Source organism: Muntiacus reevesi, chromosome 4 (assembly GCF_963930625.1).
Source record: "Muntiacus reevesi chromosome 4, mMunRee1.1, whole genome shotgun sequence".
NCBI classification, from domain to species: Eukaryota; Metazoa; Chordata; class Mammalia; order Artiodactyla; family Cervidae; genus Muntiacus; species Muntiacus reevesi.
This window is the reverse complement of record NC_089252.1, coordinates 12,150,247-12,222,335: the sequence shown is the minus strand read 5'-3', so window position 1 is coordinate 12,222,335 and position 72,089 is coordinate 12,150,247. Positions and strand designations below refer to the sequence as shown.

The 72,089-nt window shown below is 40.4% G+C and overlaps 1 protein-coding gene across 1 annotated transcript; it reads left to right on the top strand.

Moving 5' to 3' along the window:
* The first annotated feature begins 45,490 nt into the window (after positions 1 to 45,490).
* On the top strand, positions 45,491 to 62,639 carry LOC136167617 (plasminogen activator inhibitor 2-like). The gene is made up of 8 exons (XM_065935120.1): positions 45,491 to 45,569; positions 49,811 to 49,990; positions 54,276 to 54,395; positions 56,030 to 56,158; positions 56,820 to 56,937; positions 59,938 to 60,080; positions 60,768 to 60,932; positions 61,462 to 62,639. Exons 2-8 carry the CDS (start codon positions 49,820 to 49,822, stop codon positions 61,864 to 61,866), a joined length of 1,251 nt encoding a protein of 416 aa, XP_065791192.1. The 5' UTR covers positions 45,491 to 45,569; positions 49,811 to 49,819; the 3' UTR covers positions 61,867 to 62,639.
* The last annotated feature ends 9,450 nt before the right edge of the window (positions 62,640 to 72,089 follow it).

Sequence of the window (72,089 nt, the reverse complement as noted above, 5' to 3'; positions counted from 1 at the left end):
TGACCCCACGGACTGTAACCTACCAGGCTCCTCTGTCCATGGAATTTTCCAGGCAAGAATACTGGAGTGGGTTGCTGTCAGGAAGCATTTAACAAGTGGCTTCCTGTGCGCTGTTTTGGATCTGTTAGAAACCCTCTGGCCCTTATTAATTCCTAAATACTCAGGAATTAAGAGGAGAGGCATGCCTTTCCCGGGGCTGAGGAATTCAGACATCTCTCATTACGGTGATAAGTACCCTCTTCCTTTATATGAGCCATATGGTAAAAGGTGATTGTTTGCAACTCTTTCTTTGATAGGGATCGTCTTATGTTTTGTAAGCCTGGAATTTTAATCATTATCTTTGCTGAGAAAAACCATCTTGTAAGACAGTATATATGCACACGCCATGTTGATTAAAACACCTTTGCTCCATCAGAGCTTGGGTCCCCGTGTCTTTCTTTCTCTCTGTCTCTGTCTGTCTGTCTGTCTGTCTCTCTCTCTCTGTGTCTCTCTCTCTATTTCTGGCTAATTCCTTGGAGCGCAGGGGCCATCTGAGCTCACTTTCTTGCCTGGGCTTCTAAGACCCTCTGGAGAAGGCGTGCTGTGCCTTCACCCTCTCGAGAGGGCTCCCGGTGCCTACGTGCAGCAGCGCGAACCCTGAGAACAGGACTCTATTGGCTTTCCCGTAAACCAGGGGATATCAGCCTCTTTCTCTCTCTTACTTTCTTATCTTCGACTCCGGACCACCAGGTTCTGGTCCATTAAAGGACCAACAGGTTGCCATTTCCTTGTCCAAATTAATAAAGTAGTCTGATATTAGTTAGCTGTTGATGTATTTATTAATGTAACTTAGGTGATTGTGTGGTTGACCTTGGGTGCTTTCTTCATTGATGACTGCTTTAAAGCTGACTGTGGTATTGTATATGCTTTTTCTCTAGAGACGTTTGTTTTCGTTGTTTAGTTGCCTAGTCATGTCCGACTCTTTGTGAGCCCATGGACTCAGGGCCCACCAGGCTCTGGCCTGCCCTGGCCTGCCAGGCTCCTTTGACCATGGAGATTCTCCAGGCAAGATCACTGGAGTGGGTAGCCATGCCCTCCTCCAGGGGGTCTTCCCGCCCCAGGGACCTTCAAGTTCCCTGCTTGGCAGGCGATTCTTTACCATTGAGTCACCAGGGAAGCCAGAGACATTTGTACCCTGTAACTAAAGACTTGTATCTAAAAACTTATATCTTTTAAAATAACACTGAAAGTTATGTTTAAAGTTATGTTTTTAAGTAATATTTATAGTTGAACTAAAGTTCTTCTCTGGACAACCAGCTATCACCAGGCTTGTAAGGCATACTAGCTCCACTCATAAATCATAGAATGACTTTGTTCTTGTACACTGTCCATCGCAATCCTCTGGCTCCAGCATATTTAACTTCTCTCATCAACCTTTATGGTACTTTATCCGTAGCACCAGCTTTAAACCTCTATCTTCTATACATAGATGCTAAGTGAGTCTTTTGTTTACTTGTGAGAGTTGAATCTGGTGGGAGTGTGGTCTGGCTTTAGCACAAAGTGTTCTGAGGTTTAAAATCTCCCCTAGGCTTCACTTGATCCATCCAAGAACATTTTACAGGATGCTAATCTTGTCAGGACTTATCTCCTCTTGTATGTTAGGAGCTTATTAATGGGTTATAAAGTTATTGATATTGGAGGGAGTGACTGTGTGCTTCATGACTCAATCAAGCTCTCTATTCTTTATTTACCACTAAATTCTCCTTTTTTTTTTTTTTTTTTTTAATTTCCTAAAAACTTTTGTATAAGCTCTGTTCCTGAGGTACCAAACACAGCCTACATCTTCCCCTCCCTTGGGCTATGTCTTGACTGAACATCTGACAATTATTGTAATTATGATTTCTTCTGTTCCTCCCCGGGGTTCTTTGAGGATGGGGTTTACCAGAGTGTTCATTATCAAACAGGCTCCTCTAGAGGAGAGTGAATCACCACCAAGTTCTCTGACTTTTAGGCTGATGCTCATCCTATTCTGGTGAATAATTTTGTTGTTATAATTATGTGAATGTAGGGCTAAGCATAGAGGGATATCTAATCCCAGTATGGATCTTCCTTGTGGTGTAATCAGGAATGTTAAAGTCAGCTTCATGGCTTATTTATGCTTTTTTTATTATTTTATTTTTTAATTTAAAAACTTATCTTCCACTTTTATTGATATGTAATTGGCACACAGAGACTGCATAATTTTAAAAATATACACCATAATAAGTTGACTTACATACAGGATGAAATGATTATCACAAAAAAATTTAGTGAAAATCCAACCTTACATAAATACTACATTAAATAAATAGGAAAAATGTTTTTACTTTGTGTTGCTAGCTCTTGAGATTCTCTTAACTTTCATATGTAACATACACAATGTTAAATTTATTTCATAGTTTATTTTCTTTTAGCTATGAATTTTTACAGCTTCATTAGGACTTAACTTTATTTTGAGGCAATCCTTAACTTGCTTAACACTGGATTTCTACTGATATGAGTTAATCTTAGGACCAAAGTGGCTGACATGATTAGTTAATCAACCCTGATTAGTTAATATAACTTACTCAGACTTCCTCTTGTGTGTGCCTGATCTCTCAGTCATGTTGATAGCTTACGGTGAACAATGTCGGATTTGCGATCTCCAAAGAAGAAGATTTCGCTTTGGGACCAGAGACCAGGCTTGATCACCCAATATCTTTTGTGTAGCAGAGTTTTATTAAAGTAAGAAAAGGGAAAGAGAAATCTTCTGACATAGACATCAGGAGGGGGATGAAGAACACCCCCTTGGTAGTGTTAGAAGGGAGCTATATGCTTTTTAATTAGTTATTGCAATACATCAAAAGAATGTCTCAAGTTTGTGAAAATTTTACCAGACCCACTCCCATAAGTTACATTTTAGGGTAACAGAATTAGAACCTAACAACAGAAAGATCCTACCAGACCCTCTCCCATAATATGCATTCTAAAACATCTGGATTAGTCAGGAGGCTTTCAGGGAGGAGAAACTGTCCTCAGGCTGGACGCACTGCTGTTATATGACCCTTAGTACAGAGTTTAAGCTGAGTTGTTTGCTGTGTAATCATCAGCTCTGGGCTTAAAGAGAGAGGGAAAAAAAAGTTTTATGTGACTAAGACTAAGGAAGGTAGAGAAAAAAAAAAAAGAGAAAAGTTTGTCCTTTCCTCCTCCTGAGAGCCCCAGACCCCTCTCTCCTCCTCGGGGAATCCTTGACTTATCAATCTGCCTAGGAACTGACTCTCAATGTCTCACTCTTCGCAGCCCCATCGACTGTAGCCCGTCAGGCTTCTTTATCCAAGGGATTCTCCAGGCAAGAATATTGGAGTGGATCTCCAGGGGATCTTCTCAACCTGGGGATGGAACCTGCTTCTTCTGTGTCTCCTGCCTTGCAGGCGGGTTCTCTACCTGCTGAGCTTACCTTTCATCCCTACCATTTCCGACAGGGCAGGGTTACACAAGGCATAGTTTTTGCGCAGCTGGTGTCTGCTTCTTTTAATCATCTATGTTTAGAGACCATTCTCACTGGATGCAGATAATTGCATGTGTAATTGTATCAATATGAGACATTAGTAGACTGGAACTTATATGTTTATGGGGTTATTAAATCCATCCAGGTATTTACAGGGCTTCACTTTAAGCCTTGGTGAGTTAAGTAGTACTCGGGTTGAGTAGGACTTTGTATGTATAAGTTTTAGCATTTAAGTGATATATTGGTATTCAGTGTAGTAGTTTGAGTTGGGTTAAAATTAGAATTGAAATATTTAACATTTTTTCTTTTGAATATTATTAAAATGCACTTTATTGTTTATTTTGTTTGAGGTACAGATCCAGAGTGATGTCTTTTTTTTTTACACACGTCTTTTTTATTGGGGTATAGTTGCTTTACAATGCTGTGTTGGTTTCGGCTGTACAATGAAGTGAGTCAGCTAAGGTACACACACATATCCCCCCCCATGTGGGCCTCCATCCTCCCCATCCCACCCCTCTAGGTCATCTCAGAGCCCGGAGCTGGGCTCCCTGGGCTAGACAGCAGCTTCCCGCTGCCTGTCTGTTTTACACGTGGCAGTATGTCTACGTCAAGGCTGCTCTCTCAGTTTCTCTCACCTTCTCCTTCCCCCACGGGGTCCCCGAGTCTGTTCTCTAAGTCTGTGTCTCCCGGGCTGCCCTGCAAACAGGTTCATCACTTTGCTTCAGCAGACACGGACGTGGGGCTCATGCGTGGCCTCATTAGCTGGAGCACAAGCTCCCCGTGCTGTCCGCTGCTTGCCCAGTGGCCAGAGACAGACTGGTCTGGATGGGGAAGGGCATGCCTTCAGGAGAACTAACTGGAAAATGGGACAGCAGGGAAGGCAAAGTTGTGATCTTTTAAAGTGGCTCTGGACGGTGGCTTTTGTTAAAAAAAACCAAAACAAACATCCAGTTCCGGGATCCTCTCTAGGAACCAAGTCTGCAGCTGACCCAGCATCTGTGTTAAACCCAGACACACCACTCGGCATGTCACCACACGGCCATTTACGTGGAGTTTGTCAATTTATTGGGCTTCCCTGGCGGCTCAGCTGGTGAAGAATCTGCCTGCTATGCAGGAGACCTGGGTTCGATCCCTGGATTGGGAAGATTCCCTAGAGAAGGGACCAGCTACCTACTCCAGTATTCTGGCCTGAAGAATTCCATGGACTATATTGTTCATGGATTGCAAAGAACTGGACACAACTGAGTGAGTTTCACTTTCACTTTGTCAATTTATTACAACTGCTACGCTCAACAACACTTTGATATACCACGTGTATCTCTGCTGTTTGCTTCTGTAAAATCACCCAGAATCTAAGGTGATACAACTCAGTTCAAGTGTGACTTTCCATTAAACAGCTTCAGTTTAGTCATCCATATGGTAAACTTTTAACCAGGGTCAGAGTGGGCCTACCCAGGTCCCAAGATAGTTTTACAAAGCAAATGAAGTACATTTTTGATTAATTAATTAATTTATTATTTTTGTTTGTGCTGGGTCTTCACCACTGCTGAGGCTTTTCTCTAGTTGTGGCAAGTGGAGACGACTCGCTAGCTGTGGTGTGTGGCCTTCTCATGGCAGCGGCTTCTCATCTTATGGAACAGGGTCTCCAGGGCACAGGCGGTTACTCCACGACATGTAGGATCTTCCTGGACCAGGGATCAAGCCCCTTTCCCCTGCACTGGCAGACAGACTCTTCACCGCTAGACCACCAGGGAAACCCATGAAGTAATTAATACACAAGAGAATTCTACAGAAGCCAAACATGCAAGCAATTCCAGCAGCTGGAATTCTTCAGAAGGAAGCAATGAGCGTATCATTTCAGTTTTATATTTAAAGCTTTGCTTGCATAATAGTTTAAAATCATTTCTTAAAAACACAGTACACTACACATGCCTCTAAGCAGGAAGGTGATGTAGTGGAATGCTGCGGAGAGATAGCAAGAAACTGTCGTGTACATCTACACAGACACTAATCAGAAATATCATTAGTGGCTGTTTTCTCTAGGTAGTGGAATCACAGGAAATGATTAAAATTTCTGTTTGCTTTGCAGTAAGTTATAAATTTTCTCCCATATATGTATAACTTTGATAACTTTTTTAAAAAGAGATTACTTGAGGCGGGGGGTGGTGGAAATCAGTGTTTCCCTCTAAAATAGCATTTAGATAGCTGTCCCAAGAATTTTCATTCTACAGAATTCCATTATTCGAGGCTTGCGGTAGAACAGTAAGTGCAAGACCATTCCTGAGTGCTATCAGAAAAGTATTTTTAGCAAAATTACTGCCCTTCCAAGTAATCATACCAGCAAAAGAAGAGGACGTCTCTTCCATTTCCCATCATTATAAGTTTAAACTAAATTCTGTCTTTTCTTTGTTTCCTTGTTATCTTGTCTATGTTGTGTCTCTGTGGCTTAGAAGGGGATCATTTTGTGAGACTGTCTCTGTGGAAACTTTCAGAAAATGCAGAAAGAATTGGCCAAGTCAGAACAAACACAAACATAGCCTTTTTGTGGACTGTGATTGCCCAGTCATCTCTTTCTTTTCTGGTTCTGAAGCTGATCTGCTTCATCGCTCATTTTGCACGGCCTCAGCCACACCTGAGACGCGGTGTCCCTCTGACCTGAGGAGGGAGGCTTTGCTCCCTACATCACAGCACCAGCAGGGCCGTGTTCTCATCCCCGCTAACTGTCTGGGGATCCGAGGTAAAGGAAATAATGCTTTACTTGCTTGTTTAGTTATTTTCTTTCTCCTTGATGGGAGCTGAGGCTCTGTAAATGTTATTGTAATCTATTTGTTTTATAATGCCTACTTAGCAAAAGGGTTTAGCCTTTCTTCTCTACTGAATCTCAAATGAGAGCCTTTAAAAATATAACTTCTCTCTTGAGGTAACACAACAGTAACACATATATTGATTCGGGATATGACAAACTCTTAGACAGTTTTTTTCTTTTTTGTATCCTGCTGGTTGGGGAAGAATTTTCCCTGCAAAAAATCATCAAGATGCTTGAAGAAGTGGTAGGTGGTTGGCGAGAGAGTGTGTGTAATATAGCATGCACTTTGTCCAGATGGACTTATAATAGCAACAATCTCAATGAAATTATTTAATATGTACTATTTTCAAAAATATGCACTGTTGAAGACCAGCTCAGTGGATGAACTGAGTACAAGCTCGAAAGCACTAATATAACTTGCAAGAAAAAAAATGCCATGGTAAGTGTTTGGTGGTCTGCTGCCCGAAATGATCCACTACAGCTTTCTGAATCCCAGTGAAACTATTACATCTGAGGAGTATGCTCAGCAAATCAATGAGATGCATCGAAAACTGCAAGGCTTGCAGCCAGGATTGGTCCACAGAAAGGGCCCAATTCTTCTCCATAACAATACCTCATCCCACATCACACAACTGACTTCAAAAGTTGAACAAACTGGGCTACGACATTTTGCCTCATCTGCCATATTCACCTGACCTCTCACCAACCACCTAACACTTCTTCAAGCAACTTGATGACTTTTTGCAGGGAGAATGCCTCCACAACCAGCAGGATGCAAAAAATATTGTCCAAGAGTTTGTCATATCCAGAAGCTCGGATTTTTTGTTTGTTTGTTTGTTTGTTTTAGCTACAGGAATAAACAAACTTATTTCTCATTGGCAAAATGTGTTGATTCTAATTGTACCTATTTTGATTAATAAAGATATGTATGAGCCTAGTTATAATGATTTATAACAGCTTGAAACCACATTTACATTTGCCCCAAACTAATAGATGGACAACAGGCATATAGTAAGATTTTAAGCATCACTAATTATTATAAATGCAAATCAAAATCACAAGGAAACACCACCTCACACCACTCAGAGTGGCCATCATACAACCCTTCTCATAGATAGGACACAAGTCAGGGATCTTTATGTATCTTTGTACCTCTTTGTGTCTTTCATTCATAAAAGTGATTAATAGCAGAGAGGCAGAAAGTAGCATGATGTTTTAAAAGGTTCTTAATTCTCACCAAATGAGAATTTTTAGAAAAGCATTTATTTTATATAAAACTGAAAGATGGTATTAAATGTAAAATTATGAAAAAGAAGGAACTGAAGAAGCCCTGATACAAACATTGTTGAATTCTTTTGTCAATCTCTGGGAGAGAGTATTAAATGTTTAATGGCATTCTAATGATGATAACCTTGGAATTTTATTTCTCCAGCCATGTTAATGCTGAGGGAGGCTATTTAATACACTATTAAAATGTCATGTAGGTGAGATTTACATAAATAACAGCAGTTACATACACATGCAGATAACTAAGATCTGCTTTGCTAATATGTATCACTGTAAATCACAGAACAATAGATTAAAACATTTGTGAAACTAATATAACAGGCAAATTAGCTAGTTGCCATGGGATTGTTAGTTGTAAAATCGCTCACTAGGTCTAGGTATGGTATGGTATTTTAAATTAGTGCCTTCCTTTATCAGATAATGTCAGCAATTTGAGGACATGAGAAACAGCAGCACATCTTTTGTCTCCCATAGTCCGTGATTGCACGAAAAGGACGTTGGATATTCTACACCCGAAAGAGTGGAAGGCTCTTAGTCCTCAGGGCAATGCACAGTATGCTGTAACTGTTCCCTTGGGCACATGGAGCTTTAGGACTGCCTGTAAACCCAAGTTCAATGCTGTTCCTTTGCTTAAGTTTCATGTCTCTGAGTAAGTGAGTCTTCACGCTACCGTCAAGGAGCATGGGTAAGCAAGTTTCAGCTAGAGAACTAGAGTGCATGGCCACAGAATTTCATGTAGAAAGAAAACAGTCCCTCAGACCCATGAGACTGGCTATTACATGGAAGTTCCTCAGCTTGAATGTGTGTGATTTAATCTGCTTCTCAAACCCAGGACTCCTGAACACTTGCTCGAGATCCCCAAGGAAAAGGGAGGTCATGAAAGGATAAAGCAAGCTTCATGACCAGATCCTTTTTGATGGTCTCTGGTGGTAGACGTGACAACCTGGAGAACATGCCTACATCAGACGGTCCCCAGAACCCAGGACCCCAGCAGGACCACAACCACAACCAGGGGCCACCCAACTTGGAGTATCAGACCTTCAGTCCCTGCCACGTCTCCCAGCATGCAACAAATAATTAAAATTGTTGAACATATGGGAGAGCATCACCCTCATGACAATAAGAGATGATCTGGAGCAAAGAGCTTGGGAAGAGGAAGCCATGCTTGTCTGATCAGCTACTAGGGCTCATCCCTGTAAAATGTGGAATCTTCCCAGACCAGAGATCAAACCCGTGTCCCCTGCATTGGCACGTGGATTCCTACCCACTGTACCAACAGGGAAGTTCATTATATGATTTCTGTTGCTTTAAATTTGTTAAAGTGTGTCTGTGACCCAGAATGTGGCATGGCATATCTTTGTGAGTCTTCCATGTGAGCTTGAGAATAATGTGTGTTCTGTTGTTGCCATAATTCATAGATGTGACTTGTATCCAGGTGATGAATGTTATTTTTTTAAATATTTACTTCTTTGGCCGTGTTGGGTCTTGGTTGTGGCATATGGGATCTTCATTGTGTCATGTGGAATCTCTGGTTGCAGTGTGCAGACTCTAGTTGTGATGGGCAGGCTCAGTGGCTGGGGGTGCGGGCTCTGAAGCACGTGGTTTCAGCAGTCAGGGCAATGAGTGTAGTTGCTCCATGGCGTGTGGGATCGTAGTTCCTGAACCAGGGTTTCAACTCGTGTCCTTTGCATGGCAAGGTGGGTTCTTAACCACTGAGCCACCAGGGAAGTTCCTAGATGCTATTGTTGAGTTTTACTGTGTCGGAATTTCTGCTTGATGATCTGTTCGTTTCTAATAGACAGGTGGTGAAATCTCCAGCTCAGATAGCAGATTTACCTATGTCTTTTGCAACTCTATTAGTTTGTCCTTCACACAGGTTGTCCATAATTGGGTTCATTCACATGAAGGATTGTTATGTCTTCCTGATAATTAATCCTTTCATCATTATTTAATGCCCTCTTTATCCCTGACACCTTTCCTTTAATTGAAGCTTGTTCTCTGTGAAATTAACAGGCTACTCCTGCTTTCTCTTGACTACTGTTTACATGTGGATTTTCCTTCATCTGATTGTCTTTATACTCAGTGTGAGTTTCCTATAGACCATGTATGATTAAGCCTGCTGTTTTGATCCAGCTTACAATCAGTTATTGGTCATTTAGATTGCTGACTTTCAAAGTGATTACTGATGTAGTTGGATTAGTGTCTATCATATTTGTTACTGTAGTTTACTTGTTGCCCTTTTCCATCTAATTTTTTGACACCCTTTCTGCCTTTTGTGATTTTACCTGAGCATTTTGTATGATGTCATTTTCTCCCATTTATTAGCATATCACTTAAATATTCAGTTTTACCTTTTTTTAGCGGTTGCCCTAGAGTTTGCATCATACATTTACAGTTAACCATAGGCCATTTTAAGATAATGTCATAATTCTAAGGTGGTATAAATACATTAAATTAACAAAATAATCTTTGTCCCTTCCTTCAATCCCTTGAATCTTTACTGTCAGTTTTAAAATTTATATACAAGCATGTTTTTGTTGTTGCTTAGTCACTAAGTCATGTCTATTGGTGACCCCATGGGCTGTAGCCTCCTAGACTCTCTGTCCATGGGATTTCCCAGGCAAGAATACTGGAGCAGGTTGCCATTTCCTTCACCAGGGGATCTTCCTGACCCAGGGATCAAACCTACATCCCCTGCATTGGCAGGCAGATTCTTTACTGCTGAGTCACCTCGGAAGACCATATACAAGCATACACAAGCATATATGCTCAGATAATTGAATATATTGTTGGTAGTCTTATTTCACAAAATGTTATCTGATAGATACATGAGGACTAAGAAAAATAAAAGTTTATTTTTGACTTCACTTATTCTTTCCTCAATGTTCTTTCTTCCTTTGTGTAGGCCTGAGTTTCTGACCTTTTTTCTAAACAACTATCTTTTTCCTTCTGTCTAAACAATTTATTATTTTCCTTCTCTAAACAACTTACTTTTACCATTTCTGCCAAGGCAACAAATTCACTCAGTCTTTGTGTGTCTGAAAAAGTCTATATTTCTCCTTCATCTTTGATAGATAATTTTGCAGGATGTAGAATTCTAAGTTGGTCATTTTTTCTCAACACTAAATACTGGTCTCTCTTCTTGCTTTCATGGATTCTGAGAAATCAAATGTAACCCTTAGCTTTGTTCCTCTAGGGTGTTAGAGAATGATTAAATAAAATTCAGGAAATACAAACAAACTTTAACCCTTCAAGAAGCAAAAAGTCTCCATTTGGAAAATTGCAAAATGGGGGAGAAGGCAAGAAGCTTTTCTAAGAAAGAATGAAGAACAAAGTGGAAACTAGAAAATTTCTGATTGGCTGGGCACATAGTTGATCTTGTTTAGGATGAGAAGGAGCAGGTAATAAGTGTAGGTCCCAGAACAAGCTTAGCCTTTGGGAATTGACTGACTGGATATGCAGTGTTTCTGGTCAAGAGGAAGGTGTCCAGAGACACAAAAATCATGTAAGTTTCAATTTGCTGCCATGGCACCCTAGACAGGAGCACCTCCACCTTGGACCTAGAAAGTTATCTCAGCACCAGACAAGGTGCTTTGTTTTTGTTACCCTCCTCCCCTGCTTTGATGTTTCTCAAGATTTCTTGTTTGTCTTTGGTCTTACGTAGGTTGAGCATAAAATTCCAGCCAATATTGTTTCATAACCCTAAAAATGATGATGCCGTAAAAGTGCTGCACTCAGGGTGCCAGCAAATTTGGAAAATTCAGCAGTGGCCATAGAGCCACTTTCATTGGCTCTATGAAAGGTCAGCTTTCATTCAAATCCCAAAGAAAGGCAATGACAAAGAATGTTCAAACTACCACACAACTGCTTATTTCACGGACTAGCAAGGTAATCCTCAAAATCCTTCAAGCTGGGTTTCAGCAGTATGTGAACCAAGAACTTCCAGATGTTCAAGCTGGATTTAGAAAAGGCAGAGGAGTCAGAGGTTAAATTGTCAACATCTATCGGATCATAGAAAAAGAAAGAGAATTCCAGAAAAACATCTACTTTTGTTTCATTAACTATGCTAAAGCCTTTGATTGTGTGAATAACAACAAACTGTGGAAAGTTCTTGAAGATATAGGAGTATAAGACCATCTTGCCTGCCTCCTGAGAGACTTGTATGCAGGTCAAGAAGCAACAGTTAGAAACAGGCATGGAAGAGCAAATGGTTCCAAATTGGGAAAGGAGTATGTCAAGACTGTATATTGTCACCCTGGTTATTTAACTTATATGCAGAGTGCATCATATGAAATGCTGGGCTGGATGAGTCCCAAGCTGGAATTAAGATTACTAGGAGAAATATCGGCAACCTCAGATATGCAGATGATACCACTCTAATGGCAGAAAGCAAAAAGAAACTAAAGGGCATCTTGAGGAGAGTGAAAAAGCTGGCTTAAAATTCAACATTCAAAAAACTAAGACCATGGCATCTGGTCTCATCACTTCATGGCAAATATATGGGGAAATAATGGAAGCAGTGACAGACTTTATTTTCTTGGGCTCCAAGATCACTGCAGATGGTGACTGCAGCCATGAAATTAAAAGACACTTGCTCCTTGGAAGAAAAGCTATGACCAACATAGATAGCTTATTGAAAAGCACAGACATTACTTTGCCAACAAAGGTCCGTCTAGTCAAAGCTATGGTTTTTCCAGTTGTCATGTATGAATGTGAGAGTTGGACCATAAAGAAAGCTGAGTACCCAAGAATTGAGAGTCTCTTCAACTGCAAGGAGATCAAATCAGTCAATCCTAAAAGCAATTAACCATGAATATTCATTGGAAGGACTGATGCTGAAACTTCAATACTTTGGCCAGCTGATGCAAAGAACTGACTCCTTAGAAAAGACTCTGATGCTGAGAAAGATTGAAGTCAGGAGGAGAAGGGGACGACAGAGGATAAGATGGTTGGATGGTATCACTGACTCGATGGACACTGGTGATGGACAGGGAAGCCAGGTATGCTACTGTCCATGAGGTTGCAAAGAGCCAGACATGTCTGATCAATTGAACTGAACAACAGAAGGACACAATATTTTTACAGAATCCACTTTATTGAAATATTACCACATTGTAAGCTTTTTGTTGGTTTTGGAGATGAATTGGTTGTGGGTATTTTGGTTTAGAAACAGTTCTTTGCATTCCAGGTTGACTCCTTCATTCCTGAAGGTTTGCTTTTTTGGACACCTGCTTTGAAATTGAAGTAGGTTGTGTTTTCCTGGTTTTGGTTTATTTCTCATTGTTCTAGGAGATGGACTCCTAAAGACCTTGCAATAAAGTCATCCAAACCCAAAAAGAACTTGTAGTTTATATCCTCACGTGCCTTCCCTATGTTTTCCTTGAGTTTCATAGAATCCCTCCTGACATTTAGATATTTATGATTTGAAGTTCATTTCACGTATGGTGTTAGAGTATTCTAACCTCATTCTCGTTTTGTTTAATAAGCCTCCCATGATGCCTCATTGTGTCTCTTACCAATGCCTATTGCCAGAGTCAGGGAAGGAATATTCCCTTTTCTCCACACCTTCTCCATCAGTCACTGTCGAGTTGCCGCCAACGGCCATTCTGAGTGCTATGAGGCGATCCCTTCCGGTGGTTGCGATTTGCATTTCTCATATTTAGTAACATTGACCTCTTTTCCTATGCTTTCTTTTCAAGGGTGAGTTCATGTTACCTCTTGATGCAGCTCCCTGTAACTCGGCACTGTTTTAAATTCTTTTCTGATGACTACCCCTAGGACATTTGTTGAGATGAGCTGTTTTTGACTTCCTGACCCTTTGGCCTTGAGAATACTCAAGGCCCATCAGCGCAGCATTTCAAGCTGTTGTTCCAGAAAATGACCACAAGACGGCAGCATTACCCACACATTTCCCCCCACACCCTGTCATTTTAGTGTGATTTTACATTGGAATATAAGTGATTTCTGATTTTATGTATGTTTCAGTTGTACAGGAACTTGATACATGCATGAATGAACATTTATCTATTTTTCAAGTTCTTGGTCCCATCTGGGTGATCACCGTGGGTTCAGTAAACTTCCACCTGCTATTCAGTAGGTCGTTTTGGATACATATATGTGTGTCTATGCTAATTCAAATCTCTTCGTTTACTTCACGTGTACTGAAGACTGGGGGCTCCTTCAGAGGGCAAGAGGCACTCCAGGAACATCGCGGGGTCATATTGCCTGCCACATCCTCCCAGGACCCCGAGCTCTAAAACAATCCAGCCTGGGACTGAAGCCTACCCAGTCTCCAGAGATATGATACCAGTCAAGGTAACCAGGGGATGAGGGGAATAGCGTCAGCATTCCTCAAAATGTTCCTATATTTATTGTGCTTATCTAGTTATTTGAACTTGAGTATATAGCTAAATTACAAGTCTGTGCTTTTTTTTTTTTTTTAAACTCATAGTCACTTGATTCACTCACACATTGATGTGTATATACTGTATTTCAGGGACTGGTCCTGTATAGATTATGACAGAAGGTGGAATATTATTCCTAGTGTTATCCCCTAGGTCCTTGGGGCTTATTTTCTAAACAGTAGTGTACACGTTAGACAAGTAGCTTATTTCTATATGCCCAACACCTTTCTTCCTTGCTAAGAGAGATGAGTTTTTTCTAAGTCTGTGAACTGTTTGTCTTGTCTCAAAGTGCTCCTATGTATCCATTCTTAGATGCTATTTACAAATGAGATCATGTTCTATTTGTCGCTTCCTGTCTCTCTACTTCACTTGCTAGACCATCTCTACCGTCTTGCCAGTGCCTAAACATGGCATTGTTTGATTCTTCCTGATGGCTGGTTCATATACCATTGTGTACATAGAACCCATTTTCTTTACTCATTTCTGTGTCCTTGTCCACTTAGGTTGCAGCCGTGGCCTTCCTTTGGAAATTGATCCAGCGGGGATGGCATGGGAACCCTTGTCTTTGAAAACCTTTCTTTTCCCTGACCGCGCACCCAAGCACATGATTGTTGTTTCCTCATGCACCTCCATATTTCATATTTTAAAGGTCCTCCATATTGAGTTTTCTAGTGGATGAGCCAATGGAGATTTTTTTAATAATTCCATCCAAATTGATTTCTTGATGGGAGTTTCTACTCCTAAACTTTCCCCACTTTTATTTTTGCAAACCTTCAGTCTTGATTATTTCTTGTGTTTGTAGCCATCCATCCACTCTTTCTTTTTCAACTGAGGTACAGTTGATTCACATTCCTCTATTTGCTTTCAGGTACAACAGCGTGATTCAATATTTTCATGGGTATATACCACTCAAAGTTACTGCAAATTCATGGCTGTATTTCTCTCTGCTACCCATGATGTTCTACTATTTTTCTTAAATTATACATAGTGATTTTTATTTCTTAATTTCAACTTCAATCTGGCAAGACAGCACAACCAAATCCCCATAGGCATCCTTTGTGTGTGTGTATGTCAGTCACTTAGCCAGTTCTGACTCTGTGACCCCATGGACTGTAGCCCACCAGGCTCCTCTGCCCATGGGATTCTCCAGGAAAGAATACTGGAGTGGATTGTCATTTCCTTCTCCAGGGTATCTTCCTTACCCAGGGATCGAACCTGAATCTCCCACATTCCAGGCAGAATCTTTACCATCTGAGAAATAAGGAAGTCCACACACAGGCATCTGTTAGTTTCTGAATTTGTGAGTCTCTTTCTCTTTCATAGATAAGTCCATTTGTGTCTTATTTTAGATGGAAATTAAATGTAATTTTCTATGGCAGTTTTCTCTGAGTTTCTGACAACTTCATAGACACTCTTGCCTCTTGCTGGGCCTTGGAGGACCCTGGGGTCACCCCTCACCCATGCCTCAGCAAAAATAGTCAGTCATAATAATTAAAAATAGCATCATTTTCAATTGTGTAAATTTAAAGGAATTTCCTATTAGATCAGGTACAAGACAATGATGTCCATTCTCACAATTTTGTTTCAGAATAGTTTTGGAAGTTCTAGTCATGGCAATCAGAGAAGAAAAAAAATTTAAAAGAGTCCAAATTGAAAAATAATAAGCAAAACTATCACTGTTTGTAGATGACATGATACATGTGTGTGTGCTAGTTGACTTCAGTCAAGTCTGACTCTCTATGACCCTATGGACTGTGTCCTGCCAGTCTCCCACATCCATGGGATTCTCCAAGCAAGAATATTGGTGTGGATTACTGAACCCTTCTCTGAGGGATATTCCCTACATAGGGCCTGAATCATCTCTCTTACATCTCCTGCATTGGCAGGCAGGTTCTTTAGCACTAGCACTACATGGGAAACAATACTATACATAGAAAATTCTAAAGACACTTTCATAAAGCCAAAAGAGCTTATCAATGAATTTAGTAAAGTTTCAGGATACAGAATTAATACACAGATTTCTCTTGCATGCCTATTCACTAAAAATGAAAAATGTGAACAAAATTAAGGTAACCATTCTACTTACTATCACATTCAAAAGAAAAAAAACAACTTGGAAGACCTTACCTAACAAGGCGAAAGATTGATACTCAGAAAACCCTAAGATGCTGACGAAAGAAATCAAAGATGATACAGATGGAGAAATATAGCCTGATTTTTAATTAGAAGAATCAATACTGTCAAAATGACTGTACTACCCAAAGCAATCTACAGATTCAGAGATTGCTACCAAATTACTAATGAGATTTTTTTTCAAAACTAGAACAATTTTTTTTTTAACAATTTGCTTTAAAACAGAAAAGACCCCAAATAAACAACTCAATATTGAGAGAGAAAAATGGGCTGAAGGAATCAAGCTTGCTGACTTCCAACTATGCTACAAAGCCAGAGTCATCAAAACTATAAGACACTGGCACAAAAAGAAACATATAGATCAATAACACAGGCTGGGAACCCAGAAATAAACCCACATACTTATTGCCAATTAATCTATGACAAAGAAGGCAAGACCATACAATGGATAAAAGATAGTATCCTCAACAAATGGTGCTGGGAAAACTGGACAACTATATGTAAAAGAAAAAAATTAGAATAGTCTCTAATATCATATACAACAATCAATTCAAATTGGATCAAAGATCTACGTATAAGGCTATATACAATAAGCTCTTAGAGTAAAACATAGGTAGAACATACATTGCAGCAATATCTACATTTATATATGTCTCCTAGAGTAATGAAAATAAAAGAAAACAGGTCCCAAATGGGACCTAATTAAACTTAAAATCTTTTGCAAAGCAAAGGAAATCATAAACAAATTGAAAAGACAAACCAGATAGTGCTAGAAAATATTTGCAAATAAAGTGATTGATGAGATATTAATTTCTAACACATACAAAGACCACATGTAGGGCAAAAAAGGACTGATGATCTAAATAAACATTCCTCAAAAGAAGACATACAGATGGCCACTAAAAATATGTAAAGATGCTCAACATCACTAATTTTTCAGCAGATCAGTCACTCAGTCATGTCCAGCTCTTTGCGACCCCAGGGACTGCAGCAAGCCAGGCTTCCCTGTCCATCACCAACTCTCAGAGCTTGCTCAAACTCATGTCCTTTGAGGCAGTGGTGCCATCCAGCCATCTCATTCTCTGTCGTTCCCTTCTCCTTCAGTCTTCAATCTTTCCCAACATCAAGTTCTCTTACAATGAGTCAGTTCTTCGCATCCGGTGGCCAAAGTACTGGAGCCTCAGCTTCAGCATCAGTCCTTTCCATGAATGCTCAGAGCTGATTTCCTTTAGGATTAACTTGTTTTATCTTGCAGTCCAAGGGACTCTCAGGAGTCTTCTCCAACACCACAGTTCAAAAGCATCTTCAACACTCAGCCTTCTTTATCATCCAGTTCTGACATCCGCACATGACTACTCGTAAAAGCATACCTTTGACTATATGAACCTTTATAAGCCACATGTGTCTTTTCTTTTTAATATGCTGTCTAGATTTGTCAGAGATTTTCTTTCAAGGAGCAAGTGTTCTTTTAAGTTCATGGTTGCAGTTAATACCTGCAGTGATTTCGAAGCCCAAGGAGATAAAATCTGTCACTATTTCCATTGTTTCTGATCTATTTGCCATGATGTGATGGGGCAGATTCCATGATCTTCATTTATGAATGCTAAGTTTTAAGCCGGATTTTTCACTCATCTCTTTCACCTTCATCAAAAGGCTCCTTAGTACCTCTTTGCTTTTTGCCATAAGCATGGTTTCATATGCATAGATGAGGTTATTGATATTTCTCCCAGGAAAATTCTAGCTTTGACTATAAAGACCTTTGTTGGCAAAGTGACGTCTCTGCTTTTTAATATACTGTCTACATTCCTCATAGCTTTCCTTCCTAGGAACATTTTTTTTTTAATTTAATGTCAGCATTTTTAATGTTGTTAGGCTTTTGCCCAGCTGTTTCATTCTTTGTGGCGCTAAAAGTAATTGCCCTCTGTGCTTCCCAAGTAGAATATTGGACACTATCTGATCAGAGGGGCTCATCTTCCAGTGTCATATATTTTTGCCTTTTCATACTGTTTACGGGTTCTGGCAGCAAGAATACTGGAGTGGCTTCCTATTTCCTAATTCAGTGGACCACGTTTTGCCAGAATGTTGCAAATGACCTTTCCATTTTGGGTGGTCCTGCATGGCATGGCTCATAGCTCCACCAAGTTATGCAAGACCCATTTCCATGACAAGGCTGTGATCCATGAAGGGGAAGGAAGTTCTTAGAATTACCTTCTTTTTAATGCATTCTATTTATTCCCCTCAGCTAGATTCTAGCTGTAATTTGTCTTTTTTATTCATTGATATATTTTGCACATGTAGAATAGTGCGTTATATTTCTAAAAGATTCACAATAATTCTTTATATATAAAAGACAGTGATGATTTTTTAATAATTTTCAGAATTCACAAAATGACAAATTGTTTTACTGTAGAGTACTTGTAATTAAAAGAAATGTCTCCCAATTATTTTCTTTATGATCTCCTCAACTTTCTGTCTATGGTAATCCCAGAAAAGTGCAAAATTTTATCTCAGCATTTCTTATTACATTTCTTCCTTGTGTATAAGTCAATAACATGTTAAGCCAGCCAACTACACAAACTGTTCAGTCATCCAAATACTTATCAGATGCCTGATGCTGCAGTAGGCATGATGGACACAACATATGTCCATCACACAGGGACACACTAAATATTTCTGATACACATTAAAGGAATGAATGTGAAAAATATTGATATAAATGAAATGGTAAATGTATGAAATTTATAAAAGATTCTGCATTGTCAAATATAGATGTCAATTTCTATAAGTTCAACATATAAAACTGAACAGTGGGCTACAGAGAGAAGAAATATATAAACATTAAAATCATCTAGTGAATGTTATCTGACATTATTAAAAAAAAATACCTTCTGAGCACTAAAGCAATAAACTCACTTTTCATAAACCCCTAAAAATTAAAAGCTAAAACAGAATTAACAGAAGTTAAGCCAGACTAATCAAAAAAAAAAAAAAAAAAAAAAATGGAGGAGGGCCCATAGAATATACTCAGTAATGGAAAAGGAGAAGGTACAACAGATTACACAGAAATTCAGTGGACTATAGAGACCACTACAATTAACTACACACCAATCAACTAGAAAGTCTAGAAGAAATGGAAATTCTTAGAAATGTACAATATCCCAGTACTAAACCAGTAAGAAATAGAAAATGTGAACAGACAAATTACCTGTAAGGAAATTGAATCAATAATTTTAAACCTCCCCAAAAAATAAAATTCCAGGGCAAGTCAGTTTTACAGGTGAATTCTAACAATTTAGAGAAGAGTTAACACCAATATTTCTGAAATGACTCCAAAAATTTGCAATGGAAGGGACACTTCCAAACTCAATCTAAACGCCACCATCACCTTGATATCAAAATCGCAGAAGTTACCCCCCAAAAGAAATTACAGCCCAATAACTGTGATGAACATAGACACAGAAACCTCAACAAAATACTAGAAAACCAAATCCAACAATACATTAAAAGGACCAGACACCATGATCAAGAGTCTTTATCTTCGGGACACAAGGCTTTTTCTCTACCTACAAATCAAACATTGTGATAGAACACATTAACAAATTGAAGGATGAAAGCAACATGATTATCTGAGTAGATGAGAAAAAAAGAGCTTTTTGACAAAATTCAGCAACCACTTAAGATAAAAACAGAACAGAACTGCTCCAATAAGTGGACATAGATAGAACTTACCTAAACATGATTAGGCTCCCATACAACAAACTCTAAAGCAAGCATCATTCTCAATGGTGAAAACTTAAAGGAATCTCCTTTAAGATCAGGACAGGACAATGATGCCCATTCTCACCATTTTTATTCAGCTTAGTTTTGGAAGATCTAGTCATGGCAATCAGAGAAGAAAAAGAAATAAAAACAATCCAAATTGAAAAATAATAAATAAAACTATCACTGTAGATGATATGATTTTATACATGTATGTATTAGGTCACTTCCGTCATGTCTAAATCATTATGACCCTATGGACCTTAAATTGTATACTTTATTGTATACTTTAAATTAGATAATGCTTGCAAATTGCTTTGTACAGTAAACACACATGGTAGATACTCAACAACTGTCACTATGGTGTGATTATTGTTGTTAATTGAATCAAACCTTCTGCTCTTTTTACTGAAAAAAGTTACTGTCTGTATGTAAGTACAAAACTAGAGGAGCACATATGAGGTGATTACGTTGGCCCACCATTGATGGAAGAGGACTGCAGGCATGGGGAGGAGGAAGGAAGAAATGAAGCAGTTCCTGGAGGGTGCACAACAGAGAAGGTGCTGGAATGGAGCTGCAAAAAGTGTGGAGGATAGCTTTGGGTCGTTGGAGGGCTTGAGTTAGTATGCTGAAAATAACTCCATGGAATTGAATTCACTCAGCATTCACTGAGGGCCTACTTAACTCAAAGCAAAGATCAATCTGATTTTACTGTAAAGTCATTGCCCAGAGAACAAGACAGACCCGTAAATTATACCTGTTTGAATGTGGAGTGAAGAATCCAGGTGTGTGTGGTGAGGAGTTAGGGGAAATTCTCATCCCAGGAAATGGTGTTAAAAAAAAAAAAGGCAGCAGGAAGAACTAGAAATCAGGTGGGACAATCTGTATATATAAAATAAATAAAACATTAAAAGTGAAATTTAAGAATTTCCAGAGCAAACGAAGGGTAAAAACAAATATGAAAACTGGGATATGGAACCAGAAAATGGGAATGTGGGAGGTAAAAATATGTTTGAACAAGTTGGGAGGGACTGGGCAGGGTGGGGTAGGGAGAGGCAAATATTTTGTACAAGTGTTTGTGCTCATGGAAGAACTTTATGACAAATAGCATCACACTTTTTAATTAACACAATGTACCTTTTCATTATAAGTTGACTTTTAAATTTACAATGTTTTTTATTGAATAAAGTGAATACATTTGATGAAAGATTTATTACTGAATGATTGTTCCCAATCTCCCATCCCTGCTTCCTTCTCTTTCTTTGCTTCTGTTTTGTGGGGAGGTTTCTTCTTGGAATGGCTTCCAGGTAGGGAAATTTGACTAATGCATATCACGAAGAGGAAATGACAAGAAGCCAGAGGGTAAGTTACCTGACACAATCAAGGGCTAGGAAAAGGGAGGGAGAGAGAGCAGGATGAATCGCAGAGTGAGGAGTTCCAAAGGTCTGAGAGGGGATGTGAGTAGAGAGGCGCCGGAACAGATGAGCAACGTCCAGAGTGAGAGGGAGATGCTGGGGGTAGGGCCAGTGCTGAGAGACTTGCAAAGCGATTGACAAGATGGCGCTATGGGTTCCCAACCGGAAACCTTTTAGTGTTCTTCCAAGAGACAGAAGTAAATTGTGGAATTCCCTTTTGATTATTTCTGGTTGCTGCCTGTCTGGCATCATGTGTCTTTTATACATACAGAACTCAGGTGGGCTTTATCTGCGTTATACTGATAAACGGAATATTTCCTACCGTGAGTCCAGTTGCTCAGTTGTGTCCAACTTTTTGCGACCACATGGACTTCAGCATACCAGGCTTCCCTGTCCATCATCAATTCCCAAGGCTTGCTCAAACACATGTCCATTGAGTTGGTGATGCCTCCCAACCCTCTCATATCAGTAAACAAAGAATGTCACAATCATCAGTGATTGTAGCCACCAGGGAAGGTGAGCTGATGAACCCAATAAAACTCAGAAAGGAAAGAACACCGGCCATCTAGCAGTCATCAGGTGGTCAACACCAAAATCAGATTGATTATATTCTTTGCAGCCAAAGATGGAGAAGCTCTATAAAGTCAGCAAAAACAAGACCAGGAGCTGACTGTGGCTCAAATCATGAACTCCTTATTGCCAAATTCAGACTTCAATTGAAGAAAGTAGGGAAAACCACTAGACCATTCAGGTATGACCTAAATCAAATCCCTTATGACTATACAGTGGAAGTGAGAAATAGATATAAGGGACTAGATCTGATAGAGTGCCTGATGAATTATGGATGGAGGTTCAGGACATTGTACAGGAGACGGTAATTGACACCATCCCCAAGGAAAAGAAATGCAAAAAGGCAAAATGACTGTCTGAGGAGGCCTTACAAATAGCTGTGAAAAGAAGAGAAACCAAAAGCAAAGGAGAAAAGGAAAGATATTCTCATTTGAATGCAGAGTTCCAAATAATAGCCAGGAGAGATAAGAAAGCCTTCCTCAGTGATCTATGCAAAGAAATAGAGGAAAACAACAGAATGAGAAAGACTAGAGATCTCTTCAAGAAAATTGGAGATACCAAGGGAAAATTTCATGCAAAGATGGGCACAATAAAGGACATACATGGTATGAACCTAACAGAAGCAGAAGATATTAAAAAGAGGTGGCAAGGATACACAGAAGAACTGTACAAAAAAGATCTTCATGACCCAGATAACCACGATAGTGTGATCACTCACCTAGAGCTAGACATCCTGGAATGTGAAGTCAAGTGGGCCTTAGAAAACATCACTACAAACGAGGCTAGTGGAGGTGATGGAATTCCAGTTGAGCTATTTCAAATCCTGACAGATGATGCTGTGAAAGTGCTGCACTCAATATGCCAGCAAATTTGGAAAACTCAGCAGTGGCCACAGGACTGGAAAAGGTCAGTTTTCATTCCAATCGCAAAGAAAGGCAATGCCAAAGAATGCTCAAACTACCGCACAACTGCACTCATCTCACACGCTAGTAAAGTAATGCTCAAACTTCTCCAAGCCAGACTTCAGCAATACATGAACCATGAATTTCCAGATGTTAAAGCTAGTTTTAGAAAAGGCAGAGGAACAAGAGATCAAATTGCCAACATCTGCTGGATCATCAAAAAAGCAAGAGAGTTCCAGAAAAACATCTATTTCTGCTTTATTGACTATGCCAAAGTCCTCGACTGTGAGGATCACAATAAACTTTGGAAAATTCTGAAAGATGGGAATACCAGACGACATGACCTGCCTCTTGAGAAACCTATATGCAGGTCAGGAAGCAACAGTTAGATCTGTTAGCTCTGACATGAAACAACAGACTAGTTCCAAATAGGAAAAAGAGTATGTCAAGGCTGTATATTGTCACCCTGCTTATTTAACTTATATACAGAGTACATCATGAGAAAAACTGGGCTGGATGAAACAAAAGCTGGAATCAATATTGCCAGGAGAAATATCAATAATCTCAGGTATGCAGATGACACCACCCTCATGGCAAAAATTGAAGAGGAACTAAAGAGGCTCTTGATGAAAGTCAAAGAGGAGAGTGAAAAAGTTGTCTTAAAACTCATCATTCAGTAAACTAAGATCATGCATCTGGTCCCATCACTCCATGGGAAATAGATGGGGAAACAGTGGAAACAGTGTCAGACTTTCTTTTTTGGGGCTCCAAAATCACTGTAGATGGTGATTGCAGCTATGAAATTAAAAGACGCTTACTCCTTGGAAGGAAAGTTATGACCAACCTAGATGGCATATTAAAAAGCAGAGACGTTACTTTGCCAACAAAGGTCCATCTAGTCAAGGCTATGGTTTTTCCAGTGGTCATGTATGGATGTGAAAGTTGGACTGTGAAGAAAGCTGAGCACTGAAAAATTGATGCTCTTGAACTGTGGTGTTGGAGAAGACTCTTGAGAGTCCCTTGGACTGCAAGGAGATCCAACCAGTCCATCCTAAAGGAAATCAGTCCTGGGTGTTCATTGGAAGGACTGATGCTGAAGCTGAAACTCCAATACTTTGGCCACCTCATGCAAAGAGTTGACTGATTGGAAAAGACCCTGATGCTGGGAGGGATTGGGGGCAGGAGGAAAAGGGGACGACAGAGGATGAGATGGCTGGATGGCATCACCGATTCAATGGACATGAGTCTGGGTAAACTCCAAGAGTTGGTGATGGACAGAGAGTCCTGGCAAGCTGTGATTCATGGGGTCACAAAGAGTCGGACATGATTGAACTGAACTGAACTGAATTGACAGTCATCAGATAACAGCCATCTAGCAGTCATCAAATAGCAGCCACTCCCCACAATGAGCCCTGAGGAAACTTGGGATGTGGAAACACAGGGTCCTGGCCCCAGAGAGCTGAGATGCATATCAGAGGAATGATTTCAGTGAGCCCAGGCTCTTGCATCTTCCTACACATAGAAAAGCACTAAACTCCTTAATTTGGGATATCTGGTTTTCTTTAATTTACAGTAATCTTTTGACATTCAAATTACCTGCTCTTTGTTGCAAAACCTCTATATAATCTGTCCCTCCCCCCCCATGCCTCCTCAGAGCAATTCTTCCTGGGTTACTTAAAATGCTGCCTCCTGGGCTCAAAGTCCAAAAATTCTTGCCAAATAAAAAATATCTGTCAACTTTTATGTTGTGAAGACTTTTTTTTGAATTTCACAATACCATTCACTTTTACTTCCATTTCTTCTTTTGCTATGCAGTCATTTAAAGGAACCATTAAAAAAAAAAAAAAAAGCAAAAACAAAAACAGATGTGTTAGACATTTTCTTCAAAATAGCCTGTGTCAAATAACTCCTTAGAACGAGTATGCTTCCTACCACGTACACATTTGCTGGGCCTGCATTCCAAAAATGTTGCAAGAATACGTGCACAGCTGGGTTGCCCCATGACACAGCAGCTCCGTGATGTGTTGCCATTATGAATCTGCAGGAAATGAGCTTTGCATGTGGAGTGGTCTTCCTGTCTTTCCTCACGAGCAGAAATATATCATTAGGGAGGAGCTGCTGGGTCAGCACTCAGGGTGGATGTGGTGATGACTAGAGACTCTGGAGCTCTCTCCCGGAGCAGGGCTGGAGGGTGGAAGCAAAGGTACAGGGATGCCAGCAACCAAGTCTTCAGCACAGATCTCTGTTAAAGGAGTGGGTCTGGGGACATATGGTGCTGAGCCTTTTGTACCTCCAGAAATCCTCAACTAGCATTTGCATGGTTAGAGGTGAGGAGCTAGAGGGATAGCCCTGCCCAAGCGGATATTCATACAACAGGGAAGAGCCAATTCTGACTCCTTGTTGGATCTGTTTCTTTGATTCTAAACTTTGCTTTTTGTTGCTTTTGTTATTATAATCATACATAATGGCCTGAAGCATCAAAGAATCGATGCATTTCAAACTGTGGTGCTGGAGAAGACTCTTGAAAGTCCCTTGGACTGCAAGGAGATCAAACCAGTCAATCCTAAAGAAAATCAACCCTAAATCAACTGAATATTTTGTCCACCTGATGTGAAGAGCCTATGCATTGGAAAAGACCCTGAGGCTGGGGAAGATTGAGGGCAGGAGAGAAGGAGGTGACAGAGGATGAGATGGTTGGATGGCATCATCAACTCAATGGACATGAGTTGGGGCAAACTATGGGAAATAGTTAAGATCAGAGAAGCCTGGCATGCAGCAGTCTACGGGGTCACAAAAAGTTGGACATGACTTAGGGACTGAGCAACAGCAAATAATCCCCTTTCTCAGGGAACCCTGCCCCTCTGCCTGACTGTTCAAGTGGCTTTGTTCAGCTCACACAGAATCTGATTCTGTCCACCTGTGAATGGCTGCAGGAAAGAAGACATTAACACATCCCCTCCTATTTTGAAAAATAAATGGCCTTTATACTTTGTTCCCTCACCTCCCTTACCCTCCCATCTCTGTTCTATAACATCCAGACCCTGATAAGATGGTTACTTTGAGACATGGGTCTGCTGCTTCTGGGTCTCCCAGCTTTCAGAATAAAGTCATTATTCCAATAAGTCTGTAGACTTAATGGCCTGATGTATGATGAGCAGAGCAGACTTGGACTTGGTAGCACTCAGGTGTGCTGAGGGAGGGCTCAGGTTTTGCCCTGACTGCATCATCAAAAATTTAGACAAGGTTTTTAGGGGCTTCCCTGGTGGCTCAGTGGTAAAGAATTCACCTGCCAATGTAAGAGACATGGATTCAATCCCTAATTCTGGAAGATTCCACATGCCATGGACCAACTACACCTGTGTGCCACAACTATTGAGCCTGCACTCTAGAGCCTGGGAGCTGCAACTACTGAGCCCACATGCCCTAGAGTCTGTGCTCCACAAGGGAGAAGCCCCTGTAATGAGAAGCCCACACATGGCAACTAGAGAGTAGCCCCTTGCTTGCAACCAAAGAAAAGTCCATGCAGCAGTGAAGACCCAACACAGTTGAAAATACATAAATCAACAACATTATCTTTAAAAATTATATAAGGTTTTTACATCAAGTTCTATCAAGAAATTTGATTCAATCATCCTGTAAATGGAAGAGGCAACGTGAAAAACTGGGCTTTACCAGAGAGGAGGTTAGGGATTTCCTTACAAGGTAGAAGCACAAGCTGGAATCAAGATTGCCGAGAGAAATATCAATAACCTCAGATGTGCAGATGACACCACTCCTATGACAGAAAGTGAAGAGGAACTAAAAAGCCTCTTGATGAAAGTGAATGAAGAGACTGAAAAAGTTGGCTTAAAGCTCAGCATTCAGAAAACTAAGATCATGGGATCTGATCCCATCACTTCATGGCAAATAGATGGGGAAACAGTGGAAACAGTGGCAGACTTTATTTTTTGGGGCTTCAAAATCACTGCAGATGGTGATTGCAGCCATGAAATTAAAAGACGCTTACTCCTTGGAAGGAAAGTTATGATCAACCTAGATGGCATATTAAAAAGCAGAGACATTACTTTGCCAACAAAGGTCCATCTAGTCAAGGCTATGGTTTTTCCAGTGGTCATGTGTGAGAGTTGGACTGTGAAGAAAGCTGAGCACTGAAAAACTGATGCTCTTGAACTGTGGTGTTGGAGAAGACTCTTGAGAGTCCCTTGGACTGCAAGGAGATCCAACCAGTCCATCCTAAAGGAAATCAGTCCTGGGTGTTCATTGGAAGGACTGATGCTGAAGCTGAAACTCCAATACTTTGGCCACCTCATGCAAAGAGTTGACTGATTGGAAAAGACCCTGATGCTGGAAGGGATTGAGGGCAGGAGGAGAAGGGGTTCACAGAGGATAAGATGATGGCATCTGGATGGCATCACCGACTTGATGAACATGGGTTTGAGTAAACTCCGGGAGTTGGTGATGGACAGGGAGGTCTGGAGTGCTGTGATTCATGGGGTCGCAAAGAGTCAGACATGACTGAGCAACTGAACTGAACTGAACCATAAGGTAGCAGGTCCTATTTTCTAGGGAAAGGTGAGCCAGCTAAGGCTGAACTGAAGGATGGTGACTGGTGGATGGTGATTTTCCCTGACAGGTGTTGCCCCTAAGTACATGCTGATTAGGCTTAGGTTTGTGACTTGGGCTTGGCACTGGGTCAACCTCCACTCCATGAGTCCTAATACAGGAATGACTGTGGGTCCTAAAAGAGAAATGAACTTTATCAAGCTCAAACGAAGGAAGCACTTATTATGTGTCAGGTGCTGTGCTGGGAAACAGCAGTGCACCATCTCTCTCTCTCCTTTTTTTTTTTTTTCTTTTAATTTTTAGACCATGTCCTGGGCCATGTGAATCTTAGTTCCCAGATCAGGGATCAACTCAGCATTAACTGCATTGGGAGCTCAGAGTCTTAGCCACTGGGCCAACCCCAGAATCCCCACAATATCTCTTAATTTGAAATTTCCCTGCTATAATCCATCTCTGCTTAGGTTTCATTAGAGTTTAAGAACTATGGAGAAAGCCATCTGTTTTATTGATAGGTTGCATGTATGCATGCTAAGTCATTTCAATTGAGTCCAACTCTTTGCAACCCTATGGACTGTAGCCTGTCGGGTTCTTCTATCCACGGGATTCTCCAGGCAAGAATACTGGAGTGGATTGCCATGCCTTCCTCCAGGGGATCTCCCCGTTCTGTTTGGTTCAGTCGCTCAGTCGTGACCCACTCTTTGTGACCCCATGGACTGCAGCATGCCAGGTCTTCCTGTCCATCACCAACTCCCAGAGTTTACTCAAACCCATGTCCACTGAGATGGTGATGCCATCTAACCATTTCATCGTCTGTCTACCCCTATTCCTCCCACATTCGAGTTTTCCCAGCATCAGACTCTTTTTAAATGAGTCAGTTCTTTGAATCAGGTGGCCAAAGTATTGGAGTTTCAGCTTCAGAATCAGTCCTTCTAATGAATATTCAGGACTGATTTCCTTTAGGATGGACTGGGTGGATCTCCTTGCAGTCCAGGGAACCCTCAAGAGTCTTCTCCAACATCACAGTTCAAAAGCATCAATTCTTCGGTGCTCAACTTTATAGTCCAACTCTCATAGCTTTGACTAGACAGACCTTTGTTGGCAAAGTAATGTCTCTCCTTTTTAATATGCTATCTAGGTTGATTATAACTTTTCTTCCAAGGAGCTTCAGTCACCACCTGCAGTGATTTTGAAGCCCAAAAAATAAAGTCTGCCACTGTTTCCAATGTTTCTGTATCTATTTGCAATGAAATGATGGGAACAGATGCCGTGGTCTTAATTTTCTGGACACTGAGTTTTAAGCAACATTTTTACTTTCCTCTTTCATTTTCATCAAGAGGCTCTTTAATTCTTCTTTGCTTTCTACCATAAGGGTGGTGTCATCTATATATCTGAAGTTATTGATATTTCTCCTGGCAATCTTGATTCCAGCTTCATCTAGCCCAGAACTTCTCATGATGTACTCTGCATATAAGTTCAATAAGCAGGGTGACAGTATACAGCCTTGATGTACTCCTTTTCTTATTTGGAACCAGTCTGTTGTTCCATGTCCAGTTGTAACTGTTGCTTTCTGACCTGCATATAGGTTTCTCAAGAGGCAGGTCAGGTGGTCTAGTATTCCCATCTCTTTCAGAATTTCTGCACTTATGCGCGATCCATCGCAGCCTGCACGCTTCTGCCAAAGACTTCATAGAACATGTTAAATTTTTGTAACTTGTATAGCATTGTTTTGTACACACCATAGAGAAACTCTTGCATTCACTGTGTATGTACATGTTCAGAGTTTCTCTGGAGCAGGAGCAGCAAACTACAGTACACAGCCCATCGCCTGCTTTTTAAGTTAAATTGTGTTTAAACATGGGCGAGCCCACTCTGCTTTCCCACCCCAACAGCAGGGTAGAGGTAGCAGAGACCAAAGGTTCACAAAGTCTAAAACAATTAGAGATTCTCTGGCTCTTTATTTGCTGAGACACCCCTCTAGAGTATGTATAAACAGGGCAAAGTTTTTATGAAAGTCACGCATAAGCTAAACTCAACAACCTATTATTAGACCTTTTATGTAATAAAGGCATAAAAATAAAACAGAATTATGAGTATGAACTCAGAATACTGTTGTCTTCAGGTAGGGACAGAAAAGCAAAAAATAGGATGGGGAGGAATCCACAGTGAATAGAAGCTAATGGAAATATTTTATGTTTCTTTTATTCAAATATTTTATGTTTCTTTTATTCAAGCAAGTCAGTTTAAATCCATGAGGATGAGATGGTATTTTTTATAATCTCTGTAGCACATTGTGTTCTTGCTATTGTTCAGTCGCCAAGTCACACTGGACTCTTTGTGACTCCACTGACTGCAGCACACCAGGATTCTCTGTCCCTCACTATCTCCTACAATTTGACATCTTAGCACGGCAACTTTACATCAGTTGGAAGATGATGCAATGTGCTAGGACTTCCCTGGTGGCTCTGATGGTAGGGAGTCTGCCTGCAATGTGGGAGACCCAGGTTCAATCCCTGAGTTAGGAAGTTTTCAGTGTATCACCTCAGTACATTGTACCGTCTTCCAATTCATGTAAATTTCTTTCTCCAAAATGACTGCTAAACAGAAGACTAAAAAGAGCAGCAGCCCCTGACATTTCAGAAGCTGGTCTGACACTGACAGGTCGTTTACTCTCCTGTTAGACATAAGCCACTGTGTCGTGGGATACCAACCTCCAAGTTACTCTAAGACCATGAAAAAACTGAGACAAAATAAGGTCCTATCATAATATTGCCCAAGCTAAAAAGAAAAGTGAAGTCACTGTGCCTCTTATTAAATACCAAACAGTCTTAATTTTCACCCCTCCAACTATTTCTGCTTATGGATCATTTAGTTTTATCCTCATTCTAGTCTCCTCTTGCTATAGGTAAAACTTTATTCAGATCAGTTCAGTTCAGTTGTTCAGTCGTATCTGACTCTTGGCAACCCCATGGACTGCAGCGCATCAGGGATTCCTGTTCATCACCAATTCTCAGAGCTTACTCAAACTCATGTCCATCATGTCAACGATGCCATCCAACCACCTCATCCTCTGCCGTCCCTTCTCCTCCCACCTTCAATCTTTCCCAGCACCATGTTCTTTTCCAAACAGTTGGTCCTTCACATCAGGTGGCCAAAGTATTGGAGCTTCAGCTTCAACATCAGTCCTTCCAATGAATATTCAGGACTGATTTCCTTTAGGATGGACTGTTTGGAGCTCCTTGTAGTCAAAGGAACTCTCAAGAGTCTTCTCCAATACCACAGTTCAAAAGCACCAATTCTTCGGTGCTCACCTTTCTTTATAGTTCAACTCTCACATCCATACATGACTACATAGCTTTGACTAGACGGATCTTTGTTGGTAAAGTAATGTCTCTGATTTTTAATATGTCTAGGTTGGTCATAGCTTTTCTTCCGAGGAGCAAGTGTCTTTTAATTTCATGGCTTCAGTCACCATCTGCAGTGATTTTGGAGCCCCAAAAAAGAAAGTCTGTCACTATTTCCATTGTTTCCCCATCTATTTGCCATGAAGTGATGGGACCAGATGCCATGATCTTAGTTTTCTGAATGCTGAGTTTTAAGCCAACTTTTTCACTCTCCTCTTTCACTTTCAAGAGGTTCTTTAGTTCTGCTTTGCTTTCTGCCATAAGGGTGGTGTCATCTGTGTATCTGAGGTTATTGAGATTTCCCCCAGAAGTCTTGATTCCAGCTTGTGCTTCTTCCAGTCCAGTGTTTCTCATGATGTATTCTGCATATAAATTAAATAAGCATGATGACAATATACAGCCTTGACATATGCCTTTCCTGATTTGGAACTAGTCTGCTGTTCCATGTCTGGTTCTAACTGTTGCTTCTTGACCTGCATACAAATTTTTCAGGAGGCAGGTCAGGTGGTTTGGCATTCACATGTGTTTAATAAATTTTCTAGTTTGCTGTGATCCACACAGTCAAAGGCTTTTGCTTAGTCAATAAAGCAGAAGTAGATGTTTTTCTGGAACTCTTTTGCTTTTTCAATGATTCAGCTCATGTTGGCAATTTGATCTCTGGTTCCTCTGCCTTTTCTAAATCCAGCTTGAACATATGGAAATTCATGGTTCACATACTTTTGAAGCCTGACTTGGAGAATTTTGAGCATTACTTTGCTGGCATGTGAAATGAGTGTAATTGTGCAGTAGTTTGAATATTCTTTGGCATTGCCTTTTTTTGGGATTGGAATGAAAACTAACCTTTTTCAGTCCTGTGACCACTGCTAAGTTTTCCAGATTTGCTGACATATGAGTGCAGCACTTTCACAGCATCATCTTTCAGGATTTGAAATAGCTCAACTGGAATTCCATCACCTCCACTGGCTTTGTTCATAGTGATGCTTCCTAAGGCCCACTTGACTTTGCATTCCAGGATGTCTTGCTCTAGGTGAGTGATCACACCATCATGGTTATCTGGGTATGAAGATCTTTTATTTTTTTTTTTATAGTTCTGTGTATTCTTGCTACCTCTTCTTAATATCTTCTGCTTCTATTAGGTTCATACCATTTCTGTCCTTTATTGTGCCCATCTTTGCATGAAATATTCCCTTGTTATCTCTAACTTTCTTGAAGAGATCTCTATTCTTTCCCATTCCAATACTTTCCTCTATTTCTTTGCACTGATCACTGAGGAAGCCCTTCTTATCTCCCCTTGTTATTCTTTGGAACTCTGCATTCAAATGGGTATATCTTTTCTTTTCTCCTTTGCCTTTCACTTCTCTTCTTTTCTCAGCTATTTTTAATGCCTCCTCAGACAACCATTTTGCCTTTTTGCATTTCTTTTTCTTGGGGATGTTCTTGATCCCTGCCTCCTGTATATTGCCACAAACCTCCATCCATAGTTCTTCAGACTCTATCAGATCTGATCCCTTGAATCTATTTGTCACTTCCACTGTATAATCGTAAGGGATTTTATTTAGGTCACACCTGAATGGCCTTGTGGTTTTCCCTACTTTCTTCAATTTAAGTCTGAATTTGGCAATAAGGAGTTCATGATTTGAGTCACAGTCAGCTACCAATCTTGTTTTTGCTGACTGTATAGAGCTTCTCCATCTTTGGCTGCAAAGAATATAATCAGTCTGATTTCAGTGTTGATCATCTGGTGATGTCCATGTGTAGAGTCTTTTCTTGTGTTGTTGGAAGAGGGTGTTTGCTATAATCAGTTCATTCTCTTGGCAAAACTCTGTCATCCTTTGACCTGCTTCATTTTGTACTCCAAGGCCAAATTTTCCTGTTACTCCAGATAGCTCTTGACTTCCTACTTTTGCATGTCAGTCCCCTATAATGAAGAAGGTATCCTTTTTGGGTGTTAGTTCTAGAAGGTCCTGAAGGTCTTCATAGAACTTTTCTGCTTCTTCAGCATTACTGCTTGGGGCATAGACTTGGATTACTGTAATATTGAACGGTTTGCCTTGGAAATGAATAGAGATCATTCTGTCTTTTTTGAGATTGCATCCAGGTATTACATTTTGGACTCTTTTGTTGACTACAATGGCTACTCCATTTCTTCTAAAGGATTCTTGCCCACAGTAGTAGATATTACAGTCATGTGAGTTAAATTCACCCATTCCAGCCCATTTTAGTTCATTGATTCCTAAAATGTTGATGTTCACTCTTCTCATCTATTGTTTGACCACTGACAATTTGCCTTGATTCATGAACCTAACATTACAGACTCATATGCAACATTGTTCTTTACAGCTTCAGACTTTACTTCCGTCACCCGTCACATCCATAACTGGGTAGTGTTTTTGCTTTGGCTCCATGTCTTCATTCTTTCTCAAGTCATTTCTCCACTGATCTCCACTAGCATATTGGGCACCTACCAACCTGGGGTGTTCATCTTTCAGTGTCATGCCTTTTTGCCTTTTCATACTGCTCATGGGGTTCTCAAGTCAATAATACTGAAGTGGTTTGCCATTCCCTTCTCCAGTAGACCACATTTTGGCAGAACACTCCTCCATGACCCATTTGTCTTGGGTGGCCGTACACAGCAGCTCATAGTTTCATTGAGCTAGTCAAAGCTGTGGTCCATGTGATCAGTTTGGTTAGTTTTCTGTGATTGTGGTTTTCATTCTGTCTGCTCTCTGATGGATAAGGATAAGAGGTTTATGGAAGCTTCCTGACAGCATCTAGCTCAGAGCAAATCCCAACCATAAGTAGGTTGGGATGTTAGACAATGTGTTGCCAGAGGCCACATATCCTGAGAGGGTCCAGTTTAGTGTATTGACTGAGGACTTATCATTTGCTAATGACTTTGCCAGGTTCTGGGGAGGTCAAGAGTGAATACCACATTGTCTGATCCTGGTAGTCCTGATAGCTCCTTAAATAATCACAGAAATATAGACTCATACATTTCAAAAGTGGAAAGAGCATTGACGTTAAGCATTTAGATTTAATTTAATGTTGACCACTCATTAACTATGAGGCACATCCTTTGCCTACTCTTCTATCCTGTTTCCTCAGCTGTGAAGCAATGATTTATCCTGGTTAAACAGTGATTGAACATATTTAATAAGATAATGTGCATTAATGGGCCTTCCCTGATGTCTCAGATGGTAAAGAATCTGCATGCAATGTAGAGACCTGGGTTCTATCCCTGGGTGGGGAAGTTTCTCTGGAGAAGGAAATGGCAACCCATTGCAGTATTCTTGCCAGGAGAGTTCCATGGACAGAAGAGCCTAGTGGGATACAATCCATGGGGTTGCAAAGAGTTGGGCATAACTGAATGACTAACACAATGTACATTAAAATATTTTATAATTTGTATGGGACTACCACACTGTGGAAGAAACAGCCTAAAATGACCCAGCGAATATCACATAACTATTATCAGATGTCAGTATAATGTTCAAGTGTTATAATTAAGAGACAGTTATATTTTAATTATATGTGTTAATATCTCAAGAGATAATTACCAGTAATACTCTAATAATAATATTGTGCTCTGTTGCTCAGTTGTGGCCAACTCTTTACGAACTCATGAACTATGACCCACCACGCTCCTCTGTCCATGGAATTTTCTAGGTGAGAATACTCGAGTGGGTTGCTGTTTCCTTCTCCAATAATAAAAATATTTGGTACTTATTATGATTAGACATCCTGCTCATGTTTCACCTGCATAATTCCATTTATAACAACAGTAGTTTTGAATACAGAACATGCAACTATTTTCGAATTGCTCCTACTTTGTAACTTTATTCAAAGCTGTTTAGAGCTCGAGTATTATTATATTTTAGATGGTTATATCAAACATTGGAAATGCAGGATATGTGTACAAATTTCCACGCTGATATGATAAGAAGAAAGAGGATCTTGTTTCAAGTTTATGGTGCCATAAACCTATAATACTTAAATAATACTCATGACTTCCATATTAGAAAGTTGTGCAACATAATTTCAACATGAGTCATAGATTCAGGCTAAGAAGTCATGACTGTTAGGCAAGTATGATGACAAAAGTTCTTCCTTGATGGTGGAGTTCTCCAAAAACTTTTTATTATGAGCTTTAGTTACAAACTCTTATTCCATAACCGATTTCTGTTTGCCTGGAAAATTCCATGAATTGGTTTTGAAATAAGAGTTTGTAACTACTACAGAAAAGTTAAATTATTATACTCAATCTCATATACTGCCAATGTGTGGACAGATAAACCAGCACATTCAAATAGGTTTGGCCAAGAATTTCGCTTGTGTTTTTCCATAACCCAAACGTACTTCTTGGCCAACCCAATATTAAGGCAACAAGCTTGTGGGGACAAGTATGGAAATTACCAAGAAATAGGATTAAAATAGTGTTGGAAGGGTGATAAGAGCAAAATTCACTGAGACACAATATACTATGGGGAATATCCATTCCTTTGACTCAGACTTCAGATCAGCCAGAGCTCCAAAGGAATAGATTAAGTAACTAGAAGCAAATGTCAGGGGGGAGAAAAAAAGTCGTCACAAGACCAGACCTGATGGAAATCTGAGATGTTCTGATCTTTGTATGATTTCATTAGCTTATTCACTTCAGTGCCATTCACATAAATCATTTTTTTCTTTCAATGAAGCTAATAGTTTTGCCAGTCTCACATAGTCTATAATGTAAAAAGTGGTGTTTAGCAGCATCTTTGAAAATTCCTTTTTCGATGGAAAGTTTTACTCACTTCTATTTGGAGTCAAGAGTCCAATACAAAACTTGGAAAATGAAGGCAGGTAGAGTAGCCTTCTTTCCCTGTAAAGCCCACTTTCTGTGGCCTTGACCCTTATCATCTTTTAGTTCTTTGCCTTCCTTCCTTAGTACTGATACTTCCTCACTGCTTAGAACTCTTGGGGTCCCAGCTTCACTCAAACTCTGGAGTAGAGGAGATGATTCCCCTTCCCCAGGCCTGACACCCTCCAAGCTTGGTATTTGAGATGAAGGGGTCTGTTCCTTTGCCTACCTGCTCCTGAATTTCCCTGAGCTCCTAGACCCAGGATCCCAGCATTTACTTCACATGCAGTTCATGGGACCGACTTAACTACTCTCTGTCCTGGAAGGTTACATTTTTGATAAATGGAATATTTGCTGCCATATCAGTTAAAAAAAAAAAAAAAGATAGGATGTCACAGTCATCAGAGATTGCAGTCACCACAGACGGTAAACTGGTGAGCCGTGAGAAAACTCATGAAGAAAAGAGTATCTGCCATCTAGCAGTGATCAGACTACACCCACTCCCCACAGTGAGCCCTGAGGAAACTCAGGATGTGAAAATAGAATCCTGGCCCCAGACAGCTGAGATACATACCAAAGGAATGATTTCAGTGAACCCAGACTCTTGAATCTTCCCACATATTGAAAAGTGCTAAATTCCTTAACTTGGGATATTGATTTTCTTTAATTTATAATAATCTTTTGACATTCAGACTATCTCCCCTTTGTTGCAAAACTTCTATATAACCTGGCTCTCCCCCATCACCTTGCTTGGAACAGTTCTCTCAGGATCACTTGAGATGCTGCCTCCTGGGTTTCAAGTCCTAAAAACTCCCACCAAATAAAATAAAATGCAGCTCTCAACTTTTAGGCTGTGATTTTTTTTTTTTTTTTTTAGTTGACGTTTTCTATCCTCATAGTGAAGGGGAAAGAAGAAAAATCCACATTTTGGGTAATTCAGTAGTTCTACAGAAGCTCAGCATTGAGACACAAAAGTTTATTTTCAGTTTAGTTCAAAAAACAGTAAGTAGGTATCCACAATGAGCACATATTATACCAAATTTTAAAATGATACACCCAATTTCTGCCCTGAAAGAGATTTACTGGGGAAGCAAATATGCAAAGATAGCACTTTGATACAATTTCTAAGTACACAATAGAGGTGAATGTGATAGTAATCATTAATTTTGAGTACTTACTACGTGCCAGCTATTGGGTTGGCCAAAAAGTTTGTGTGGATTTTTCCATAATATGTTATGGAAAACCCAAAAAACTTTTTGACCAACTCAATATTATGCTAAAAACATATCTAGAGTCTTTAATGTGATTGGAGAGGAAGGCAGGGGCTAGGTAAGAAATGGTCTTGGACTCATGTGAACCCAGTTAGGACTTTGAATGTGTGTTTGCTCAGTTGTGTCTGATTCTTTGTGACATTTTTGGACTGTAGCCCACCAGACTCTTTTGTCTATGGGATTTTCCAGGCAAGAATGTTGGGATGGGTTGCATTTCCTTCTTCAGGGGATCTTCCCAGGGATTGAACCCATATCCCCTGTGTCTCCTGCATTTCAGGTATATTCTTTACCACCTGAACAACCACGGAAGCCTTACGTGACAGGTAGCATAATGGAGACTCATTGAAGAATTTGAAGAAGAGTCGAGGCTGGGTTAGATTTACATTGTAAATACAACAAGCCGTGACTTAAAGGCAAGACATGAAAGACAGATCAGGGCAGAGATGATGAAGATCTGAGCCAGGACAATAGTTTAAGAGAAAAAAAAGAGAAGCTTGTCAACTCAAAATATCTTAAAACTAAAATTAGTGAGATCTGTTAAATGATAGATGTGACAGTGGATAAAAATAAAGGCATCAAGGATGTGGCTTTGATTTTGGGTTACTAGTAGATGGGGAGTATATGAGGAGAAACATGTCTGGGAGAATGATGGGGAGATGATGTGTCCAGTTTTGGACACCCTGAAACCGGAGTGGCCATGGTCATTCAGTGGAGATGTCCGTAAGAAGTGGATTTAGCATCTCAAGGTCTGGGAGAGGCGAAGGCTAGAGATAGAGTTGTAGGAGTCTATATTGTTTCCTTTCCCTCGTCCTCCCCACTCATCCATGCATCCCACTCACATCCCCATATTGCTGTCCATACATTCCTTGAATTGTGACTAATAAACGGGAAGAACTGAGTAACAATTTCCTCTCCCTCCTCCTCATTTGACACAAGCCTAAATAAGGCTATCATAATTTGAAGATAACGTGGATTCTCTGGTTTGAACCTGTGATAAAACACATCCCTGCCTCATACTTCATCTAACTTTTCTCTGCCATGTCCTTCTTTCCCCCAATCATTTAAGATGAGATCAAATCTGAACCTGTACGTGAATCAGGCATGTAACTTAGTAGTCAATGTCAATTGGTCTCAGGTCTTTTATCTACTCAAAGGAAAAAGAAATACAGAAATCCATAGAAGGGTAAAACAAAAGTAATTGATACCTTGATTTGGAGTACCTTAAATGAAGACGTGGTTATTTATCATCTATGTATGTTTTATGAAGGTTGAAACTAAAATGTGTTACTTTTACTAAGCATACACCATTGACTGAGGTTTATAGGAACATACTAGATAAGAGAGAGAGTAAATTAAGGCATGTTATGTGATATAATAATCTATTTATAGGAAAATGATCACAAGGATAATAGAGGGTTGAATAATGCATGCAACTGTGGCTGCAGGAGTCCAGGAATGTATCACTAAATCATTGAAGGAAATGCATCATTGTAAGTGTAGTTTCACCTGGTGTGTATGATGAGTGAATTCGTGATTCATGATGCATTCTGAGGGTGCTCTGAAAAAGGAGTCTGTTTGCATGCTTTGTCATGACAAGTCTTAGGAAGGTTGTTAACTTTCTCAAACAGTTGAGCCACAGAACCCTGGGTATATGTTCCCACAGTCTTCCAACCACAGCATCCATGTTGGGTTTATCACTTGGCAACAAGATAAATACTCTGATGAGGTGTTACACTCCCTAACAAAGCTCGTTTCATGTACAAACTTTCTCACACTCATGACTAGCCCAGGGCAACATCTCAAAATAGGTGAGGTTTGCTTTCTGTTGTCCTGGATTCTGAAAGTGTCACTCTCTGTGGCCTATTTTCAATCTCATTAAAAGCCTTCTCATTCTCTTGCTTATCTTCTTCACACACCCCGAAACTCCTTCCCTGACCATGTTTCTATCCACTCCATCAAAGTCCTCTCTACAGGAATTTGAAACCATGTATTATCTCCCCAGGACACATTAACATGCTATATTTTTATTGATAACTGTAAAAGGAGATGTTTATTCTCTTATAAACATACTTCAAGTAACGTATGTTGGAGGATGTTTTAGTCAGAGTGACCCCAAATTCACACTACAGAGATAACTACTTTCATATACGCTTGGTCCTGCTCCCAGCAACAACTATTTAAATTTCTAGAGTGCTATTTAAATACACAGGTTAATTTGTTCTAATGATCTTTGTTATAAAAACAGTGTTGCAATATATTTAACTGAAAGTCTTTTATAAAATAAGATTACTATATGGAGTTTTATCTTTTTTAACAATTTGTTCTCCTTACAATGTTATGGGTTGTCTGGATTTTTTCTTTTTTCATTTTGTTCCAGTGATATTTGTTGGAATGATCTGATATCTGTTGGAAACGTCTGAGTTCAGCTGGTATTCAAGTTGGGATGTTCTCCTCCATGCCATTTCTCTCTCTGGATGATGTCTTATCTTTAAGGGCTGTTTTATTTTTTTGGCCATGCCTTGCATGAGGAGTCTTATTTCCTGGACGAGGGACCAAGTCTGTGCCCCCTGAAGTGGAAGTTCAGAGTCCTAACCACTGGATCGCCAGGGAAGTCCCACTATATGGACTTTTGTGTCAAATGGGACTTCCTTTTTGACCTACATTTACATTATCTTTTGGATAGCTTCATTAATGACATTACTGCTAGGGTAGGTACATCTTTCTAAATTGCACAGCCCCCAATACCAACAAATCGCATGGAAAGGGTAATTAGAAAAGTTAGTGTTTGCTCACTCAATGTGGAGCAAATAGGAAGACATAACAGTGTGTTGAGGATGAATAAGTCACTTAACAAGCTCTTAGTGGGAAACAATCTGAGCCAAGTGTCTATCCCGGCCATCAGGAAAGATCACTGTGGTTGTGGAACTCATGTTGTTTGCCCATCTGTCAGGAAGACAAACACTGAATAGTTAACTGCAAGCTCTATTCAATCACAGTTGAATGTGTGTTTTGAAAAAAAAGGACACTGTATGTCATCTCTAAATTAGAATATTAGAACCTTATTCATAAAGTAGTTTTCTTATGGGTATCATTTCTATGTATTTTTCCACTTTATGCATAAATTATTGTAGTGCTGCTGGAAAGAAAATGAACTCTTCAATATAGATACTTGGATAATATATTTCTGATTTTAAAACAAATGCATACCAATTATAGTACATGTGAAAAATGTCTAAAGTAAATGAAAAATATGACAAATATCTATGAAGCTATAACCCAAAGATATCACTGTTTACATTTTGACATATTTCCTTCAAGTCATATTTCTGCACATATTAAATATATATATAGTTGATGTCATACTGTATATTTAACTTTATATCCTTTTTCCACTTAAGATAATTGCATACACATTTCCTAGAAGATAAGAAAGTAAAAAGGTGAAAGATATTCTGCTCATTTTATTCTTTACTTCCATAGAAGTGATCTGTCCTACAACTGTTACATGTACTATTTCAGAGTCACTAATCTTACCATAAGACTTAATCAAACCTATTTTACAACAGTAAGGAACACTTTGTAGAAGTTGTGCTTTTCAAACTGGTATCCTAAGACGTGTCTCATCCTTTGGGTTCTTTCTCTTCCAGACTTCTCAGATCTTTCTTGGTAAAACACCACTTTTTACAAGTTACTTCTCTTCTCCAGGGTGTGCAGTAGGCTGCCTTTAGATTGGGTTTCCCTGGTGACTTAGTGGTAAAGAAACTGCCTGCCAATGCAAGACACATAGGAGATGAGGGTTTGATTCCTAGGTCATGAAGATCCCCTGGAGAAGGAAATGGCAATCCACTCCAGTGTTCTTGCCTGGAAAATTCTGTGGACAGAGGAGCTGTCCGGACTATACAGGACTATACAGTCTGGACAGGAGCTGGCGGACTATAGTCCGTGGAGTTGCAAATAGCTGGATGTGCCTCAGCAGCTGAGCACGCAGGCACGCCTTTAGATTAGCTCTCCACTCCATCCAGCTGTAGAGGCCCTCTGGAAGCTGCTGTCTTCTCTCCTCTCTCCGGCTCCTGGACACTGACTGCTCCAGGCAGACCTCAGCCAGCCAGTCAGTGTGCCCCCACTTTGTAATTTTAGTGTCTTTCCTTTTCAATCTTCATTTTTAAAAATGTATCTCAACCCTTTCTTTGAGGTAGGTCCTCACACACAGTTTCAATGCTTTCTCCTCCTCCCTATAACACGTCCTACCTTTGGCCCTATTTAATTTGGCTATGAATCATATATTGCCTTTTACAACTTTCTCTAATTGCTTGATTGGTGAATGTCTTTTTTTCAGAGGTTGAGCTTATCAAATTGCTTTAATCTAGGCAGGGCGGCAACTTCCATACCTGGACACCAGCAATCACTCTGTTATACCAGCTAACACCATGGGGCACTTGCCATGTGAAGGATAATATGTTAAGTACTTGACAGACAGTAGTTCATTCATTCTTCACAAAAGTCTGTGTCTTTTAGGACTGCTTTTGGCTGCTAATGAGGACCCGAGATGGCTCACAATGCCTAAACAATACAGATTTATTTATAATCTATAATGACAGTAACAAGAAGAACAAAAACTGGAGGTAGGTGGTTTCCAGCATTGGCTTAGGAACTGTGATGTCAGGGTTCTGGTTTGGCATCTCTTCAAGTGTTTCCGGCTTCCCCGTGGTTGCGATATGGCTGTAGCATTTCCCAGTATCACATCCTCACACAACCCAGCTCAAGGTCAGGAAGGAGGGCTGATGTAGGACAGCGGGTTCTCTTTGCATATCTCCCTCTTATCAGGAGAGGAAAATTTCCCCAGATTTTTCTCAGCAGACTTCTCCCACATCTCACTGACTAGAACTGGGTTATCTCTCTACCCTCTAGATGAGCAACTAGGTCCTTCTTCCCAAGATCAAGACAGCTCTGAATAATACTGAAAACCAGGAAGAAAGATGTGAAAAATGAACTGCTCTTGCATAGGCAATGAACAGTACCAGCTGTGGAGCATGTTAAGAAAAGTAAGCTCAGAGAAGCTGAGGTATTTGCGCAAGATTACCCACTCTAGTATTCTTGCCTGGAGAATCCCCATGGACAAAGGAGCCTGGTGGGCTATAGTCCATGGAGTTGAAAGAGTCGGACACGACTGAGTGACTAAGCACAAGGACAGCACATACAGCTAGTAAATAGCATCTTTGTTGTTTAGTCACTAAGTCATGTCTGATTCTTTGGCAACCCCATGGACTATAGCCCACCAGGCTTCTCCATCTATGGGATTTCCCAGGCAAGAGTACTGGAATGGGTTGCTATTTCTTAGTCCAGAGGATCTTCCTGATCCAGGAATAAAACCTGACTCTCCTGCAAAGGCAGGTGGATTCTTTACCGTCTGAGCCACCAGGGCTTCCCACTAAATGGCATGTGTTCAGTTCAGTTCAGTCACTCAGTTGTGTCCAACTCTTTGTGACCCCATGGACTGCAGCTTGCCAGGCCTCCCTGTCCATCACCAACTCCCGGAGTTTACTCAAACTCACCTCCATTGAGTCGGTGATGCCATCCAACACCTCATCCTCTGTCATCCCCTTCTCCTCCTGCCCTCAATCTTTCCCAGCATCAGGGTCTTTTCAAATGAGTCAGCTCTTCGCATCAGGTGGTCAAAGTATTGGAGTTTCAGCTTCAACATCAGTCCCTCCAATGAATATTCAGGACTGATTTCCTTTAGGATGGACTGGTTGGATCTCCTTGCAATCCAAAGGATTCTCAAGGGTCTTCTCCAACACCACAGTTCAAAAGCATCAATTCTTCAGTGCTCAGTTTTCTTTATAGTCCAATTCTCACAGCCATACCTGACTACTGGAAAAACCATAGCCTTGACTAAATGGACCTAAAGAGGTTTCAAATCAGACTTTTGGAGTCTCTCAGAATCCACATCTTTGCTCACCACACTATAAGGTCTTTCTAGAGAGTTTTAGCATCTTTTTAAATTCATCAAAAAATATTCAGTATCCACTTGATGCTCAGCACTGTTCTTCCTGCTGAAAGGGAATGAAGTATATATACTAGTGACAGAAACTCAACCCAGATGAAACAGCTGGAACACACAAGGTTAATTAATTAATAATTATACATTTTTATGTTGCAAGTTCAATCTGAAAGGGTATGGTTCTATGTAGCAGGAATTCACTGAGGTTGGTAGAAGTCAGACTGGACACTATGGAATGTAAATCAGATCTCACAGATTTGGTTCAGTGGGAATAAAGGCGACTAACATTCTAGGTATTCATACATTCACTATTGGCTTAGCAGACTGTTGTGCTGCCTATGTGTGATTAAAATACAGTTGAACAAATTGAAAAAGAAGAGAGACCTAGACCACCAAGCAATAGTACCCACTGAAAGTTCACTGAGGCAGAGAAGTGGCTGAGTGCCAAGGGATGTGAAAATTTATAAAAGGGTCAGTGGCTGCCTGCAAGGTTTCTGTGGTCTAATGGAGAAACTGAGGAGTTGAAAGATCACTCTTGAAGTGAAATTTCAGCTCTTTTTCTTTATGTGACCTGAGATTTTCCAGAAATTAATAAACTGAATAATATGGCTTTTGACAGCCAGATACAGATTCTAAAGAACACACCTATCTCATTGTCCCTTTAATAAAAATGAGGGGATTGAGTTAAGTCTGGTGGTTCAGGTGGTAAAGAATCGTCCTGCAGTGTAGGGAACCTGGGTTCAATCCCTGGGTGGGAAGATCCCCTCAAGAAGGGAATGGCTACCCTTTCCAGTATTCTTGCCTGGAGAATTCCATGGACAGAGAAGCCTGGAGGTCTACAGTCCATGGCGTCACAAAGAGTCGGACACAACTGAGCGACTAACAGTTTGGGTTAAGTCAGCCCACACCTTTTTGACCAGAGACTCACATTAGCAGGAAGAGCTAAAGATAAGTCTGGCTCTGTGGACCACAGCTAAGCTAAGAAGCTCAAACAGGGCTCAAAGCCACAGGCTTGGTTTCAAGGACACCCTAGACTGTCAACTCAGCTCTTCAGGTGGAGATATGGAGCTTGCCACACCAGCAGAGAAGCACGGCATTTTTACTTCTTTACATCCTTAACGCTTTGGGGATTTCTTATGCATAAAAGTTAAGTGTACAACTAGAGATTATCTTACTAGGTGAGGTAAGTCAGAAAGAGGACAAATGTGATATCACTTATATGTGGAATCTAAAATGTGGAGTGAGTGAACATCTGTGGAACAGATTCAGACCTAGTGATCAGGCTTGTGGCTGCCAAGGGGGAGAGAGGAGAGGAAGCAGGATGGACTGGGATCTGGGGCCTGGTAGATGCAAACTGTTACACATAGAATGGGTATACAACCAGGCTGAACTGTATAGCACAGGGAAAGTATATCCAATCTCCTGGGATAAGCCATAATGGTGTTTGTGTACGCTCAGTCATCTCTGACTCATATTGTGAGTCACATAGACCACACAATGTGGTCCTATGGATTGTGGCCCACCTGGTTCCTCTGTCCATAGGATTTTCCAGGCGAGAATACTGGAGGAGAGTGCAATTTCCTGCTCCAGGGGATCTTTTTGATCCAGGGATGGAATCTGGCTCTCTTAGTCTCCTGCATTGGCAGGAGGATTTTTTACCTGTAGTGATACCTGGAAAGTCCATGACAGCAGAATATAAAAAAGAAACAAACAAAAAAACTATATATATATGTGTGAAGCTGAGTCACTTTGCTGTGCAGTTTTAAATCAACTATACTTCAATAAAGAAGCAAACTGAAGAGAAGAAAAGATATCTTTACAATGTGTTGGAAACACTTTTCCATAAGCTCTAACAATATGAACATGTTGAAACTCAGCTTCTCTTTCATTACGCATATCTTTCATCTATTTTTACTCCTCAGATTCCTTTGGTTGTATCTAAAAATCTAGTGATTTTCAGAATCATATTTTTGACATCACAAAATCCAGTTAAAACCTATAATTTACCCACTTAAAAATTAACTTAAAGTACACAGTGAATTTTCACCATTTAATTAAAGATAAGATTTATGTTCTAAAAAAGGGCAAATGTAACATTCTTTGGGTGTGGTTTGTGACAGGAGATTAGGGTGGAACCCAGAATTATTTAGGAAATTATAGCTTGAGAAAATGTAAGAGGGTTTAAAATAGAGATTTTATAAGGAAGAAAAGTGTGTGGTTTTTTGTTGTTGTTGTTTTTGTTTGTTTGTTTGTTTTCTGTTCCCGAAGAATTGCTTGGGGCTGTCTAGATTCAAAGAAGAAAGGATTCCATTACTTTTAAGTATTGCAAAAAGCTCCCACACCATTCTTGTCAAAAGATAGAAGAGATATTGTAGAATTTCTTACTATGACAGCAAGTTATAGCAGGGACTGTTGAAACTAGGGCTGACAGATTTTAGCTAATTTTAACAGGCATGTGTAGGTATTGCCAAATTCTTAACTTTCTGAATGATGTCATCTTTCCCACAAATTTCTTAAATGATGCCTTAGCAAACAAGCATTTCTATTCTAATAATGTCTGAGTAAAATGTTGAATCACTCAAAGGATACAGATAGAGAGAGGGGGAAAAAAAAGTGCCATGTGGGAGGGGCAGAGCTTTATAAAACCAGTCATTGCCATGTCTGAACTCTAACAACGCTCAGAAGTCCTTTTCCTGTCAGGCGGAGAAGAACCAGGTATTTCAGTCATTTCCATATCTCTATCTATGAAATAGGGTTTTATTTTGCATACTGGTATTATTAGTATAATGGAAATTAAACTGTGGGATGTTTTCAGAGGATGAGTAAAAATTTAATGGTGTTTCTTGTTTAGTTGCTTGTTTGAGAATATTTTGGTTCAAGATTTGAATTAAATTACGTTAGACCTAATCTTAAATCTCAGAGGCCAACAAATGCATATGTAATATTCATCAAACCAAAATGTAGATTCTGGTTGTGATGTCAGTTTTACCAAACAGCTGAGAATGCATGTATCCTTTACTAGTTAGTGTTTGGCACTGAGTTTAACGAAAATAGCTAGACCAATTGAAAAGGATTATTTTAGTAACTGAAAGTAATTTATAAATTGTGTATAAATATGATAAAAACACAAAGAGGACTCAGTTTTCATCTTAAACAACCAGAAATTAAGCAAAAAGCTGAGTGGTTCAATTCAATACCAGAATATACTTACTGAATTTAGTTTGACAATTGGTCAATTTAGTGAAAGAGAAAGTACAGCCCAGTTAGTTGCTGGATCGACTGAAGTGATAGTTCAAGAAATAATTTAATATCCCATAAACAAATAACTTTATTATGAAAGAAATCAAATACAGAAAAGGTTTTTAATTTTGTGGGGGGGAAACTTGGTAATCTGGAATGGGAAATTTCCTTGAAGTATTGTTTTCTCTGTGTCATTAATTTTTCTGGTCAATTTCAAAATATTTACACTATGTTGCTGCAAAAAGATTCATTTAAAAATGCTGCAGCAAACACAAATCTAACGTTCGATGCCAGTGAGCAGAAGGACTGAGGTTGTGGGTGTGAGCGCTTCGTCACCTGTGCCGTTTCAGTGGCACATTTGTCCACTCGTGCTGCAGGAACGAACACAAACATCTCAGGGACCAGCCCCACATACGCTTTGCATCTGCTTGTTCTTCTAAAGATGATATTCAACGTCAGTTAGGAGTATACTATCTAGAAATAGTTGAAGTTGTATAGCTCACTCTAGTGTTAAGAAATTCACAACAGGTATTTCCTGTTCTGAGAGATTCTGATGTCACTTAGTGACTTCGATTTTACATGGTCTTAGGCAGATTCCCATTTAAATGCAGGATGGACGTGTTGTAGAGTCAGAAGACACACACACACACACACACACACACACACACATACACACACATAAATATATGGAGAATCCCAGGGACGGAGGAGCCTGATGGGCTGCCATCTATGGGGTTGCACAGAGTTGGACACGACTGAAGTGACTAAGCAGCAGCATATAATATATATTCAGAGATTTCTACAAATATAAACTCCTCAAACCTTATTTGAAAGGTCTGTAGGAACAGCACCAGAGCTGGAATCAGAAGCTAGTCTTGGCTTTGAAACTAGCCGTGCTATGGACATCTTCATATTCTCATTGGTATAACAGGAATTATTAACCTTATTTTTTTTTTAATTATTAGCTTTACCAGACAAGTAATTATGCAAGTTCAATAAAAGAGGCTGAAGGAATTTGGTAACTGTGATATAGACATAACACATTATTTTTTATGTTAAATGAAGTTAATTGCACCTATCTGAAAGATAAACTTTGAATGTTTTTAAAACAAGTAACTATATCTGGGGTGATTTAATTCTGTCCTCACTCACTTTTTAATTTTTTTTTTTAAAAATAATCACAGTCAACTGAAATTCTAACTTGACATTAAGAGCCCTCACTGTTAGTTTGTCTTGACACTTAAATTTTGTTAGTGTCAAAGTGACTGACAATTCAGGTCATTATAAAGAATTGGGTATAGGAGAGGCTTATATTAATTAATTAATTGGTAACGATGCAGACTGTGGGATCTTAGTTCCCTGACTAGGGATCAAGCCCATGCATTCAGCAATAAAAGTTCAGAGTCTTAGCCACTGGACCACTAGGGAATTCCCAGGCTTAAAGTTTATTTTTCTAGCTCTGATTATCTTTTCATACACAACAGAGAAATATTTATGCTATTAATTCTCTGTTTCTGAAATGTTTTCGAGACAATTTACAAAAAAGGATCTACCCAGGAATAACTCATTATAAAGATGATTTTAAAATGTAGAAGGAAGAGGAAACAAATTTCTGTCACCCAGGTTAATCTAATCTCAGCGATGAAGCAAGCAAAAAAGAAACTGTTTTTTAAAAACCTAATAAACCTTCTAGGAGTATTAAAAACTGGCTTCCTTCTTTTTATTTCCTCTTTCTAGCATTTCTCAAACCAGTAGCTGGCTGAAACTCTTACACATCGTAGTTAAGTGTGTAGCAGGTGAAGTGTGACATTGGACAGAGTGGGTTTCTGAAGCTTGAATCCCAGGCTTGAATCCCTGCACCATTACATACAAACTCTGTGACCTTTTATAAGTTACTTAACCTCTCTGGGCATCAGGATATAGCCTATAGAATAAAGATCAGAATATGTACCTCACACTGGTCCTGTGAATATCAAATATTAAAGGAGACCAGAAGACGTGAGAGAGTTTCAGGGACAAGTTCTATTTAATCTACTATTTTGTCTTGATTAAATAAAATTGGGTGGTAACTCACAGGGGAAATTTTGATACAAATGGCAATCACTTTGTTCACAAGAAATGTTCATGAACTGAACGTTCACATAAGACACCCATGGACGAGGGAGCCATGAGCCTGGAGGCGCTGCTGAGGGAGCCCAAGGCTATAGAGGGCCTCCTCCAGGGCCTCCCCCAGGGGCTCCCCAGCCACGTCCCCAGAAGGCTTCCTGCGGAGTGATGAGTGTCAGCGTCGCTTGGTATATTTATAGATTTTGGTAAGTGCAGGGTGTGTTTGAAGCCATTATGAAAGCATAAGATAGAATCTGTTGGCTAGAACCAGCAGGTACCCGCCCACACCCAGGTGTGTCCAAGCGTCTGACTGCATGTGAGGCGTAGGTCATGGAAAGTGTGTCTGTCATTTATCTTCAGATGGTGGAGTGTGTGTGTGTGTGTGTGTGTGTGTGTGTGAGCTCCATATATCTAGGACGACCCCCGCAGGGGGACCTGGTGCTGACTGCCCTGCTAGGGGTGGTGGGAGGAGGGGGCCTTTCCAGCACTCCCAGTAATGAACTGCTCAGCACAGGGGAGCTTTGGAAGAAAGGCTGTGTGTGTGAGTGGAGGGGGCCCAGGAATGAGAGAAAGGGCGGTGTGAAATGCCCACTCTCAAAAGGTGAGTCTAGGTCACTTCTAGAAAGGAGTTTGACCATCTCCACTGGGGCCAACAAGATCATGTGCGCACACGGCATGTATTTAAATATGTGTGTATTTGCCTCTAGTGTGTGTGATGGTGGTGGTTTAGTCACTAGGTCGTGTCCACGGATTCTTGTGACCCTGTGGACTGTAGCCTACCAGGCTCCTCTGTCCATGGGATTTCCCAGGCAAGAACACTGGAGTGGGTTGCATTTCCTTCTCCAGGGGATCTTCCTGACCTGGGGATCGAATTTGAGTTTCCTGCATTGCAGGTGGTCTCCTGCATTGCAGGTGGATTCTTTACTAACTGGGCCACCAGGGAAGGCGCTCGTGCGTGTACCTGTGTGTCTGTACGTGTGATGTGTGTTTGTAGGTACAGCACAGAGGTTGAGAGTGTGACCCTGGAGGTACCCACCCACCTGGCTTCAATTTCCAGTCCTGTTACCTATAGTTGAGTGACATGGGTCACTTTTCTGATTCTCTCTGGGCAGTAGCCTTTTCCTTTGTAAGCACAAGAATAGCAGTGCCTTCCCCACAGGGTTTGTGTAATGATCACCTGGTTAGTACGGGTGAAATGTTGAACACAGCATCTGTTGCACAGTTAAGAATTCAATAAGGGCTATTTATTGTTGCTGTTATTATTATTACTATGAGGTGGAGGGTCACCGCGTATCACAGGGCTGTTCCCTCTATCTCAGGATCACCTGTGTAATTGCAGGATCCAGTGCAAAAGGGAAATGCGGGGAGGACCCTTTGTATAAAATCATTAAGGAATTGCCGGGTCGTGAAAGCAGTGCATTGCACCGAGGGGGAACCTTTTGTGGCTGCACAGGTCCCAGGGTCACGACGCCGCTGGCCCTGTTCAGTGAAGGGAGAACAGAGAGGCAAGCCCTGGCCTGTGCAGGGTACAGCCTGTACTCTGCCACTGACATCCCTCAAAATGCTGAGTCATCTTGGACAGCTGTTGCTTTTCCTCATTTTCCTTCCAGATTGAGACAATGGAAGAACTTAATGTGGCAAATGCAATCTTTGCCCTCAATTTCTTCAAGCATCTGGCAAACACAAGCGCCAACACCCAGAATATCTTCTTCTGTCCCTGGAGCATCTCCTCCACCGTGGCCATGGTCTACCTGGGCGCCCGGGGTAATACTGCAGACCAGATAGCCCAGGTAAGTTTCTGTTGAAGTTCCCAATTGGGACTGAAGGATTCCTGAACTGAATTGCAGAACTGATCTGATTATATGCTTGCAGTATCTGGACGATAACAAAGGCAGCGGCTTGTGGGATCTTAGTTCCCCCACCAGGGATCGAGCCCGTGCCCTCAGCCATCATCACAAGCCATTACAACATGTCTTACTTAGATTCAAATCTATAAAAGAGATAGATTTTATCTACCTAAAAACTCTCAGTGGTTGATATGGCAGGAGGATTATTAGAGTTTCTTATCCTGCAATGTTAGAAATAGTTAATAGTGACCATAGCGGACATCTGATAAAGTTTATATTTTTTCAAAGGATTTGTGTGCTTTATCTCTTATGGGTTTTCAGACAAGTGTCACTGATGGATGGATAGTGGGGTTGAAGCACTTTTCCCAGGGGTTCCTCTGGTTTCTGCCCTCTCATCTCAGGCTCTTTCCATTTATGTAAAGAATTCCTTTTAGGCGCTTTAAGAGAGTTCTGCGAAGAGAACAAAATTATTCCAGAGCTTGGTCTCCGCACTCTGGGGGAGGCACAGAGAGCAACGTGACTTCAGAGGGCCTCGGCCAACCTGCTCCACCCCGTGAGCTCACGTCAACAAAATGGGGCTGACGGGATGGCCAGTGGTCAATGCCGAGGTGGTCAGGGGTGGGAGGCCATGGTGGACGATTTCTGTCAGGGCCGCTGGCCTCCTTCCTTGGTGAACGGACACCAGGTCAGTCAGGGGACCCTTTCATTGAGTTTGGGACTGTGGAAATACGTTGAACTACTTTACCTGTACACGGCAATCAACCTATGGGATAAATGCAGGGCTATTAAAATTCACATGACCCTTCATGTCAATGGAGGGCAAAAGGCACTGCAATATTCTAAAGTAATTAGCCTCCAATTAAAATTAATTAATTAATTAAAAAAATTCACAGGCTCCTGTCTTCCCTGGGTCCGTGACCAGACGAGGTAATTATAACATTAAGATTCTTTCCTAGTCCCATTTATATAGACATTAGCATTGAATGCTGTGAACACAAGCTCTGGCTTCCCACTAGCTGGGATGCTGTTTTCAGCCACACCAGAACGCCGCTGGCTACTGTTGAGTTTCTCCTGAGAGTCCCACCTGAGTGTGTGAATACAAACAGATGGTTACAGTCTTCCAGGCTCACAGTGACCCGTTTAAGGCAGGACTTGTTTGGAGTGGCTCACACAGAGCATTAGTCAGTCTCACAGCAGGAGGAGAAAGGATGGGAGCTTCGCTCTCTGTGTTTGTGGCAGTTTAAACACAAAGACTTACGACAAAGCCCTGTTGCTCAACTCTCTGGTACCAGCCACATTTTGCAAGACTCCTTCCCCTTTGTTTTCTTTGCCTTGAAAAAAAAAAAGTAAAGGCAGTGAACTCCATTAAAAAGTTTAGAAAACATCAAGGACTTCTTTTTTTATTTTTATTTAGTTTTTGGCCATGGTGTGAGGCATGTGGAATGTTAGTTCCCTGACCAGGGCTTGAATCCATGCCCCCTGCATTGGAAGCATGGAGTCTTAACCACTGGACCACCAGGGAAATCTTTCTCAAATGTAAAGGAATCAGAAGTTTTTGTTTTTGTTTTTGTTCTTGAGGACAAATGCCAAACAAAGTGCTCTAGGTGCTAAAAGTAAAAACCTTGATTTTGACGCCAAAGGAAAAGTAACTTATTGGTCACTCGGGATATAACACAGTTTTTCTGTGTTTGGAAAGTATTTTCTGCACATGGGGCAAGGATTTTATATGGGAAGGATTTTATATGCTACATGGGAAGATTCTAAAATTAAAAGGCAAATTGGCTTAATTCTCTACCAAAAAAGAGAAGACACTCTTTGGTTTGGAGGTGAAAGCCTGGACTTTGGGGACAGACCTGCCCCTCTTTGGTTGATGGCTTTGCCACTTACTAGGTGTGTAAGTGAAGACATTTAAACGCTCTGAGCCTCAGCTTTCTTGTTTTTTATTTTATTTTTTAAGAACAGCTTTGCTGATCTATAATTCACATTTCATGAAATTCACCCATTTAAAGTTTACAATTCAGTAGTTCTTAGTATATTCACAAGAATTGAGCAGCCATCACCACAATCTAATTTTAGAATATCTTCATCTCCCCTAAAAGAAACTCTGTGCGATCTATGGCTATACCACCCTGAACCCTCCTGATCTTGGAAGCTAGACAGGGCTGGGCCTGGTTAGTACTTGGATGGAAGACATTCTGCACCTATGAACTATATTAATTTGATCATACATAATGTGGATGGTTAACCACATATTTTGTACATTAGTTGCAGACCTCTCAAACACTATTTGATAACTCAAAAGAGTCTAGTGGTAACTGTTTTATTTTTAAAATGTGAATGAAAATGTGTATCGGGCAAGATGGGTATGAAGATTACAGTTAACTGGAGAGGTACATGGTGGAACTAATTGTTTTCTTAGCTGATAGTTACAATGTTCCATCCAGGCATCTGAATGTTTTAGGAATTTATCCACAGAATACAAAATCATGTGAGGTAGGTGCTCTGATTACCATACTGACTTTACAAGAAAATCAGGGCAGGAAGAAGCCACACACAGTTGGGAACAGGTGTAGCTGGTAAAGCTGGAACGGTTGTAATGGAAAAAAGGCTAAATAGAATAAATAGATACTCTCTTACAGAGCACAGACAATGTGAGATTTGCCAGAATATTTTTACCCAGCTCTTATCTTTAGGATAAGGCCACAGACTGGCCCAGGGCAGGCCGCCTCTCTGGGCAGGGTGCCTGCCTCAGCCTGGCTCAGGGTCATTTCACGTCCCCCGCACCTGCAAGGACTTTTGCTGTGACCCAAGAGGGCTTCAGTGCTGCCCAGAGACCCTGACTTACGGGTCAACTTCCTTAAAAGGCAGGACAACCAGAGAAACTCTAATATAAAATATTCCCACTTGTGCAGTAGCAGTCAGACCGCTTCTTTTCAGAGAGGATTAGGTAGGAACTTATAATATATGATCTGAAGAGCAGAGAAAAACCCCAGAAATCCTAACACCTCTCCTTCCAGCCTAGAAATTCACCATCTGCTGGAAAAGCTTGCATTCCTTCCCTTGGCAGAACGTCCACCATCAAACGCATTTACCAATAAGCCCCTCCGTGCCTGGGGCCCTATGGGACTGGGACCCAAGAGATGCTAGAGGTGGGTGTGGGTGGGTAGCAGGGCCAAGCTGAGGAGTCTATAATACTGGAGAGAGGACCTGAGCACCCTCTAGGGCAAGTCTGTACCTGTCAGCTTCACTGTTAGCTGGATCTGCCACTTACAACATAAAGAAATTCACATTGGGACTTCCTGGTGGTCCAGTGGTTAAGACTGTGCTCCCAATGCAAGAGGGCCCAGGTTTGATCCTTGGTCGGGGAACATGTGGAAACTAAAGATCCTGCCTACCTCAACTAAAGATGCTGCCTGCCTCAACTAAGACCAGGGGCAGCTAAATAAATCCATAAGTGAAAATAAATATTTTTTAAAAGAAATTCATATTGTCATCTGACTCCTGCCATCTGTCCCCAACATGGACAGAAGTGGGGAATTTCTTCATGTGTAAATAACATTTGTGCAAATGTTTTAGGTGATCCCTAGTAATACTGAGTAACCTGTTTTTGTGCTTAAACTAGCTGTGGCTGCTAATTTTTGACAAATTATAAGGGTATACAGGGCTTCCCTTATAGCTAAATCAGTAAAGAATCTGCCTGAAATGCAGGAGACCCTGGTTCAATCCCTGGGTTGAGAAGATCCTCTGGAGAAGGAAATGGCAACCCACTCCAGTATTCTTGCCTGGAGAATCCCATGGACAGAGGAGCCTGGCAGGCTACAGTCCATGGGGTCGCAAGAGTCGGTCATGACTTAGCGTCTAAACCACCACAGAAGGGTATATCATGTAAGGCCACTGAATAGAGAGATGAAAGGTCAAGAGTTAACCGTGTTACTTCTTTCAATGCAATTTACGAGTTGGGTGATAATTTAATTAAAATGCCATAAATCATCTCATAATAAAAAAAATTGTCAAAATGGTCAGTATTTGAATTAGTATAAAATATCTCATGCTAATTCCTATGAAGGGACTCTCACTGACTTACATGAAGAGCCACTATGCTTGTTGCCCAGACACAAAAGCATGGAACTAAACATAGGACCCCTACGAGGTAACTGACAGCCATTGGTTTAAAAGCTAAATAATGCAGCAGAAAAATGTATCCAATTTTCTCGAATTCCAATTTTAGGTGCTTCAGTTTAACCAAGTTGGAGTCCACGAAGACACCCCAGTGACCCCACAGAGCCTCACCAGTTGTGATTTCCAGCAGCAGATCCAGAGGGACACCTATCCTGATGCTATTTTGCAGGTATCTGACTCATCCGTTCCTAGTTCTTTTGTATTTTGCTTCCAGAAACTTCTTGTTATAAAGTCACAATATTTATGAAGAAACCTAGTACAGTGTCCACCTTTCACAGTAGAAAACTAAGACTCACAGTCCTTGAGTAAATATCCTATGGTCACTCTGATAAGGAAGGGCAGAGATGGGGTAGATTCCAGGCTTTATGACTTCCAGGTCAAGACTGTTTCTAAATTGTGCTGCATCAATCTGCCATTGGTTAGGTATGTATAATTTATTCTAAAGCCATGGTAGAGACTCATAGAATACATGTATGAATGCAGATTTCCAGAGTAAGGGGTGACAAGTAATTGAGGAATGGAGATGGCCAGAATTGATGACTTCACGAGAGGTCTCTGACCTTCACATATCCTTTATCTCCTCTCTATCTATCTATCTATCTAGGGCTTCCCCGATGGCTTAGTGGTAAAGAATCCTCAGGCAATGCAGGAGACATAGGACGTGTGGGTTCAGTCCCTGGATGGGAAGAGCCCCTGGAGTAGGAAATGACAATCAACTGTAGTCTTCTTGCTTGAAAAATCCCACGGTCAGAGGAGCCTGGTGGGCTGCAGTCCAAAGAGTTGTGTAGAGATGCCCTCAACTATATGACTGAGCATGAGCACACATCTATCTATTGTCATTTATGATCATCATCTACTATCTATCTATCTATCTATCTCCTGATCTATCAACATAATAAGCAACTGAACAATAGCAATTTATCTATCTACCTATTTATCATCATTATCATGATCATCATCTACTGTCTATCTGTCATCCATTCATCTACTCTATCTCAGGTTAATATATTTTCCCAGTAATTCACTTCCTTAAACACCAATTATCCATCTACATTATAAGAGCCTGGTGTAGATGGGCTCCTATTGGTAAACACTTCCCCAGTCACACCCCTGAGTTGGGTCATGGGGAGATACCTCTCACAGGTTCCTTCCTGGGAACGCTGATGCTCCCCCTGCCTGTCGCCCAGGGAATTACAGACTCAAGATGGAGAGAGGGCCTCTTCTGCCAGGCCTGAGTGGACAGCTGGTGGTCCATCTTCAGGGCTCTGACCTCGGCTTCACCCAAGCCGTTTCTGTGACTAAGCCCCGTGTCTGTCATCATGCTCGAAAACTTCAGGCTGCGGATTGGAATTCCCCTCGATTTTATGTTTTCTAAACTCCAGATTTTTCATTGCACAGACTACTCCTTAATTATGCCATGGGACTTGTTGAAGTTATATACATTTTTAAAGAACATGTCTAATGTAACATTTTAATATAATCAGAGTTGCTTAGAGACGTTATAGTTTAGCTAAAGTATCAAAGGAGCCTGACTTTTCCTAGGATCTCAGTTCTGTCAAAGTTAAATCCAATCCACAGGCAGAGAATTATCTGAAACAAGTCAAAAATTATATGATAAGTTTTAATGTACTACATCCATATGAACAGTATTTCATCATAGTTACCTCCAAAGTGACAGGAAAAAAAAGTATATTTTAATACAGCATTTTATTGATATCCTAGGAAAAAAATGCTATTGCTTCAGAAATATCTTGTTTAGGAGTCCTGAGTTATATAAAACGAATCCCTCTTTTTCCTTTTAAGGCACAAGCTGCCGGGAAAATCCATTCATCCTTCCGTTCTCTCAGCAACGCCATCAACACGTCCACGGGGGAGTATTTATTGGAAAGTGCCAATAAGCTGTTTGGAGAGAAGTCTGCAAGATTCAAGGAAGTGAGTGAAACCTGCAATTTAAATGACAGGGCCGCAAACTTGCAACCGAGGTCACTTTCAAAGCTGTTTTCTCTGATTCATTCCCAGTAGGTCAGAATTCCACTCGGGCTCGCTATGGCTCCCGAGGCCAGGGGACAAGATCCAACGCAGCTATGCTTACGCTCCCTCCGTGGGTTCTTCCTCTTTCTACTGTAAAAACCTCACATGTAAAGTCACAAGTCAGGAGGAGGGCACAGCTATTCCAGAACCGCTGAACCCACACCCAACCTCTCCTTCTGTACTCTGTTCATAATGCAAAGTGTGCCGGAGAACAAATGCAGTGGGGCCTGGGTTGGGGTGGGTGGCGGTCAAGAGAGCTATAATCAGCCCCCCGCCGGCCCCCCAGCCGACCTCCCTGCTACCCATTCTTCAGGCTCCCCAGTCTTGACAGGAAGCCTGTAATTTACAGTTACACCATGGCTAGTTGGGTAGCCAGAAGAAGGGCATGGCAACCCACTCTAGTATTCCTGCCTGGAGAATTCCATGGACAGAGGAGCCTGGCGGTCCACAGTCCATGGAGACACAAAGAGCTGGACACCACTGAGAGACTAATACTTCATCACTTTCACGTGCTGGGTGTATATTCTGTATGATCTTTGTCATTATTGTTTTCACTTTAAAGGAATACATGCAGCTTTCCAAGAAATACTACTCTACAGAACCCCAGGCGGTGGACTTCCTAGAATGTGCAGAAGACACCAGAAAAAAGATTAATTCCTGGGTCAAGACCCAAACCAAAGGTAAAACCAAGGAAATAGTTTCTGCTCTTCTTTCCACATAGAAAACTCTGATTTTTTTTTAAGTCCTTAAACTTAGCCCTTACTCCCATCCTTAGTCATTTTAGCTAATGTAACCTGTTATTTGTTGAGCTTTGTGGTGTTTTAAGTGAGAAAAAAAATAACCGAGGCATCCTAATAGAAGATATATATTCAGTACTTCAATAATCTGGTTTTGGATTATTACCTTAGAGTAGAATGTAAGAAGAGGCAGATCTTTTCTAACATAGGAAATATCAGTATTGAAATAATTGTGACTTTATGTTCACTGTGAACAAAAAGAACAAAGGCATAATTGTCAACTGAGTAAGTGGTGTGAGAATACCAGCAATGGAAAAAGGAGAGATCATAAAATTTTAACTCTTTCTTCTATGGCACCCTTCAGAGTCAGCATGTTGTCAAGTTCTTTCAGCCTCTGCTTTATCTCTCACTGATCATCTAAGCTATTTCTACCTTTGTTTCACATGTACTCAGTTCTTAACTGACTCATCCAAGATTCCACTATCTGGTAGTGGTACATCTGGGGTTACCTCTTCTTCTGAGCCTTAGTCTAATTCTGGAATTCTTTAATTTAATGTTCAAAGAGTTTGATAACTTAATGCAGAAAACATATTTTCACTTATCTCCTATGTTTATTTATTTACTTTTAAATAAGTTTTTATTTGGCTATGTTGGGTCGCAGTTGTGGCATGTGAAATCTAGTTCCCTCACCAGGAATTGAATCTGGGCCTCTGGCATTGGGAGCATGGAATATTAGCCACTGGACTACTAGGGAAATCCCTACATCCTATGTTTAAAACATTATTTCAAGCCATAGTATGTTATCCTGCTTTCTTAGCTACCATAATAGAAAAAAAAAAAAAAAAAAACACTTGTAATAAGTTCTGTAGAATTGAAAAAACTTATTATTATTTCTCTAAAAATAGTTGACCTACTTCAGTTCTTCATTTCTAGATTTTTAAATTACTGCTTTAAAAGAGTGACATACCACTGACAAAAAGGAAGCAGAGAAAGTGAAGATTTAACAGAAATGAAAGCCAAAGAGGATTGCAAAGTTAAAGAGACACATGAAAGCTTTGAATTTTGGAAACAGCAAGAATTTCCCTTCTTTCTAAGCATTTGTGGTGAATGGCTATAAATCAATCAGTGGAATTGCAAAAATGCCAAATAGTCGTTTGGACTGATTGTTTTACCAATTTTTATAGTAATTTGAGAAAAAATTTCTTTTTTCCTGGTTATGATCAAATACTATGTGTCACAAAGTTAAATAAAGTTCCAGTAGATTTCCAAGTAGTAACCAGGAATTTTAATTGCTAGGGGGTATACTGAATGAAGATATGGAATAACTATACTGAATCTGGTCAGACTACAGTGACCTTTTTGCCTGAGTCTTGAATCTGTCAGTAGAATTGGAAGATGGTGGAATTCTGACCAGCTCTCAAGCATTGTGACCTTGGAAAGGTTATTAATATCTCCCTATAGTGTCCATGTGTGTTGTTGTTCAGTTGCTAAGTCTTGTCTGACTCTGCCACCCCATGAATTGCAGCATGCCAGGCTTCCCTGTCCTTCACTATCTCCTGTAGTTTGCTCAAACTGATGTCCATTGAGCCAGTGATGCCATCTAACCATCTCATCCTCTGTTGCTGCCTTCTCCTCTTGCTCTGAATCTTTCCAGCACCAGGGTCTTTTCCAATGAGTCGACTCTTCCCATCAGGTGCCACAGTATTGGAGCTGCAGTTTCAGCATCAGTCCTTCCAATGAATATTCAGGGTTGATTTCCTACTTGTGTAAAATGACACTAATAATACTCCCTTACTAGAGTGGTTGTGAGATTAAATAAAATAATGTGGTTGAAATATTACAGAGCAGGTATTCACTGTAAATGGGCTGTTTCTTAAACCAACTTAAAAAAATATCACACTCGGATATTATCATTTCTGGGGACCATTTTGGGCTCAATCATTCACTCCCTTCTCTGTGTTGTCACAGTACTCTGAATTATTCAGCTCTCTTATAGAACTTATCACACTTTTTTTCCTAAATGATTTAGAGTGTCGCTCCAATATTCTAAGCCTCCCCAGGACAATTCTTCCTTTATTACTTAATGGAATCTGTGCTATTCCTTATGTAGGTCTAGCACAACTTCCAAAACACTGTTTTTGGGTGAATCAATGAGACCCATGGGCTGTCTAGACCAGATCTAAAAGCCCTGGTGACTTACTGGGGAAATGCACTATTTTATTCCTTGTTAGCGTTAGTCACTAAATTGTGTCCATCTCTTTGCAATCCCATGGACTGCAGCCCACCAGGCTCCTCTGCCCATGAAATTCTCCAGGCAAGAATACTGGAGTGGGTTGCCATTCTCTTCTCCAGGGGACCTTCACCATCCAGGAACCGAACTCGGGTCTCCTGCATTGCTGGCATATTCTTTACCATCTGAGCCACCAGGGAAGCCCATTATATTCCTTGAATCTCTTTTTCACTCCCATCTGAATGAACCAACTTCATATAACTACAAAACTTTGAGAAAACAGTATAAAAGGAATTTAAAATTTTCTGGGATTTCTCTGGTGGTCCAGGGGTTAAGACTCTGCACTCTCAAAGCAAGGGATACAGGTTCAATTCCTGGTCAAGGAAATAAAATCCTGCATGCAGCACAGCATGGCCAAAGGAAATAAATAAATAAAAGAAACTTTAAAAAAATTTTCCAAGTCTGATAGTAATTCTAAATCTTAATTATACTACTTCTTCATTTTCTCTTGAATTTTGTAAATCTGAAAAATTTGGTCTGGGTTTTACTTATGATTTAAATAAATTAGAAAAATTTGAATGTGATATCAGTATCTCTGCAGAGTATGATAAATGTAGATGCTGAGCTTGATAGTGACTCAAAAGATTCAAGAAATCATAATGACTTCATAATTGTTAATCATGAAACCTAAACATATATCATATTTTCTGTAGGCAAAATCCCAAACTTGCTACCTGAAGGTTCTGTTGATGCAGACACCAAGATGGTCCTGGTGAATGCTGTCTACTTCAAAGGAAGGTGGAAGACTCCATTTCAGAAGAAATTAAACGGACTTTATCCCTTCCGTGTGAACTCAGTATGAAACAATGACAACAAATTGAATTTTCTTGACATAGATTTTAGGGCTTTTGACAAAATAGAGACAGGATAATTAGGGACCACTCACCGATACCCATATGTGATTTGCTATTAATAGTTATAAGTTATGCACACTGGATAGTTTATTGACTCTTTCAGGTTATTGAATAGCACTCAGTAATTTTCTGAGGGGCCTTATGAGTAGTGGTGAAGACCATGGACTTTACAATTGCACGATTCTGGCCTCACATTTAGGCTCTACTACGGTCCAGCTATGATGTTGCTTATGGCTCATTCATTCCATTTTTTGACTTGTGAAACTAGGATGATAACTTCCAACTCAAAAGGTTGTTGTAAGAACTCAATGAGATTTTTCAGAGTTCTTGACCCCTAGTAGGTACTGAACAAATGTTTCAGTATTATTATAATTGTCCATCTTATAATTAGTTGACACTACTTTGAAAAAAATGAAATAGATCAGAATCACTGTGAGAGCATGCAAATAATAAGTTTCTATTTTTAAAATATATTTTGACATTTCTAAACAAATTTCAAAACAAATTTTTAATTTTTGAAAAGCATATTTCTTCAGCATGAAAGCATAACCCATTCTCCTTTTTGTCTGATTGTAAATCTTTTGACGTCTTACTATCAACTTTCATGTTTTACTTTTTAATTACTTTAGACTCAGCGCAAATCAGTAGAGATGATGTTCCTGAATGAAAAGCTAAACATTGGATACATAGCAGACCTGAAGGTCCAGATTCTAGAACTCCCATATGCTGGCAATGTCAGTATGTTCCTGCTGCTTCCAGATGAAATTGCTGAATCCTCTACAGGCTTGGAGTTGGTAAGAATTCCAGCTTACATTGTTTTAAACTTCTGGGACTAAACGCACCTTTGCACATGTTGTTGTTGTTATTTAGTCCCTAAGTCACGTCCGACTCTTTGAGACCCCCTGGACTGTAGCCCACCATGCTCCTTTGTCCATGGGATTTCCCAGGCAAGATTACTGAAGTGGGTTGCCATTTCCTTCTCCAGGGAATCTTCCCCATTCAAGGATCAAACCCACGTTTCCTGCATTGGCAGGTGGAATCTTTGTCACTGAGCCACCTGGGAAGCCCTTGCATATACCTACACCCGAGGAAATGGTGTGCAGTTTAGATATGTGAACTGGTTTGAGAGGAACTGTGCCAGGTTACCCACTGTCATTCATAAGCCTTAAACACTTGTCATACATGCCATCTTCTTGCAAAATTTTTACGAAACTATTACCTTTTAATATCACCTACAGTATAGTGAAGTCATTGGTTGCCAACATTAGAGGTTGTTGTCCTTCTCTGCTAAGCACTCATTGGTTTTATGTTTTGGATTCGTAGCTGGAAAGTGAACTCACCTATGACAAACTCAACAAGTGGCTCAGCGAAGACACCATGGCTGAGGATGACGTGGTGGTATACATCCCCGAGTTCAAATTAGAAGAACATTATGAACTCAAGACCATTCTCACAAGCATGGGCATGGGCGATGCCTTCAGCCAGGGCCAAGCCAATTTCTCAGGCATGTCAGGAAAGAATGACCTGTTTCTGTCTGAAGTGTTCCATCAAGCTTCTGTGGAAGTGAACAAGGAGGGCACTGAGGCTTCTGCCGGCACTGGGGCCATCATGACAGGGAGAACAGGTCATGGAGGTCCACAGTTCGTGGCAGACCATCCTTTCCTCTTCCTTATCATGCACAAGATAACCAAGAGCATCCTCTTTTTGGGCAGATTTGCCTCACCCTAAATTGAAAGCTTCTGTTTCTGCACAGGAATTTGTAAAATGAGTGTAAGCCTCAGGATTTCTGGCAGTGCTGAAACTTCTCTGCATGTTTCTGTTTTTCGGAAAACCTTTTATTACACACTAACTAGAAACACAGACATAGCGTGACATCTGTGAATCATAACATTACCCCTCTGTTAATCATTTGGCCTCCTAAAATGGGATGATATCTCAGTTCTTTCTTATTCTCAGTTTATTTTATAGCATTAACTTTTACTGTATTATTTATTATTTTATATATTTTTTATTATGGTCACTGTCTAGTATAGTTGATACATTTACAAAAACCAGTTATCACTTATTTTTCTTTCTAAGGCAATGTATGTATTTTTGGGCTTCCCTGGTGGCTCAGAGGATGGAGAATCCACCTGCAATGCAGGATACCTGAGTTCGATCCCTGAGTCAGGAAGATCCCCTGGAGAAGGGAATGGCTACCCATTTCAGTGTTCTTGCCTGGAGTATTCCATTGACAGAGGAGCCTAGCAGACTCCAGTCCATGGGGTTACAATAAGTCAAACATGACTTAGTGACTAAGCATGCATGCATATGTATTTGTTCTTATAATGAAGGATAAGTAGGTGGCCTTCCATGAGCTTTTGTAATAGAAACCTAGAAGAAAGCATTGAACAACAGGGAAATACATATTATGTGCATTTATAAACAAATGTCTAGCATTATGTATCACATACAAGTGGCTGTTACTTTTGTAAGGTTGCAAAAATGCAGAAAATAAACCTATTTTCACAAACCATTTGCTTGTTTACATTCTATTAGGTCTTCAGGTTATAAGACCTGCTAATCTTGTTTCTCAGAAATCAGGTATCACAGCTCATTTGTGAGAGCCAAGCAAGCAGAATAAAGGAGCCAAGGGAATAACCGACTGCTTTGCAAGGGGCCCCAGTGTTGGGGGTGGGGTGGAGTTGTGTGAAAAATTGATTAGAACTGCCGTCTCACAGCAGAAAAACGTATAACACTTCAAAATGATAGTTTGAGTCAGAGTTCTTTGGGGACTCCTGTATTCAAATCAGGACATCAGGAATAAACACTGAGTCTAGTGGCTACAGACATAGCATCAAGGTCATAATCACTGAGTGAGTTGACAGAGTTCAGGGGCACAAAGGTGGAAGGAAACATAAGTTGACTTATTTTAAGTGTGTTTGCTTCAAATAGCACTGAACACTTTTGAGTGGATCAGGAGCAGAGAAGAACATAATTTAAGTCTTGGGAACTAAGGAAGATCTGAGGTTTAGGAAGTCTGACTTGGCTGCAGAAGTGTGGCTGGATCCTGAAAATGCATTCCAGGCATTGACCTCTTTATGATGAAAGCCAGAGATGGGTGACCCATTGGAGCATGGTGGCTAAAGAGGTAGCCTCACGACTTTGACTTAACTGCACCCAAATCCCAGTTCAAACACTTATGAGTCCTCTTAATTATAAGCTGGGAATGATGCTTCCTCATGCTTCAGTTTGCTTTCAATGTAAACTAGGGAAAACAGTGCTTTTCTCATAAGGTTGCTCTGCCAGTGGAACGAATTCACATCTAACAAGAAATTAAACAAATGCTTAGCATATAAATACTAGTGATTATAGTTATTTTCTTAATTGGCAATAAAACTGACTCACTGTCAGCTGATCAAATATAGCATCCCAGAAAATTATCCAGTTAATTTTTTTAAGACTTGAATTATGGTTTATTTCCTCAAAATCAGATATTCTTAAAAATTATAGGTTCTTCCTTGCATTCTCTTACTTACTTTTAGATTAATTTAAAAAATGTATTTTATCAATTCATTCAGCAAGTTAATAAGTAATAACTTTCTGAATCATTGTGAGGTCCTGAGCCTTAAGATATACATCACCTTCATTACTGAATTAGAGCATGAGTGTAGAACTCTAGGTTCAAAGTATTCTTCACACTTTGTTGCTCTTCAGTTGCTAAGTTGTGATCAGTTGTGTCCGACTCTTTGCTACTCCATGGACTGCAGCATGCCAGGCTTCCCTGTCCTTCACCATCTCCCTGAGCTTGCTCAAACTCATGTCCATCCAGTTGGTGATGCCATCCAACCATCTTATCCTCTGTTGCCCTCTTTTCCTGCCTTCCCTCTTTCCCAGCATCAGGGTCTTTTCCAGTGAGTCAGCTCTTCTCATCAGGTGGCCAAAGTATTGGAGCTTCAGCTTCAGCATCAGTCCTTCCAAAGAATATTCACAGTTGATTTCCCTTACAATTGATTGGCTTAATCTCCTTGCAGTCCAAGGGACTCTCAAGAGTCTTGTCCAGCACCACAATTCAAAAGCAATAATTTTTCAGCGCTCAACCTTCTTTATGGTTCAACTCTCACATCCATATATGACCACTAGAAAATACATAGCTTTGATTCTAGGGATCTTTGTGGACAAACTGATACCTCTGGAGTTTTGCTTCTTGTAGCTTTAATAATTTTAGTTTTGTTTTTGATGCAGTTCTTAATATTTCATCACATTATGAGTCTTTTAAAATGGTTTTCAAAATTTAGTTTATTCATCAGGAGATGTTTTTCATTTGGAAACCTGTGTCTTGGTTTAGTTCTGGGAAACTCTCAACCAACACTATGGCCTGAATATTTGTTACTCTCACTCCAACACAGATGTTGAAACCCTAATCCCTGATGGAATGTTGTTTTTAGGGGGGCCCTTTGGGAGGTAACTGGAATTAGAATTGGTCATGAGGGTGTGTCCCAGGATGTAATTAGTGTTCTTATGTAACCAGAAGGGTTAATTTGGAATTCACAATGAATCTACTCTATGACTTTAACCCTTATATTGCTGATTTTGTTATTATAGACATACACAGTGGTCTGCCTCAGGGAGATAAGCTGACTCTGTTCACCTGTGAAGGACTGTGACATTCTTAGATGCATTGTGTTGACTTAAATTCTTTGTGTGGCAAATGGCGGGGACCTCCCTTGTCTGCTGCTTACTGGTGGGGCTGATATTCACATTTCGGGAGGCGGGCATCGTAGGCAGATGTGGCATCTTTGCTTTCCGATGACAGGAGATATTCCATTTCACACCACCCATGAAATCACAATTGATGCTTTTGAGCTGTGGTGTTGGAGAAGACTCTTGAGAGTCCCTGTGAGCCAGGAAGTGAGGCCTGACCAAGCACCCAATCACGCTTGCACCCTCCTTTCAGACCTGCAACATCCAGAACTGTGAAAAATGGGTGTTCTCCAGGCACCCAGTCAGTGGTGGTGTTACCTGACCAATGGTTAAATAAGGCAGCCATTACCCACACAATTGTCTGGGCTCCATCCTATCTCCTCTCTTCTTCTGGATTCCCATTTGAATAACACTGATGTACCTAGAGTTCTTTTTTATCTTCTAACAGATTTTTGAATACCTAATACATTCCTGCAATCTTAACATCAAATATTGCAGAAACAAAACAAAAGCTAGAGCAACACTCTCCCTTTACCCCTGTTCTCCATTCATATAGCCCCATTCCTTCATGCTCAGTAGGCATATTGGTACATATTGCTAAACATACACAAGGCAGGCCACAACTAACAACAAATAAACAAATGAGCAAAATTCTGCTGATAATATTATATTGTTGACTTAGGATAGCATTACCTCTTTCCTTGCCCCCTCCAAACAGTCAACAAAACAATGCAAAACCAAAATTGTATCATTGTAGCTAGTATGTGTGTGCTGTGCTATCACTTCAGTCTTGTCCGACTCTTGGCAACCCCGTGGACTGTAGCCCGCCAGGCTCCTCTATCCACGGGATTCTCCAGGCAAGAACACTGGAGTGGGTTGCCGTGCTCCCCTCCAGGGGATCTTTCTGGCCCCGGGATCAAACCTGCATTTCTTTCCTGAATTGGCAGACGGTTCTTTATCACTGGCACCACCTGGAAAGCCCGCTAGTGCCACCTGCGAAGCCCATAGCTAGTGTCGAGACCGGCTCGACAAGCAGGGTTTCCAAAAGTGAAACACGGCAAGAGAATGAGAAACAAGACACAAGAATTCAGAGGAAAGCGAGGATCGGGGACCAACGCCGCTCCAAGGTGAAGGCGCCGAAACTGAATCCAAGCCAGCTTTGTTATACTCTCAGCTGTGAATGAAAGAATGTGCAGGGAGTTAAGCTATAACTCACGTGGCCTTCAGGGCCAAAGAACAAATGATCATTAACCATTAAGTAATTAGGAAACAGTAATCAATAACAAACCAGTAACTAGGACCAATATTCTTATCTATAGATTTTCCACCAGATACGTAAAACATGTGACTCTGAGACGCCGGTTGAGAAACAGTTTGGGGTCAGTTTTTCGACCCCAGGATCATATCTTGTTTTTAAGACTGTGAACTGTTCCCTCTGGTCTTGTTCCAAGAGTCTCATGCCTTATAGCATCCAGTTTATCAATAATTAAAAATTTCTTTTGTGGCCCTTGCCGGGGCCTGCTTTTCTTTTATTCTTCCTGTCTCCTACAAGCTAGTATATCAATATATAAAGATTCCATTTTATTATTTATCTATTTTTGGTTGTGCAGTGCAGCCTCCAGGACCTTCGTTCCCTGATCACGGATTGAACCCAGGCGCCCTGCAGTGGAAGTGAAGAGTGTTAAACAGCAGACTGCCAGGAAAGTCCCTAAAGATTTTAAACAAGAGATAAGTGAGATAGGAATCTGGAGAAGGCTTGTGGGAAAACATGAATAAAACTTAGTCTGTGGTTTTAGAGAAGGTGAAACTATCTCTTGTCTGATCCCCCCCAAATCAATATGGATACACTGAATGTAATGCAAATAACTAAATCTATGCAGTGATATAGCCTGAGTTACTCTCTGGTGAACCACTGGCAGTCAAGATGGACAATCTTGAGCCTATCTGGAGCCTATCTGGAGCCTATCTGAGACAATCTTGAGCCTATCTGGAGCCTCCATATGATGCATGGGTGTGTGTGTGCACGTGTGTGCTAAATCACTTCAGTTGTATCCGACTCTTGGCAGCCCTATTGACAGCAATCCACCAGGCTTCTCTGTCCATGGGATTCTTCAGGCAAGAATGCTGGAATGGGTTGTCATGCCCTCCTCCAGAGGATCTTCCCATGCCTTCATCCAGGAGATCAGACCCAGGGATTGAACCAACATCTCTGAGGTCTCCTGCACTGGGAAGCAGGGTTCTTTACCACTAGTGCCGCCTGGGAAGCCTTGAGATCTTCCTGACCTAGGGATCAAAACTGTGTCTCCTGCATTGGTGGGTAGGTTTTCTACCAGATCCAGTAACTGTATCCAAAACATCCATCCAGACCCCATGTCTCTGGAGTGGGGACAATGGACATAAACTAGTTGGAGTGCTGCTTGGGGGTAGATACCAGCACCCAAATGAGAAGGACAGAAACATTTCCTGGATACTTCACTTAGTGACTTGTGAACAATTTTACAGCAAACAGTTCACCTATAATAATCTCTATTTCACTGTTATTAATTATTCTACTAATAAGCCACTAATTGCTGCCAGTTGACAGACTAGGGAAAACAGGAAGCCAGGAAAGTGTGAGTTACAATTTGCCATAATTTCAGGCTTTATCTGCAGACAGACATGGAAAATGTGCGCAGTTAAGTAATTGAAGCAAAACTTTATCTATCTTTCTTTTTATTTGAGCTTCTGGCCAAGATAAACTTGAAAGGAAGAGTGTATGGGCTTGTAAAAGTGAATCAGAGGGTGGTGCTAAGAAAAGGGTGGTGCTAAAATTGCTAAAAATTACTCCTACAGTTCAGAGTTACTTAACTCAGCCACAATCTCTTACTAAAGGAACCCACTGACAATTCTGCTCCAGTGGAAGGAAGCAAGGTATCATAAATATGTCTTTGCTTAAAAATGTTTATTTATGTTTTCTTTCTTCATTGAAGTGCCTAGCTAAATAACAAATTATCAAGACTTCCACATAACAGAAATGATAGTTGAAGGCCATCTCCCAAGAATTCTGTGCAAGTTTGAGAGATTTAACCCTGAGCTGATTCAAAGATTGGGGTGGAAAATGACTAAGCAGGAGAGTGCCTTCATTTCTAAAGATGTGTGAGAGATGGTTTTACCATGAATTGTGCAACTGTGACCGATGTTTTCTCCAGTCACATTTTTGGATTTGTTACCTTTTTATCTGTCAACAGGGGCAAAAAGAAAAAGGATATTCTCAGAATGATTGAACCAAAACCCGTCTACTCCTTCAAAAGACTGGACTTGGCAACATAAACTCGATCTCACTCATTTGTGTAGGGAACTATTGACTTGACTCTTTACCCTCTACCCCTACTCAACTTCAAGTCTTGGTCATCATTCCAGGGGCCACTAGCTTTCCTCTCTTTCATGGAATAATCTAAGCCCCTAACCTTATACTACATGCTTATCAGAAACCCTGCCAGTCTATCAATTCCCACAGAAACGGCTTTAGGTAAACTTGGAAGTACTGGGACTGTGGAGAGGTTATTTTCTGATATGCATGGCTCCACCAAGTAGGCCATATTATCATCACTGTTGGAAAGTCAGGAGGCCTTGAATATCCTCTAATGGAAAAGGGGAGGAGAGTCCTTCCTGCTCCCTCCTCCAGCTCACCATCATCCCTCCTTTTTCCCTCCTCCTGCTTATCATCTTTCATCACCCAATCCCTCCCTTTTACCATAAAACCTTAAAGGCAATAAAATACAGTGACAAAAGCATTTGCATTAGGTTCCAGAGCCTGGGATTGTGATGATAGCTCTGCTGCTAGGTAATTATGCATGCTAATCAGCACACTTAACCTCTCTGGGCCTTAGTTTCCTAGCAGATAAAATGAGGCAATTTGATTAGAAGGAATGGAAGATTCTTTCCAATTCTGATTTGTTGGGAATATGTGTATCTATGATGAGACATTTTGATGAATGTTATGTCCATATTTCTTTAGTTAAGCCCCTTTACAGATTGTGATTTTACATAAATGTGTTTATTTATAGGTATGTATACTGATATATGGGCTTCCCTGATAGCTTAGTTGGTAAAGAATCTGTCTGCAGTGCAGGAGACCCAAGTTTGATTCCTGATCAAAGATCCCCTGGAGAAGGGAAAGGCTACCCACTCCAGTATCCTGGCCTACAGCATTTCCTGGACTGTAAATGAAATCAGTCCTGAATGTTCATAGGAAGGACTGATGCTGAAGCTGAAACTCCAAAACTTTGGCCACCTGATGCAAAGAGCTGACTCGTTTGAAAAGGCCCTGATGCTGGGAAAATTGAAGGCAGGAGGAGAAGGGGATGACAGAGGATGAGATGGTTGGATGGCATCACCAACTCTATGGACATGAGTTTGAGTAAGCTCCGGGAGTCGGTGATGGACAGGGAGGCCTGGTTTGCTGCAGTCCATGGGGTCGCAAAGAGTCGGACACGACTGAGTGACAGAACTGAACTGAACTGACACTGATATATGGAGTAGGAAATGGTAACCCACTGCAGTATCTTGTCTGGAGAATTCCATAGACAGAGGAGCCTGGTGGACTATAATCCATGGGGTCACAAAATCAGTCTGGACAACTGAGTATGCATACTGATATATCTATATACCTCCTGAAAACTGCAGAAGAGCAATTAATTCTGAAAGGGGCACATTTGGCTTCTGACCTAGACTTTAGTCTTTATTTATAGTTTCCTCTGAAAAGATCACTTTCCATCCTCTGAATGGATAAATTATTTCATGAGAATTTCATCCCCAAATTCTGCATCTTTCAGAAAGCACTTTTCACTGCTGGCTTAGCACTTCGGTACTTTTTTTTAAAGGCAAGAATAGTTCTTCTTGTATGTTCTGGGCTGCATCTGATATATTAATGATGATATTAATGAGAGAATTAATGAAGTTGAAGATAACTGACTATTAACTTTCCACAAGACTCTTTCATCAGAGAGAATTATCATTTTCAAGAATTTGTTAGAAGTATGTAAATGCTAGAATAATCATAAATCATAGATAGAAAGATAAAAGTTTTCAGCCCTAAAATAGTAATTTCTCCCCTCTTCCCTTCAAGTTGATTTTGCTTTGGCCATGGAGCCAAGCATTTTCCACATGAAAAAATCCATAAGTTCATAAAAGATAAAGCTTAGGGTACTTTGTTGGTGGTCTAGTGGCTAAGACTCCCTGCTCCCAAAGCAGAGGACCTGAGTTTGATGCCTGTTCAGGGAACTAGATCCCACATGCCTCAACCAAAGAGCCTACATGCCGCAAATAAGACCCGGTGCAGCCAAATAAAAAAAAACTGAAAAATAAAAGATAAAGCTTAATATATAGGCAGTAAACAAAACATCAATTAAATGAACATAGCTATAAAGAAAACAGGGAGCTTATCTCCAAGATGGCACTGGATCTGTCAGGAGAAAGCGCTTACATTCACTTTGAAACTTTGTAAAGTTCAAACATTTTATGAGGGCCTAGAGTTATTACAAAACTAGAGTTGTTGCTCTTTTTATTAAAATGTGTTAGCCTAGAATTATCATCAGCTTCTGCATTAAGTAAGAGCTACAACTAGAGATGATTTAAGGACTGAGAAGCTATTTGGTTAAGGGTAAGCCTATGACTAGGAGGGGTTTCAACAGTTATCACTGTTAATTCAAGTCATGATAAAATCAAGACTTTGTCTGCACATGTCTCTTCCTTGATTCAACCATTTAACTAGAAAGATCTCCTGACTTTTCTAAAGTTCTCATTCTAGGTTTCTCAGAGGGCCAGATGATATCAGTGCAAGACCAAGTTCTATAAAATAGTGGCCCTAATGGGACTCTCTAGACCTAGGAATTTGACTTATTTTAAATTATTTAATCATTTTGAGAAATTATTTGACTATAAAATGACAATAGTTTGAACTCACTATTTCTTTGATAGCGATCCAGCCTTAAAAAGCTTAAATGAAAATATCAGAGTGATTAGAGGTGAAATTTAGAAGCTGAGTAGAATATTTTAAAAATATGAGAAAGCTCGAGTACCTCTGTTCTTTAAGATTGGTTTCAGGGTGTCTCGATGAGTGAGAATAAATACAAGAGAGTCTTGACTTCCCTACTTCTATATAAGCATTTCCACTAAACTATGAAAGGTTTCAGATTTAAATAGATTTTTAAAAATGGTGACTAGAACCCAAACTATAAACACTTTAAATAATAAATAAGTATTTGTAAGTTTCCATTTTGTGCAAAGTCCTGAGCTGGGTGCTAGTTGATGCTCAAAGCAGAGTAAGAAAATTTTGCTCTCAGGGAACTTATCTTAGAGACAAAAAGATATTAATATATAAAAACGGAACTAGCAGTGTGATAAGCGCCAAGCAAGTGGTAAAAGCTATGTTATGGGACTTTGGTGGCAGACATGCTCCTGTGAACCCCCAAGTTCATAAAAAGCTTCCAGAGGAAAAGATCTGGAGCAGAGTTGGGTTTCAACTTCTTGTAAAGGAGGATAAAGGCTCTCCAGGGACCAGGATATCACTTATCAAAGTGTGAACAAATAAAAAAGGTTAAAAGGTATAAAAACAGGGGTAAAAGATAAGTGAGAAAAAGTACAAAGTCGAAAAGGTGTATAACTATTCCTCATTTACTGGTAAAGTCATCAGGTATGTGTTATATTAAAAAGAATCACTTGGCCAATTACACCACCATTTATATTCCGGCATTTTCAACAGGGAGCCACTAACTGACCAGGATCCAGGTGTTCTCTCAGGAACATCAACTCTAGAATCTGAGTTCTCTTAGAGTCTCCGGACTTCAGTTTTCTAATATTGAAAATAATATTGGAATTGTGTTCGTTCAGTTCTTATGAGGGTATATATAACAGATATATAGCTTAATGTTGTTGGTGTTTATTTGCTAAGTCACCTCCAACTCTTTGTGACCCAGGGACTGTAGCCCACCAGACTCCTCTGTCCATGAGATTTCCCAGGCAAGAATGCTGGAATAAGTTGACATTTCCTTCTCCAGGAGATCTTCCTGCTCCAAGGACTGAACCCACATCTCTTGCATTGGCAAGCCAATTGTTTACCACTGAGCCACCGGGGAAGCCCCATATAGATTGTTACATAGGTTATTATGTATATAATCATATTGGATAATACATTCTTTTGTAATTTCAATGAAGGGTGATAAAAAAGATAATTGTGTAAGCCAAAAAATCCATTTACAAAAGTAAAATAAATGGAAAGGGTTATTAAC

Bases quoted from the DNA above. Each gene is read 5' to 3' on its own strand.
- LOC136167617 (XM_065935120.1), top strand. From the start codon at position 49,820: ATGGAAGAACTTAATGTGGCAAATGCAATCTTTGCCCTCAATTTCTTC. The intron at 56,159-56,819 runs GTGAGTGAAACC...TTCACTTTAAAG, and splicing joins AGTCTGCAAGATTCAAGGAA to GAATACATGCAGCTTTCCAA. The intron at 60,933-61,461 runs GTAAGAATTCCA...TTGGATTCGTAG, and splicing joins CCTCTACAGGCTTGGAGTTG to CTGGAAAGTGAACTCACCTA.